Here is a 72,089-nt window from a genome sequence, read left to right on the forward strand (position 1 = left end):
TGAGCACCTTTATCCCCAGTGCTGTCAATGTAGTCAAAGACCTCATCCACATACATACCGAAAAGAGTGGGAGAGAGCGGGCAGCCCTGCTTCACCCCAATAGTGGAATGAACCGGTGTAGAAAGTCCCTATGGGGTGCATACATGCCCTACTACTGATCTGTACAATGCCATGATCCCCCAAATGAGTTCTGTGGGTACTCCCATTTCCTGTAGTCTACGCATCAGTCTAGCTCTGGGTGCCGTGTCGAAAGCTTTGCGGAAGTCTACAAAGCTACAATAGATCCGTCTCCCATGAGATCTGCCTTCTTCGATGATGGCCCTGAGTGTTAGGATATGGTCAAGAGTAGAGAAGCCTCTCCTAAATCCTGCCTGCCCAGTTGCACGTATCCCTTCCCTCTCTGCCCATCTACTCAGATGTTGCTCCAGAATGGATGCATACAACCGTGCCAGTGTGTGCCCAATCATAATAGTGCGATAATTTTCAGGCTCCATGGGGTCTCTTGATTTGAAGATAGGTACGATCGTAGATAGGCTCCAAGAGTCTGGTAGGCCCTCACACATGGCCCAATTAAACATAACTGCTAGAAGCTCTGCTAGTAGGTCTTTGGCATGCATGAAATGCTCAATGACTAGGCCATCATGATCATATGCTCTCCCAGTCTTCATCCTGTCAATAGCTTTCTTCACCATCTCATCGGTGAAAAAGACACATGCGTGTGGGCATGGATCGGGGGGGTTGGGAAGGGCCGACTGTCCAGGTACTGTGTACAAAGATGATGTGTATTGCCCCAAGGTCTCTGTGGAGGAAATAGCAGGTGGGGGGGACTGCTCATGAAAGAGCCGCCACGCCTCACGCGAGTCCTGACTCAAGAATAGCTGATATAGATCCTGCTCGAGTCGAGCCAAAAAAGCCCTCTTCTTCCACCGCACCAGGCGTCGGAAGTCAATCTGTGACTGTCTGTGAGTGACGTCCCCCAACAACACCTCCCTCTGAAGTCTGGCTCTAGTCTAGCGGCACTCCTCATCGTACCAGCTATTTTGAGGCATGCTCCTTGATCGGCGGCTATGCTCAGGCTAAATGTGTGGGTATGCTTCTGCTGTTGCCTCATGTAATGTCTGTGTCAGTATAGTAGTTAGCTCTTCTAGAGGTCGCCCCGGGTCCTCAGTGCATAGGCGTCTGTAGATTCCGTCCATGTATACAGAATCCGTCTCCCGTGTGAATGTGTAGCGAGTAGGGGCTGCTACTCGTGGCCTATGTGCTACACTGAATTGGAAGGAGATGGCCATCGACACCAGAGCATGATCCACTGCCACCCCGATCGGTCTGGGCTCAACTGTGAGATCCTGGATACTAGAGATGAGATTCGGTTGTGCCATGACATAGTCTATTGTGCTGGCTCCATGTATGTGTGGGAAGCTTGTAAAACCTCCCGAAGCAGGAAATCTCTGTAGGCCGTTCAAGATCAGGTGTCGCCCATACTCAGTACATTCCACATCGTGTGATAGTCTGGAAAGGCCCGTCTCTACAACATCTAGCTCTCTTAGCATCTCCTCTGAAGTATCATAAAACACTGCCTGGTGATGGGCAGTCCTGGGATGATAATGTCACCGTCCCTAGAGAACTCCCATATGTCATCATCCAAAAGAGAGAAAGGGGACTGTCCTCTGGGTGATGCATAAACTGATGTACTCGGGGGAAAGTAGCAAATAGCTAGATAGAGGTATCTGCCTGTCTCTGCTTTCAGTCTCACCCACATGTACCTAGCCTGCTCGTCCCTGCGGGCTATATGTATCAGTGGCTGCAGATACTCTCTAAATAACATTGCCACTCCCCCCGAGCCCCGCCCTCTGTGCTGTGAGCGTGTCTCCTGTCTATAGGTTGTCTCCCACTTGTATCCACTGATGTGAGGCATGGATTGCCCCGGGGCCTGGTGTGTCTCAGAGTAAAAGATGATGTCTCTTCCAGTAAAGCTATCCTCAAAGGCACCCACATCAAGACGCATAGATCCATTGCAGTTCCAGGCAGCTACTTTGAGTGTGGTCCCATAAGTCTCGCACCGTCATGTGGAGCGTCGTTCTAGTATTACCACTTTTTCGTCTCGGTAAAAAGCGATCTTGCTTTTTTCCCTTTCCGCTCTAATCTCCGGCATTACTTTCTGCATATGAGCGATCTGCGAGAGGGTGAGATCATCCCCGAGAAAGATGCCAGTCTCTTTAAGAGTTGGTCTTTTCTTCAAGAATGACTTCTTTGCTTCCATGGAGGGAAAACGGAGGATGAGTGCTCTTTCTTTTGAGGTTTCTCCACTGCTTCCATTTTTCTTTATGTTGCCCACTCTCCATGCCCTTGTGTGCGTCGGCTCATGAATCCCCATCAAGGCTGTGAGTTCTTTTACTTCTTCGTCCACATTGCCTTTGTCTTTAAGACCGCAAATTCTCACATGTAAAGCGCACACCCTTCTCCTCTGCTCCTCCTCTAGTGTCTAAATAATGATGTTGTTGGGTGTGGGCGTGGGCGTTATCTCCTTGCCTTTTCCTTTCTTGGCCACCTTGATCCATTTCTCGGCTTCGTCCGCCTTCTGTTGAGTTTTGGTAAGAACATCCACCCAAGAGGTCGTCATTTCTTTATGTTGCTCTTCTCCTTCTTTGATGGCCCGTACTTGCTCCTTGATCGTGTTGATTTCTTCGATTACTGAGGGTTGCAGTTCTCCCTCTTCCAGCGTGTTTCTTGCTCGTGCTTCGGCGAGCTCTTTCTTGAGTGACGCGATCTCTTCCTCTTGGGTCATCACTCGGTCTTCCAGCGTGCTGATCTTGCTCTCTTGGATCAGCACGCGTCCATCGAACATGTTTATTGTGCCCCAGAGGTTGCGGTTCATCTTGGTCATGATCTCCGTCATCTCCTCTTTGCATTTTTGAATGGCATCCTCTAGGGGGTCGGCTTTATCGTTCATCTTCCTCATGCTTGATTGCCGTCCGTAAGGGAGTTAGGTGTACGTGCGCACCCACCATAGCAGCGGGCGCAGCGGCTGGGAGTCACTAGATGTACGTGTGCACACACTGGCGGCGATCGCGACCAGTGGTGGAGCGCGAAGTGGTGTGGCCAGGTACCCTCAATATGCTCAGTTGTGTGTGCGTGCGTGTCTCGAAAACAAAAGTGAAGGGGGGGGGGGGGGGGTAAAGTATGGTAGAAATGAAATGAAATGTTATATTAAAGTCTTCAAAAGGCCATAATGACCTATGAGGCCCAAAAGTTACAAAGTGGTGGGGGCGGGGGCGAAAAAAATAAATACATAAAATTAAAGACTTCCTACGCGTAGAAGAAGAGAGGGGGACATCCTACGTGTAAAAAAGGGGGGGGGGGGGGGGGGGGGGGACGCTCTACTCGTAGAGGAAGGGGGGGAGGGGACGTTCTACGCGTAGAAGAAAAGGGGGGGGGGGGGGGGGGGGGGGGGGGGGGTAGGGGACGCCATACGTGGGGAGCGGGGGAGTGCGGGTGAGCAGAGGACGGGAGCAGGGGACAGCGCGGGTGAGCAGGGGGCAGTGCGGGTGAGCAAAGGACGGAAGCAGGGGGCGGGGGTGAGGGACAGCTAGCGAGCAGGGGGGGGGGGGGTGCGGGGGAGCAGAGGACGGTGATGCAGGGTCAGCGCGCGAGCGAGGGGTAGGTGCAGGGGTAGGGGCAGCGGCAGCGGGAGAGCAGGGGGCGGGGGTGCAGGCGGGGAGAGAGAGAGAGAGAGAGAGAGAGAGAGAGAGAGAGAGAGAGAGAGATCCAATAGCCATGATTTTCTTGGCCGCAGCAACGCGCGGGTCACATACTAGTAGAATGTTAAAGTGAAACTTCACCTTCCATAATTCTAGTAAATTCTACACACACAGATATTGATGAGTTCTTTCTATTTCACATTTCATATCAAAGTTTCACATGGCTTGACTTTTCTTGCATTCTATAAATTAATTCTAGTCATTTCGAGAAAGTCTTTTTTACTCGTCGATGACTGAGTTTCCTCTTCACAAAGAAGCGAGCTGAAAATACTAGCATAAATTATAAATTTGCAAGAGTTTTGAACTATTTTCTCCCATATTTCACCGTTATTCTTGCCGTTACCATGATTTGCATTTGGCTGGTCTCGATTTTCAACCGGCTCAAAGCTAAGCTGAGATAATTCTTTTTCAAACACTAATTCTAGTTAAACTCGACCTAATGATTTTATTACTTATTTAATTTTTTGGAAAGCCACCCTCACCCTTTCACTTGTTATAAGTACTTTGGTTGATGTCTAAAACTTCTCGAAATTCTTTTCAAATCATGGATCATTTTATTCAAAACCTCAAAAAGAGGCCACCTATCTTATGCTAGTATTTAACTAGTGTTAAAACCAAAGAAGTGACACACACGATAACTTCAAATTGTCCATTGCAATAAAATGTTTTGGGTCTTCAATGCTTAAAAGGGCGTGTGGCTCAAAACCTAGGCCCATATTCTAGTGACTATTTAAAGCTTTAAATTGTCTAAAACCCCATATGCTCATCAAAAGATAGTAAAATGACACTTCCTGCCTCCTTATATAAAGGCACCACCTTACACAAATCTTCGTTTTCCTCACTCTTTTTTTCTCTTCTTCTTCCTGTAATATTCACAAACCGTGAGTAAAAGATTATATTAAGCTCAAAAAAATTGCATGAATAGCCATGCTCAAATCGAGCCGTGGCATTCAAAGGTCCCAAATACGACCAATCAGATAACAAGGGTGATAAGGGAGCCACCCTTTTCCTCACTCTTTTTCTTCTTCTCACCTTTTGCTCTCACCATTGTTAACATAAACATAACTAGACTTTTCATAACCATAACTAGACTCTCTTTCGCTCCCACGCGTATACACTAATTCTTTTTCCTCTCTCATGTAAACCCTTCCCCGAGAAGGAGCCATGTATCTTGCCTTCCCCCCTCCCAACCATCAACCACACACACACACACACACACACACACACAATAAGATCAAATTCTTTACAAACCCCTAGGCTACAAATACGTAAAATATGCTACCAAACTAGGTACACTTTAGTGTCATCTTCCATAGGTGCTGAAAAAATTGCACTGTTTATCCAAATAAATTTATCGAAACATCCTCCTTGTATATATTATACATCAGTTGAATTATTTTTTAAACATTGCTCATTATAAGATGAAGAAAATCCTTAAAAAATCCTTTTGTGTACATGTAATACATTAATCAAAGTACTTTTTTAACATGGCTCATCATAAAGAAATGGATCCATCAAATACCTTCACAAAATTGCCCACCATGTTTCCAAAAAATAGATAGCATAAGCTTGGGAAAAAAAGAAATGCTAATTGCTTTCCCAACTAAGCCCTCTTGTAGCCGCAGGCTGGCCATTGGGATCTTGTTTTTTTTTGTTGCTATGAATTATACAAGCTACCATTTTCCATGTACTCATAGGTCGTGCCATGAAGCTACTTATACGAGCTCTAAAACAATAAAGATTACTTTTTCACATACGTGTGATATTTGTACAAGTTTTACTCAATAGATAATTGTTTTAAGAGTGAACTACAGGTTTATTACTCGACTAACTTTCATGCTCTCTCCAAACTACATAGAACATGCTTTAATGTAAATATACTCATCTCATTAACATCTACTTACATACATTTTTTGTACAAATATTTTTGCTTTTTATAAAGAGTATAGCAAACAGCTTCAAGTTGTAAAAATTTTTAATTATGAAATTTATGTATGGATGTAAGTTTTTTATTTCCGTGTGAGACATTGCTCCTTTCTACTTTAAGACTAGCATTGAGGAATAAAGGGGGTCACACACCCTCTCCTTCTCATCCTCTTTATTGTAGGCCATTGTGACTTTTCACCTTGTGTACAGGATTGTTGCAACTTACACTTCATCCTCTCTTTCTCATCCTCTTCGAACCAGTTCTCTTTTATACAATATACAAATGCTATTGGCTTGCTACTGAATTATTATAGTAACCTGCTAAAGAATTTTCAAGTATGCTTGCTTGCTTCCACTGCATCTTACAAGGGACGCATCTTTCAACTCACCTCTTTTCCTTATTGAGTAGTGTCTACGTAGAGAGTGCATTGCTCAATATACGATCAATCAATCATACCTATAAAAAAAAAAGCAATCACATATACATACACTTTCGAGGGGAAAAAAAAACTACTTCATGAAGGTCACATTTGTTGTCAATACAACACAATGCACGATTCTGATTAAAATCGTTAAAATTAAACTATTATTAAAAAGGAAAAAACTACAAGCTTTACACAGACAGCCACAAATTAACTGCAAATTAAACTCCACTTCAAGCCGTAAACTTCCATGGCATACTAAATTTGCTCTTCTTTCAAGGAAAACAATGGTCATAGATGAAAATGTGCAATAGGAGACACGGTCATTCAAATGGTACAAAAACTCCTAAATGCATACATACTATAAGACAGACAGAAATCATAAGTCAAAATTCTCCTCGGCCTCCTGTAGACTCGTATCATCCTTTAACAGACGTTGCCAAGATTTAACGAGCACAGGTCTTGAGAGGGACAACATTTCCTTTGCTTATGGTTGGAGCTTGATCTTTGATAAATCTTTATACACTTTCAAATCTGTGACTTGGCAACATGGACCTTCTAGAGCTCCGTTGCCTTCCAAAGAATCAAAAGATAGAAAGATGGTCCCTGCAATAATCAAACCTTTTGAAGGACCACACACCAGTTTGACTTGTCGAAAAAACTATCAAAAATGGCCACACCATCAACTTTTGATACAAGCCTGCAAATGACAGCGCCTTTAAAGTCTCTCTCTCTCTCTCTCTCTCTCTCTCTCTCTCTCTCTCTCTTTGTGCAATGCGTAATCTTATTGAAGATATGTACATAATCAAACGACCAATCAAACACTATGTACAGAGCGTAAAGTTCAACAATGGACATGAACATGAAAAGCCCATAACCAAGATGGCAAAGTTGTCAAGCTAGAGAATCAAGCAATGAATGTCCCCACCAAGCTGCCATCCTTCTAGACTGGTGTATTTGCAAAAGAAATGACCTCAGTAGTGGTAAACGAAGAAACATTGCAAAGCAAAATACCTCTCAACCCATTCCTCGACGTTCAATTGTTGCTAAGTGGACTGATTTCTTTTTTTTCTATTTATTGAAATTAGGATATTTAAATGTGTGCACTTGAATTGTAAAGGTTAGGAATTGTAGATCTACTAGAATCGATTAAGCCATTAGGAACGGACAACTCTAATGCGTGATGTGTCATATGGTGGGTGACATTAAGCATAACGAAGGGGTTGTACCGTTAGTTCGGTGGTGGCAGAGACCAAGAAGGGGATATTCCTCATGTGTCACAAACAGGAGTGCATAACAATATAAAATATACTCAGACAAATAGAATTTATCACTTAATATTTGAAGCCAAAGAATATATATATATATATATATATATATATATATATATATATATATATATATATATATATATATATATATATATATATATATATATATATAGAGAGAGAGAGAGAGAGAGAGAGAGAGAGAGAGAGAAGAAGAAGAAGACGATGAGAGTTTTAACATCGTAGGAAACTGTCCCGAGAGACCTTAAAGATCTAGCCGACGAGGAGTTGAACTCAAGACCTGTTATTCAAGAGGGAAATCGCATAACCAATCTACCACACTTGGGCGATAGAAAGGTTATACCATTTTCCTCTTTTTATTGGGTTGGTCCCCCCCCCCTCCCCCCCCCCCCAAAAAGTATCTTTATTATGGGGGAGAAGTCTATACAAGCACTTGAACCAAACATATTACCACCCTCCTTCTAAAATAAGACTCCATGGTTCCTGGAAGCCTCAACTTCCTATTCCTAGGGCAGAATCCTATTCCAAAGGAACTTCTTTTCCTTATTCTGAATCCTTGAGAACCAGGTTCTCACCTCTGGATCTGACCTTCCAAACTTAGGGCACAGTATCACTGCAACTCTTTTCCGACTTTGTTCCTAGAGTCCTCTTCCCGCACAACAACTCTGCTTTTCTACACGCGAAGTCCTTCCTTGGGAATCTCAACTTTCGGATACCAACTCAAGAGTCTACCACTCTCAGATCCATGGATTCTACTCCCAAACTCAGTGTGCGAAACCCTTGGGCGAACCCTTGGGCTGTGTCACGGAGACGGGCACCACGTGCCAATGGAAAAGAACAGACTGAATAACTTTAAGCACTTCAAATAATAATTGAATTGAAAGAGATGCACGACATGAGACAGGGAGTGGCGGAGTTCCACCTCGAGAGAGAGCACTGGCCCCAAACCTTGGGGCCCCTTTTGGTATTTCTTGATATTGCTTGAACTTAGTATAATGCCGATACTCCATCCTCTACACCTTCACATTGAAGCGTGCCAGAAAATGAGCCCATGGCACATATTTAAAGGCCCTGGGCCTATCCAAAAGCAGTACATGAAAAGCTATAAACTCAAAAGCATCTAGTTTAAAAGCTGGCGCTGAAACCAGCCAACACAAATTACGGAAATCCGTATAGGTGCCACGTTAGCGGCGGGCGCAGAAGCGAAATTCCGTACAACCTGCCACATCATCAACAATTTACGCAAGGGAAATTGGAGAGTGTACGCGTGTGTGTGGTCTTGCTTTATTTTAACATCTTGTGTCACTTGGGCCCCATCGTCGTCCACTTGGGCCCCATCGGACAGGGTCCCATAAGTTGGTGGGAACTCCTCTTTAAAAATAGGCCACTCAGCAAGACTTTGCAAGCTGGTAAAACTTCTTCTGTTGCTTCTGCTTCTTCGGGTTTAGATTTCTCGGCCAAGATTTGCAAGTTGGCTCCGTTCTTCAATGGCTTGACATGTCAATAGTTTGTGACGTGTGAATGGCTTCTTGAAAGAAAGTAATTGTCCGCGATTACAACATATCTGCAAAACAACTCAAGTTTGCTCAAAAATTTCCGAGGGTCATTTCAAGGGACATTCCTAAGAACAATCACTTTTCTCAATCAAGATTGCAACTCTTGATATCTTGGGTCGTTGGATTCCTAGAAAAATCTCATCCAATGAGAAGTATTGAATGGTTGGCACATCACAATGCAACACAAATGCTCACATATGCATGTTACAAGACACAACAAACAACCCCGAGAAAGACGGTCTGCGGTATGAAGCTACTCGACGACTATCTCGTCACTCCCCCCGCAAATAACCTAAAAAGGTCAAGGGCATGAGTTCAGAAGACTGATACAACCCCCAAACCACAGTCTGCATCGCTTGGAGGTTCAAGCATACAACTAAATACTCCCTAGACATCCTGTCTGCATCGTTCAGAGATTTTCCAGCATACAACGAAACGCGCTCCCCAGACATCCCGTCTGCCTTGTTCCGAGGTTTTTAAGCATACAACAAAACGCTCCCCAAATATCATGTTTGCGTCGTTCCGAGCTTTTCAAGCATACAACAAAACGCTCCCCAAGCATCCCGTCTACGTCGTTTTGAAACAGCATTTCTCACTACTACACCTGGGAGTAAATCACCAAGCATTGAAACCGGAATTAAAACCAAAGTCAAACAATTCAAATCGGCACTAAGACAAGTTTAAAGCAAATATCATCCATTTTAAACAAATTCCGAACAAGATCACCAAACAATTTCTCAAACAGATTCAGAAAACTGCTAAATCAAACTGAAAAAGCGTTCTCAACATCAGTTGAGCTCGAAAGTCGACAAGCCTTCTGTTTTAAAACCTGCACCAAAATTACGGTTATATATTCTTCCATACATTGTAGCTGACCACAGCATGGTCCATAAACTCTTAAATAGTTGAAACAGGCCTCGACACACAGTGTTCGTGTGGTGGTGATAGTGCCCTAAAGCTATAGCGATCACATTGGACCTCCAAGGTTGTTTGCTTGAGAAGAGACACTTGTAGAGAGATGTCCAAGAATTTGAAGTCCTAATCTCCTAGGGTTTCCGTGGCAAGCATTTCAGGATTCCCCACTCTACCAGAAGGTGCACTCCGAAGAAAAATGTCTGAAGGCATGTAACTTCGAGCAAATATTTCCTTGAAAGCTTGCCAAGTCCTTGGAGTGTGCCGCTTGGTAACTACCGACATCCACCGCTTCATGGCACAGCCTCTCAAAAAAACGACGACTAGAAAAAATCTTTGATCCTTCTCTTGTAAGTGATCTTTATGGCTTATGCCCCATAAGACAGCGGTGAAGACGGGAGCGCGCTCGATGCGTGATGGATTAAGGGTGGGAGTGGCTACTAAGTCCGGGGTCAGGACATGAAGATACTTTGAGTGGCTAATAAGTCTGGGGTCGGGACATTAAGATACTTCGAGTGGCTAATAAGTCTGGGGTTGGGACACAAAGATACTTTGACTGGCTAATAAGTCTGGGGTTGGGACACGAAGATACTTCAAATAACATTCCTTGAAAAACTAGGAAGTGCCATCTTGGTCTGTCTGGACAAGATACTTCAAATAACATACCCTAAAAAACATGGAAGCGCCATCTTGCTCTGTCTGGACAAGAAGATACTTCAAATAACATACCCTAAAAAACATGGAAGCGCCATCTTGCTTTGTCTGCTCTTTGGTAGGACTAGAATGCTTTCAGAAAAGCACATGCCTGAAGCTTAGATACCATTGTCATGGGGGACGGGCACCACATGCCAACGGAAAAGAACAGATTGAACAACTTTAAGCACTTCAAATAACAATTGAATTGAAAGAGATGCAAGACACGAGGCAGGGAGTGGCAGAGTTCCACCTCGAGAGAGAGCACTGGCCCCAAACCTTGGCGCCTGGTATTTCTCTATATTGCTTGAACTCAATACAATGCCAATACTCCATCCTATGCACCTTCACATTAAAGCGTGCCAGAGAATGAACCCATGGCACATATTTAAAGGCCCTGGGCCTATCCAAAAGCAGTACATGAAAAGCTATAAACTCAAAAGCATTTGGTCCAAAAGCTTGCCTTGAAACCAACCAACGCAATTTACGGAAATCCGTATAGATTCCACGTCAACAACCGACGCAGAACGCGGAATTTTTTACAACTTGCCACGTCATCAGCAATTTACGCAAGGGAAATTGGAGAGTGCGTGTGTGTGGTCCTGCTTTATTTTAAAGTCTTGTGGATCACTTGGGCCCCATCGCACTTCTATTGCTTCTGGTTCTTAGGGTTTAGATTTCTTGGCCGCGATTTGCAGGTTGGCTCCGTTCTTCAGTGGCTCGACATGTCAGTAGTTTGTGACAGGCTTATCTGGCTCTCCTTCCTCAGAGCACTTTTCTCATGTAGAGGCTTACGCCTTCCTCTGCTCCTACTCCCTCGCAAAAGGGAAGTACTCCTACAAACAAATAGTCAGAGATCAAAACATGGCAAACGTTACCTTTGCGGTCTCAACACTCAGAACGCAACACAGTTCTCGAAAAGCAACTCCGCGGAAGAGATCTTGTCACAAGACGGGCACCACGTGCCGATAGAAAGAATGGACTAAACAGGCTTTTAGCACTTCAATAACAACTGAATTGAGAGAGAGACGACACACGACACGGAGTGGCGGAATTCCACCCCAGAGAGTATTGGCCCCAAACCTTGGCGCCCCTTTCGGTATTTCTTTATATTGCATCAACACAGTACAAGCCGATACTCCAGACTCTGCACCTTCTCCAGGAAGCATGCCAGAGAATGAGCCCTAGCCTCATATTTAAAGGCCCTTAGCTTGAAAAGCAATTACAATAAAAAGCCTTTAAAAGTCAAAAGCTTCTGGTCCAAAAGCAAAGCCAAAAAACTGTCAACGTAAATCACGAAAATCTGTACAGCCTGCCACGTCATCAGCCAGCGCAAAACGCGGAAATCTGCCCTTAGGGTTAGGGTTAGGGTTATGGTTTCTACAGTTCTAGGGTTTCTGGCAGCAAAATTAGGGTTTGCAAGTTTTAGGGTTAGGGTTTTCAGAATTCGGGTTTCAACAGTTAGGGTTTATGGTAAAAATTAGGGTTAGGGTTTCTGCTCTCCGGCAACCACGTCATCACTTTGTGACACTTCTTCTGTTACTTGTTCTTCTTAGGGTTTAGGCCCCTCGGCCGGTAGCTCCGTTCTTCAGTAGGTCGACCCCGTCAGCAATTTGTTACATCTCCCCTTCTTGAAAGAGAGTAATCGTCCTCGATTACAGCATATCTGCAAAACAACTCAAGTTAGCTCAAAAATTTTCAAGGGACATTCCAAGGGACAATCAGTTTGCTCTTTTTATTAAGGAGTTAGCTTCTTCTTTCTACTCTTTTGATCAAGGAGTTAGCTTCTCCTTTCATCCAGAACGGAACTGTTGATATTCCGGCGTAGTAAAATTAGCCATCACACCCAGACCGTACTGATCTTCCACGGGTGTCTAGATGCACTAAAATTACATACCCAGGCAATCTCATCCAATTAGGAACATTCAGTGGTTGACACATCACAATGCAACACAAATGCTCACATATGCATGTTACAAGACATAAAAACATAAAGCCGCCGATGAACACTCCTCCCGCATAAGCTAACAAGGTTCGAGCCGGGAGATATTCAACGACTCCCTCATCACTCCTCCCGCATAACCTAAAAAGGTCCGGGCCGGGAGATATAAAGACCTTTAACCAAACGCCCCCCAGACCGCAGCCTGCGTCGTTTGGAGGTGCTAAGAGTAACCACTGCTCAGACTTCTTAATACTCCTCCCGCATAACCATCCAGGTCTAGGCCAGGAGTGTTTCTCACTCCTCCACCCGGAAGTAAAATCACCAATCATTGAAACCGGTATCAAACTAGAGTCAAACAATTCAAATCGGCACCAAAACAGGTTCAAAACAGATAGCATCCATTCCAAACAAATTCCAAACAGGATCACCAAACAAGTTCTCAAACAGATTTCAAACTTTAAAAAAAAACAAACAATCTCGACATCATTCGAGCTCGAAAAGTCGACTGCCTTTCCATCCTTAAACCTGCACCAAAATTAGGGTTAGGTTCATTCCATAAGGTCGTAGCCGAGCACAACATGGTCCATCAGCTCTTGGACAGACAGTGTTTCTTTGGCGGCGATGGTAGTCCCAAGAGATAGCAATCACACCGAACCTCCAAGGTTATCAACTCGAGAAGAGACATCTACTAAGAGATGTCGAGAAATTTCAAGATATAATCTGCTAGGGTTTCCATGGCAAGCATTTCAGGATACCCCACTCTGCCAGAAGTTGCACTCCCAAGGAAGATGTCAGAAACCATATAACTTCGGGCCAAAATTTTCTTAAAAGCTTGCCAAGTACTTGGAGTATGCTCCTTGGTAGCTGTAGACATCAACATCTACATGGCACTGCTTCTAAGAAAAAAACAGTGACTTGAAACAAACCTTGGATCCTTCTCTTGCAAGTGATCTTAATTGGCTTATGCCCTGGAAGACATGAGCGGTGAAGACGGGAGCACACCCGATGCGCGATGAAGTAAGGGTGGGAGTGGCTAATAAGTCCGGGTTGGAGGGCGAAGATACCTCAAATAAAGCTCTGTCTGCTCTTTTGTGGGACCGGTATGCTTTCAGAAAAGCACACGCCTAATGCTCTGATACCACTGTCACAATACGGGCACCACGTGCCAATAGAAAAGAACAGACTGAACAGACTTTTAGCACTTCAATAACAACAGAATTGAGAGAGAGACGACACACGACACGAAGTGGCGGAATTCCACCCCAGAGAGTATTGGCCCCAAACCTTGGCACCCCTTTCGGTATTTCTTTATATTGCATCAATACAGTACAAGCCGGTACTCCAGGAAGCATGCCATAGAATGAGCCCTAGCCTCATATTTAAAGGCCCTTGGCCTAAAAAGCAGTTACAATAAAAAGCCTTTAAAACTCAAAAGCTTCCGGTCCATAAGCAAAGCCAAAAAACTGCCAACGTAAATCACGGAAATCCATACAACCTGCCACGTCATCAACCAACGCAAAACGTGGAAATCTGCCCTTAGGGTTAGGGTTAGGGTTTCTGCAGTTTTAGGGTTTCTGGCAGCAGAATTAGGGTTTGCAGGTTTTAGGGTTAGGGTTTCCAAAATTAGGGTTTCAGCAGTTAGGGTTTATGGCAGAAATTAGGGTTGGGGTTTCTGCTCTCGGGCAACCACCTCATCACTTTGTGCCACTTCTTCTGTCACTTGTTCTTCTTAGGGTTTAGGCCCCTCGACCGGTAGCTCCGTTCTTCAGTAGGTCAACACGTCAACAGCTTGTTACAGATCTCTACAGAGAGGATTTGTCACGAGGACGGGCACCACGTGCCCACGAAAAAGAACAGACTGAACAACTTTAAGTACTTCAAATAACATTTGAACTGAAAGAGATGCACGACACATGAGACGAGGAGTGGTGCAATTCCACCCCAAGAGAGCATTGGCCCCATACGATGGCGCCCCTTTGTAACAAACTTGGACACCCCAAGTCAAGATTCTGTCGCGACACAACAAAGATTCACTTCAAAACACTTCGCAAATTTAAGAGTTTACACGGACCGGCGTAGTTCCGTGCCAAGAGATATTGGCCCCAAAGACTGGCGCCCCTTTCGGTATTTCTTTTATACTAATCTTTGAGCAAAGTACAACTGCCTGCGGGTGCTCGTTCTCAGACTCTGCGTCCAAATGCTTTGAGAAGCGAGCCTCCCTTGGGTCACTTATAAAGGTTACAACGGATGGTCAAAGCAGAGCCCCAAAAGCATGAAACTCAAAAGCAACTTCTCCCAAAAGCTTCCAGCCAAAAACAGTCAACGCTAATTGCGGAAATCCATACAACCAGGCCACGTCAGTAGCCAACGCCTTTTGCGGCAGTCCGTATTGTAGTCAGTGCAAATCGCGGCCGTCCGTAGAGCAGCCATGTCAGCATGCTCTTCCCTTGATTTTTATTGGCCTAGGTGTCCTTAGGCCCCTCGGCAAAGGTCCATAAGTTGGAACAACCTTATAAAGTCCTAGGACATGCCACGTCATCAGTTTGTGACACCCTTTCGGTATTTCTTTATATTGCTTGAACTCGGTACAATTCTGGTAATCCATTCCCTGCACCTCTATACAGGAGCGTCCCAGAGAATGAGCCCTTGGCTCATATTTAAAGGCCCTTGGCCTCTAAAAGCAGTTACAATGAAAAGCTTCAAGTTCTAAAAACATCTAGTCTAAAAGCTCGCACCCAAAAGCTGTCTGCGTGAATTACGGAAATCCGTATACCTGTCATGTTAGCAACGTAAAACACGGAAATCCGTATTGTCTACCACGTGGCATTGCCAACGCAAAACGCGGGGATCCATAGAGCTGCCACATCTGTAGGATGCAACGGAAGTGAATGTTGAACTTTGCTCATAATGAGTGCTCCGAACTGTGCTCAAGGGTTCCTTTTACTTACGGAAGGGAGAGCCTTCCATTCCTTTAGTGAGAGAGTGCCAATGATCACAAACAAAGTGGTAAACATTGTGAATGAAGGTGTTGAGATTGAGCAATAGAGAGAGAAGAATACGACACCAGAATGTCGTCAAACCCTCCTCCAAAGGCCCCACTCTCTATGGCAAGAGCGGTCTACTATTGATTGCACAAATCTCTACAATGCAATGGACTTGCCGACGATGTCAATCGACGATGAGGACGGCGACGAGATGGGCTGAAATCTGAAAACGCTAGGGGCTGAAATCTGCAAATCTTGTATCTGCTGAATTCTGACTCTATGTCGATGACGACGCGTTGAAAACGCAGATGCTGACATCTGCGAATAGCGGGCTGAATCTGCAAATGCTGGCTGATTTGACCGTGCGGCGAGGAACTACAGCGGGAAGGTTAGATCTGCGAGGTTTGGGGGCTGTTCTGCGTTGTCTATATGTTGAAAACTGAAAACGCTGAAGCTAGGGCTGAATCTGTCGCTGGGAATCTGCAAAACGCCAGGTTGGACTGCATGTTGCAAAAACGCTAGGCCTATTCAGTTGTCTGCAAATGCCAAAAACGCCAGGCTGATCTGGGAGTTCTGCAAACGCTAGTTGATCTCCTACAAAAACGCCAAAGCTTATCTACTGCAGAAAACGCTAGCTTGATCTTGATGGTTGAAAATGCTAAGGAGTCCTACCGGTCTTGCTGAGAAGGTGCACTGCAAGTATGGTTCTTCTGCCTCTTCTGTCAGAAATTGCTAGCGCTAGGTTTTCTTATATATTGGCTGAGTCAATTTTCCCTACCCAGTTTCCCAACAAAGTCACTTATCAATAATAAGTGAAAAATGGCTAAAATAGGGAAAATAGGTCTATGCATTGTAAAAATGCTCCTAATGGGTTCTGATGGTAATCTGATGATCATGTTGTGTGCAACCAGAGGATATGCATCTACTATAAGTGCCTGGACATGCACGGTCTGCGAACAGACTCACAAAAGTGGCAGAACACTTCCGAAGCTAACTGAACTGAACCCTTGTCATGAAGTAGCTTGTCCACGTACACATAGGGTTATATGTGCACGTGACAACATCATCATGCTCCACGCAAATCTTTGGGTTTGTGTGTATGGGTCCTGCTTTATGTAACCTCTTTGGGTCACTTGGGCCCCATCGGACTGGGTCCCATAAGTTGGTAAGCTTATGACTGGCAACTCTCTAATTGCTTGGCCCACTCGGCGAGGATCTGCAGGTTGGTGAGAACTCTACCTGCTTCTGCTTCTTCTTCTGCTTCTAGGGTTTAGGCTCCTCGGCCAGGATCTGCATGTTGGCTCCGTTCTTCAGTGGCTTGACACGTCAGCGGTTTGTGACATTCCCCCTTCTTAAAGAAAGTAATCGTCCGCGCATAACTGCAAAACAACTAAAGTTAGCTCAAAAATTTTCGAGGGACAATCAGTTTTCTCGTTCCAAATTGGAACTCTTGATATTCGGAGTCGTTGGCTTCCCTAAAAAATCTCATCCAGAAGGAGTCTCATTCCAGATCGAAGCTCTTGATATTCTTGTGTAGTAAAACTAGCCATCACACCCAGATCGCACTGATCTCCAACAGGCGTCTTGATGCACTAAAATTACATACCAAGGCAATCTCATCCAATAATGAATATTCAGTGGTTGGCACATCACAATACAACACAAATGCTCACATGTGCATGTTACAAGACATAGAAACATAAAGCCGCCGATGAACACACCCCTTGCAAATAACCACAAGGATCCGCGCCATGATCTCTTCAACTACTCTCTCATCACTCCTCCCGCAAATAACCTAAAAAGGTCCGGTCTATGAGACATAGAGGCATTTTACAACCAAACACCTCCCAAACCGTAGCCTGCATCGTTTGGACCGTACTATCTACCACGTCATCAGCTCTCCATACAAGAGATTGAGAGTGTGTGTGTGTGTGTGCGCGTGCGGGGTCTTGCTTTATTTTAATGCCGTTGGGTCCCCTAGGCCCCATCGAACGGGGTCCCATAAGTTGGTGGGCACTTGTCGTTAAAAATAGGCCACTGAACGAGACTTTGTAAGTTGGTAAAACTTCTTGTGACGCTTCTACTTTTTTTGCAGCTGCTTCTTAGGGTTTAGGCCCCTCGGCCGAGATCTGCAGGTTGGCTCCGTTCTTTAGTGGCTTGGCACGTTAGCAGTTTGTGACAGCATTGCTCCCAAGCGTATCTGCTTGAGATTGAGACCCTGGCACTTTATTTGTTGCTAAATTGGCTTTATCAGACAGAAAAATAATTCTAAATGAATTATTAGATTTATAAGTGAGAGGATTTTCTCGCTTGGAACACCAAGGAAAAATAATTCTAAATGAATTATTGGAATTTTAAGTGAGAGGGTTTTTCTCACTGGAGACATCCGAGCACAGAGTATTCCTAGTGCGTCATTGAAAGTAACGACGGGAGATCGGGAATATCTGTAAGGCCACTAGGAACGGGTACTTCTGATGCGTCACATCGGATGGGTGACAGGGAGCATCGGAAAGAAGTATCCGACCATCCGGGAACGGACATCTCTGATGCGTCATAGGATGGGTGACATGGAGCATCGTGAAGGGGGTTGTACCGTAAGTTCGGTAGGAAAGGACTAGGTGATGGGTATTCCTGATGCGTCACAAGGTGGGTGACGGGTGCATCAGAAAGGGGATATCCATAGTCGAGAGGAAATCCGAACTGGAAAAGAGGAATACGCGTAAAGAGTTGCATTTCTGGGCAGGTTCAGACCAATTTTAAAATATGTCAGCCCTCCGCTTAATAAGTGGGCAGCCACTTAGAAAATAAAGCAACAAAACCAGCCAGCGAATTCTCTCTCCGTATTTCAGGTAGAACAGGAAAAAAAAAACAAAAAAAAAAAAAAAACCGGCCACGATCTCTATGCGAGCAGCTATTCGTGCCGTGGTCAAGGAGCTATAAAAGCACCACATGCCCTCACTGAAAAGGAGATTACCAACGTCAGCAAGAGAAGACTCTGCCGCTAGATAATGCAAGAGATCGCGAGACTACAAAGCACGCATGTCGCTTTTTCCGCGCAAGAGCGACAGGAATCTATTGTGGATTCGACATACGAATTGTTGTCGCGTGTTTGCGTGTGTTTTTGCAGGTACTTTATCGCGAAGGAGAAGCGAGAAGGCTTCGGCCTACGCTTGGGAATTCCGGGAACAGAATTTGGAAATTGTCTGCAGAGTCTCGACTCCGAGTACAGACGGAAAAAGGATTGAGAGCTTGTCTCTCGGATTTCCCTTACGGGAAGGAACGACCATCGAGTCAGAGAATTAGAACGGAGGGGTTTTCTCCGGTTCTTGTGCTTGTAAAAAGATTCTCCCTAATAAAGAATTCTCTTTAAGGGGGGGACCAGCTCATCTTCTGGTCCCTAGTACTGTGTCAATCTTCTCACTCTCTCTCTCTATTTATTTCTCTCTATATCCTCTGGCTTCAATATTAAGTGATAAATTCTATTTATTCGAGTATATTTTATATTGTTATGCGCTCCCGTTTGTGACAATGGTATCAGAGCATGGTCTCCTCTCTTTTTCTATAAAGGAGGACGACTCTCGGAAGATACGGGAAGAAGCCATGACAAGCCCAGAGAGAAGTAAGCAGGCGGAACCCTAAGCCTTGCAAGAAAAAGCTCGCAAAGTTGGAAATTTTTTTCTCTGCAAGAAGTCGACACAAGACTTGGGATTCTTTGCGAAGGTGACAAGAGCATGATGCTCAAGAACCTAGAGAATCTAAGGAGCGGAATGCTCGAGATACTTCAGAACCCAAAAGATATCCATGAACGTCAATCCAGAACCATAGCCAAGAAATCCCATCATTTCGGGAAGGATAGGAAGGTGTCTAGACCTAGGAACACTCCAGTCAAGTTTGATACTTTTGACGGGAAGGGAAGATGTTCCGAAAGCTACGGCTTTCATTCGACAGTATGAAGTTGCCTTTACAATCGGCAATTTCTGAGAAGCGTCAAAGGTGAGGCATGTGACCAAACACCTCGCTGAATTTTCGGACAATTTTTTTCCTCTACGCTTTGAGGAAGGCATTCAAGAAGATTGGGATTGGTTTACCCAATAGGAACACGAGCGAGTCAAAGCAAGTAGTGGTTCACTCTTGCCAAGGTAGCTCCATTCTTGATCCTCTCTGAGGAAGGAAAGATGAACAAATTTAACGAAGGACTTTTGCCCCAATTTTGTAAACCCATCTGCAAGATACTTTGCAGCAGATGGTGGAGTCAACAATAAAAGCTGAAAGTGTACACCTTGATGTACATAGAATACAATCCCCGCAGTGGGATGAGAACCATTGAACACAGAAACAACGAATTTTTGTTACCTCTCCTCGAAGGATACGTTGCTATTCGGAGAAAGTTGGGAGTAAGGGAATTCAATCTAACTCCTGAGTTTTTGAATAGACGACCCTCAAACTTCAAGTGAGACGGCAGGTTCGATCAAAGTTAAATCTTTGAGGAATTCATAAACTGCATATTGCTTTTATGCACGAGATATGCATGTGTCTAACCAGAACAATCACTCTCGAGTGTTTATGAGAGTAGAATTGAGTTGAAACATTGCCTTATGCGATGGATTGGTTTGCTCAAATATCCAGAGGTCAACTATTGATCTCGTATTCGGTAATTCACCAGCAAATTACCTGCTGTTGCGGGTAGGACGGCAGAAAGGAAGGAACCATTCCGAGATTTCAACCAAGAAAAGCTTTCACTAAGCTCTTTTAGCAAAATGCCTATGATAAATGAATTGAGTTTTACTGTCACAAAGTGATGACGTGGCATGGCCTAAAGGACAAACTGCGGACAAAGAGGAATCAGAGCCCTACCGAAAGATGCAGAAGTGTTACAAACTTGCAGACTTTAGCCAAGAGGCTCAAAAATAAAGACCAAAGTGTCACAAAGTGATGATGTGGCGAACAACAGAAACCCTAAAATTCCTGCAAACCCTAATTTCTACCAAAAACCCTAATTTTCGGAAATCGCGGAGGCCGAATTTTTTATTTTTATTTTTCGAAAATGATGAGCGACGCGAATTTTGCTTTTTAAAAAAAAAAAAGAGAGAAAAAGACTCTCTAAGAGAGAGAGAGAACTGATGCTTTTTATTTTAAAAGCTTTTGGGGCTCTGCTTTTGTGCATCCCTTGTAACCTTTAAATTAGTGGTGAGGGCCTCACTTCTCAATGCATCTGGACGCAGAGTCTATGAGTGAAACCCTAACCGCTCTCTTGTACTTTGACGATTGATTAATACAAAAGGAAATACCGAAAGGGGCGCCAGTCTTTGGGGCCAATATCTCTAGGCACGGAACTCCGCCGGGCCAGTGCAAATCTATTGTGATCTGTGAATTGTTTTGAAGTGGTTATTTGGTGCTGTCGCGATTGATTCTTGACTGGGAGTGTCCAAGTCTGTTACAGTGGTATCAGAGCATGGCCGATTTCTCTTCTACGGGAAATCCGATCCCCGAATTTTTTTCCCGCGGCACCTATGGCTTCACGCAAGGATCAGTCGACTCCCTCTGCATCTGGAGATGCGGGCAGGGATCACAACGAAGAATCCGACAGAGAGTATGGCCCGCCTTGGCCTACTCAGGCGGATCGGCGAGAGATGGAGCGTCGCCAGTTGATCGGTGATGCAACAAAGATGATGCTCAATTTTGCCAAGGACCCGAAGATGGCAAAATATATGAACCAGACCTCTTTGGAAGAGGTACAGACGGAGTGGCAGAGAACCACAACACCACTCCCGAAACCCGCTCTCAAGAAACCTTCTGCCTCCAAGAAATATACGGAGAAGGAACTGGAGAACGTGGTTGATGCACGGATCGCTCAACTTTTCACAAAAGAAAGCCAAAAGGCACGGCAAAAAGCAGAAGAAAAGCACTGACTTTCCAGGTTATTTTGGTCGTCAGTTGACATTCGACAAGGCAAAGAACCAGAAGAAGCGTGTCAAGTTTGAAGGCTTACCCGGTTCTTCTTCTTCTTCTTCTTCTTCTTCTGATAGTTCTTCTAGCTCCTCGGATTCGAGCGAAGAAGACAGAAAAGGTAAAAAGCGAAGCAAGAAACAAAGCTTCGGAAAGGGCAAGAAAAAGGCAAAGAAGGCTACATCTCGCTCACAGACTGACAGTTCTACTGAGGACTCGTCTACAGACAGCTCAGATTTCGATGACGGAAATTTTTATGCGAACAAGAAGAATTTTTACAAAGCCAACCAGTATGACTTTCTCGAAGATAAAAGCAAGAAAGTCCGAGAGTTTAAGGAAGGTGGTCACTCGATCAAGTTTGATACTTTTTCAGGATACTCAGATGCTTCGAAGGCTTTGTCTTTTATACAGCAGTTTGACATCGCTTTCGCAGGAGGACGCTATTCAGAGCACTCCAAGATTCGGAGAGCTACCTCTTACCTTAAGGGGAATGCTCGTACTTGGTGGTCCACGCTTCTTTTAACAAGAGTGCGCCATTTAAATGGCTGAAATTTAAGAAGCTTTTTATTTCTTCTTGGTTGACACAAGAATATGAACGAGATGTACGAGCTGCTTGGAACCATCTTTGGATGACCAAGAAAGATACAATCAATGCTTGTTGTGAAAGATTCTGGAGCTCTTTTCTACCCGCCTCTTCATTCAAGAAGATCTCATTCAGAGAACAGATTGAGCGGTTTACCTTGGGTCTACCTACAGAGATCCGAGATCACTGCTTGGAACAGAAGTCAGCTTCTATTCAGGAGTTGATGAGTCATGCGAAGCGGGGCTTTGCCATTCACTCTGGCAGTTTGACCTACCCCACAGATAAGGCCCGAGCCGAATAGACTTCTGGGAATGAAAGTAGAAAGAAAAAGAGCAACCCAGAGAAAAAGGATGCACGACCCAAGCTTACTACTGAGGAGAGAGCTCGCTTCATCAGAGAGGGGAAGTGCTTTGGATGCGGGGAACATGGACATATCTCCGCGAAGTGCCCTAAAAAGGCACAGAAAGAACAGAATGATAAAGACGACGACAGGCCTAAGAGTTCGAGAGCAGCTGAGGAACGTGGCAAAAAAGGCAGATAGAAAAGCAGAACTGGTACCACATGGCGTGGGACTTGCATCAAATCTAATGAATGAAAGTACAAACTTTGCCGCTTTTGGGGCAAAGTGAAGGATCAAGAAGCTCTTTTGAAGGAGCCAAGGCCAACTTCTTTTCACTTGGAATTGGCGGCTCGATTTGGAATTATGCCCGACAGACTCACGCCACAGGCCGAGGTAGTTCGACTGGCACCCGGATGGGATGTTGCCATTACACCGAGCATTGGCAAACTTTGTTTGCAATGACAGGGGTGTTCAGGGCATGCGAGTGACGTTCTACTGAGGATCCCTTGGTACCACAAGAACTACGCCGTGGTTGACTACCGGGCCGAGAAAGCGACTTTGATAAATGAAGGGCTTAGAGATTGTACTTGATGAACTTCAGTTTCTTACTCAATTCTTTTGGAAGAGAACTGAACGATGGATAAAGGTTGAATATGTTTTGACCTGATCAAAAGAACGTCAAGATTCTTCTCCACACTCATGCCGATTGCTTTTCAGAGGGCCTGAAGATCAAACCATTGATCTGATACCTAGAAGCACGCCACCGAATCGGCCACCTTACCGTGTGAGCCGAGTACAGAATGAAAAGATTATGAACCCAGTGAAAAACCTCTGGAAAAAGGGTCTTGTCCAGCCTAGTACTTCATCGTATTGCTCTCCAGTGTTGTTGGTTTTAAAGAAAGACGGATCTTGGAGAATGTGCATCGATTATAGCACTCTCAACGAAATCACCATCAAGAACAGATTTCCGATTCCTAGGATCGATGATATACTCGACAGGTTACAGTGATCCTCATGCTTTAGCAGGATTGACTTGAAGAGTGGATATCATCAGATCAGGATAGCGCCAGGAGATGTCTACAAGACAACTATTCGGACGACTTTTGGGTTATTTGAGTTTTTGGTGATGCCTTTTGGCTTAACCAATGCTCCTGCGACATTTAACCGGATGATGGACAGGATTTTTCGAGAGTACAGGCTATTTGTTGGCACTTTCTTTGACGACATCATTGTTTTCTCCAAGAATGAGGCAGAACATAGAGATCATCTGCTTCAAGTCTTTCAGGCATTACGAGATCACACGTTAGTGATTAATGCAAAGAAAAGTGAATTTTTCCTACCAGAGATACACTTTTTGGGACACATTGTGTCAGCAGCACAGCAGGAGTGCAAATGGACCCGGCCAAGATAGAGACTATCCGTGATTGGCCCGATTGGAGGAATGTCCATGAAGTTAGAAGCTTCTTGGGACTGTGTTTTTACTACAGGCGGTTCATACGAAAGTTTGCAGAGGTTGCTTCCCCTTTGCATACCTTGACTCAGAAAGGAGTACCTTTCTCGTGGGGACCCACAAAGGTGACTGCCTTTCGGACATTGAAAGAGAAATTGACTACGGGACCTATCTTGACTTTGCCGGACTTGCAGAAGTCATTTGAAGTATATTGTGATGCTTGTGGTCGTAGTCTGGGTGCGGTCTTGATGCAAGAAGGCCATGTCATAGCTTACGAGAGGCGTTTGTTCTCTAGGCCGGAGATGACAGCACAGATCTATGAGAAAGAGCTTTTGGCGGTTATCCACGCTCTTACTTAGTGGCGGCATTACCTACTCGGAGCGGATTTTACTGTCTTTACAGACCATCAGAGTTTGCATTACTTCTTGTCACAGAAGCAGCTTTTGGAAAAGCAGGTGCGGTGGGCGAACATCTTGTCACAGTTCCACTTCCAGATTGTCCATGTGAGGGACAGAAGAATGTGGTGGCAGATGCTTTGTCTCGGAAACCGTTGGTTCTGGCTATTTCCGCGATACATCATAGGAGCTTCGAGGATATGGTCGATCAGTATGCCACAGATACAGATTTTGCAAATATTTTCACACAGATAAGGGATGGGGAGACAATAGCCCGATACTCCCTTCGGGAAGGCTACTTGATGAAAAAGACTATGTTGTGCGTTACACAGCCGTTGAGGGAAAAGGTTATGACTGAATGCCACTGTCCACCTTTTACGGGTCACCGCGGCATTGCTACCACCATGAAGGGGGTAGAGAAATACTTCTCTTGGCCGAGACTCAAAAAGGATGTGGAAGAGTTTGTGCGCAATTGCTTGGTATGCCAGAAGGTCAAGTTTGACAGGCATAAGGCACAGGGATTGTTACAGCCTTTACCCGTACCCACCCACCCCTGGGAAAGTATTGCAATGAATTTCATTTTTGATCTCCCAAGAACACAGAATGATCACGATGATTTTCCGATTACATGGCACGTCTGAGACGATTGTCTCCGACAGAGACCCCAGATTCATGAGTTTGTTTTGGAAGGCAATTTGGGCGAACATTGGCACGCGGTTGCAGTTCTCGTAATCGTTCTACTTGTAGACTGACGGCAATCTGAGATTGCCAATTCAGTGATTCTAGATTTATTGAAGTCTTGTATCTTGGATCAGAAGACTCAATGGGAAAAGAACTTACCTTTGGTGGAATTTGCCTACAATAACACGATACACTCTTTGACGGGGAAGACGCCATGTGCGATTGTTGAAAGTGTTGCGAAGGTTTCATCCTTCCTGAGCACGAACATTAGATATTTGAAGCAGATGAATATTCGCGAGATTTGGATACGGCTTTTGCCAAGGTTCGCGAGACTTTGCAGGAGTCTCAAGAACGACAGAAAAAGGCAGCGGATCGCCATCGTTGCGACTTGAAATTGGAGGATGATTGGGTGCTCTTACGTTTTGAGAAGGCACGCCTACGAAAGAAAAAGGGAAAGGAGAGGCTTTTTCCAAAGCTTAGTATGCAATACTACGGACCTTTCCAGATCACTGACAAGATAAATGATGTCTCCTTCCCATTGAAACTGCCAGATACTTGGAGGATTCACAATGCTGTCTCTTAAAACCTGTTAAGGGTGATGTGCCTGATGATGAGGAGCCTGATGAGCAACCCGAAGTGGAAGAAAACGAGGAGATCCTTGTTCCCGAACAGATTTTGGCACATAATGATACGAAGAAAGGTAAAGTCCGAAGGCGGTTCTTGGTTTAGTTCAAGAACTTTCCTGCATTTGATGCGAAGTGGATGGAGGAGGAGGACCTAGCAGATACTCCTCGGATTGTGAAACTTTACCTCGATGTTTTGGTTTAGCATAGTCTACTCCAAACGGAACCCAGAAACTCAGCTTGGCCGAAGATCTGGTGCAGTGGGATGCACAAGAGGGGAGTTACTCCGCTCCTTTGTCAACAGATGCCTCGATTTTGATACTAAAGTCACTGATGTCTCTTTGAGCTTCAGGGATATTGAGAGCTGACAGTATTCTGCTAGATGACTTTATGAAATGGAATTCCTGATTATGATACTGATTTGTTCTTGACTTCTTGTGAGTGCAGGAATTGATAGACGAAATGACTGCAGCAGTTTGGAAAATGATGAGCGATGCGAATTTTGCTTTTTTTTATAAAAAAAAGAGAAAAAGACTCTCTAAGAGAGAGAGAGAACTGATGCTTTTTATTTTAAAAGCTTTTGGGGCTCTGCTTTTGGGCATCCCTTGTGACCTTTAAATTAGTGGTGAGGGCCTCACTTCTCAGAGCATCTGGACGCAGAGTCTGAGAGTGAAACCCTAACCGCTCTCTTGTACTTCGATGATTGATTAATAGAAAAAGAAATACCGAAAGGGGCGCCAGTCTTTGGGGCCAATATCTCTAGGCACGGAACTCCGCCGGGCCAGTGCAAATCTATTGTGATCTATGAATTGTTTGGAAGTGGTTATTTAGTGCTGTCGCGGTTGATTCTTGACTTGGAGTGTCCAAGTCTGTTACAAAAGACTTTATAAGTTGTTCCAACTTATGGGACCTTGTCCGACAGGGCCTAAGGGGACACAAGACATTAAAATTAAATCTAGGACTCCAAATCATGGGGAGATACTTGCTTGGCACTGCTGTACGGATGTTCTGCGATTTGTTGTGACTATTGATGTGGCCCTTGCATGGATTTCCGCGATTTGCATTGGCTGCCCTAGTGTCAGCTTTTGGGACCAGATGTTACCATATACATGTGGTAGTGATGTGTGTGAACACACTAGGACCGCCGGGGCATTTTTTCCCTCTTTAGGAGGTTTTTTCCCCCGTGCATTGTATATACTCCCATCACTCTAGGGCTACCTATCTTTCCATTGCACACTAACACACTCTCTATTGTGTGCCTTGAGCTTCCTTCTTCTTCTCCAAGCTGTGTGTGTTTCTCTGCAACCCTAATTCCAACAATTGGTATCAGAGCAGGTCACGTCCTCCCGGGCTTAGCCGCCAGCTGCTCCAGCACACGCCTCCTCACTTTCTCCGATTTCAGTGAGCTTTGGCGAGCGTTCGCAGGTCGACAAAAATTTTGGGAAAGCTCAAAGAGCCCGGTCTGCTCAGAATTTTGATTTGGGCTCATTTCGGCCTCCGTTTCCACTACAGACAGTACTGCACAGGCTATTTCATCGTTTTGTGCAGAATTTCTGTCAGTGCCGTTTTCTGCATAACAGGTGCCTTATAGTCTTCTATGGTTTGTGCTATATAGCACAGGTTGTTCCCGCTCCGTTTCTCCTATTTTCGGGCAGTTTTCACATCAGGTGCAGCATTTACCATGGCTGACAACAACAACACAGATGTGTTCAAGATGTTTGCTGCTGAGGACAAGTTGGATGGGGACAACTACCCTATGTGGGCTTATATGATGCAACATGTTCTTGTGTCAAAGGGTGTCTGGAACATTGTGCAAGGCATTGATGTACGTCCTGGTTCTGAGGATGTAGGCAATGTTGAGGATGTTGCAGGTCTTGCTGCAAGGATTGCAGCTGTTAGAGTTGTTTTGCCTACGGTAGAACAAGCTCATTGGGATGTTAAGGATGCGCAGGCTCATGCATTGATTGCGTTGTCTGTGAAGCGCACCATTGTTCCTCACATCCGTTCAGCAAAATCTGCAAAACAGGCTTGGGATATTTTAGCAGGTCTTTATGCAAGCCGCAATGAGGCTAAAATTGCTTTGCTGCGTAAAGAGCTGGAGTCGAAGATTATGCATGAGGAAGATGATATGGACACTTTCCTTGCTAGTGTCAAGGATATCAATGAGCAGCTTATTTCTGCAGGTGAAGTCATTTCAGACAGTTCCCTTGTGCAGACTGCTCTTGATGCCTTACCAGATTCCTACCAGACTTTTGCTAGTACTTGGAGACTTATGACCCAAGGAAATCCTGAAGTTGTCAAGTTTGATGCATTATGCACATTGCTGTTGCAAGAGTCACTTTCTAGAAAAAACAGGATTGGGCAGCGTGCAGTTGAACAGGCTTTTATTGCTTCTCAAAGAAAGGGTGGTAACAGTAATGCAACCACTTCTTATGGTTCTGCTGCGAGTGGCAAAAATTATGTTCCTAATGCTTCTGCTGGCAGCACTTCGTCTGGCAATTCTGGTGATAAGGGCAAAAAGAAGATGCGTTGCCATTATTGTAAAGCCAATGATCACTTGATCAAGTCGTGTCCTAAGTTGAAGGCCAAAGAGGCTAAGAAGAAAGAGGGTGGTTCCACTGCAAATGCTGGTTCCACTACAAATGCAGCCATTGTTGAGTCTTCTGTGAAAGGAGACTGTAATGCTGATGTTGATGCAGAATGGGCTTTTAGTGCAGAGTGCACTTACAATCCTGCTGTCCATGATACATGCTTGTCAGTTGCTGCAGATTCACATGTGTGGTATTTTGATAGTGGTGCTACAAAGCACATTATCTCACATCGTGAATTGTTTACCACTCTCGAGTCTGTCCCTCATGGGAATTCAGTCACTTGTGGAAACAATGCCTCTTATCCAGTTCAGGGAGTTGGAAAGATTGTGCTCACTGCTGCTAATGGCAGTTCCTTTACACTTGATGCACTTTACGTACCTGGGATCAAGAAGAATCTCTTGTCTGTATCCGCACTTGCTAGACTTGGACTTGTAGTCAAATTTGTGGATGACAGATGTACAGTTCATGATCTCAGTTTTGGTGATGAAATTGTTGCATCTGGCCTTTTGTGCCGTGGGCTGTATAAGCTCACTTTGTATGACAAGCGTGGATAAAACTTTGCAAATGCTGTTGCAGATTCAAGGGCTATTTCAGATGCAAAACTTTGGCATGCACGTTTTGGTCATCTGAATTTTGCCAGTTTGCTGCGTTTGCAGAAATCTGATATGGTTGCTTCTTTGCCGCCTCTTGAAGCACTTGTCAAACATGTTTGTGAAGGCTGTATTTTGGGTAAGATGCAGCGTTCTAAGTTTCCAAAGGATGGTTTAGTTCGGGCCACATGCAGGTTGCAACTTGTGCATAGTGATGTTTGTGGGCCCATGCAAACTCCATCCTTGAGCAATTACCTGTACTTCGTGACTTTCATTGATGATTACTCCAGGCATGCATGGGTATTTCCGCTTAAAGCGAAGTCCGAAGTTTTTATGTGCTTCAAACAATTTCTGGCTATGGCTGAAAATGTCTCGAAATGTACTATGGGCACCCTCCGTTCCGATCGAGGGGGGGAGTATATGTCTCATGAATTTAATGCATTTCTGGCTAGTCGTGGGATAAAACACCAATGTACAGTGCCTTATACACCTCAACAAAATGGTGTTGCTGAGAGGAAAAACAGGTCACTGACGGAAATGGCACGATGTATGGTCAAAAGTCAAGCTTTGCCGCATTCTTTTTGGCTTGAGGCCATTATGTGTGCCACTTATGTACTTAACAGGTGTCCTACGAAAGCTTTGCAGTCTATTACTCCATATGAAGCATGGCAGGATAGAAAACCTTCTATTGAGCACATGCGTGTTTTTGGCTATTTGGCATATGCTTTGGTGCCACAAGTGCAGCGCAGAAAATTGGTTGATAAGGCTTGGTTATAGTGCTGAAAGCAAAGGTTACAGGTTGTATCATCCGCAAACAAAACATATTCTGGTTTCTCGGGATGTAGTGTTTGTGGAAGATTCTGTTCAGCCCTTGCTGTCATGTACGAGAGACAGTAATGTAAGCTCACAGGACATTTATGACACTTTGTTGCCTCTTTTCAGTGGTGGAAATACGAATGTAAGTTCCAATGAGGCAAATGTATAGCCTATGGGGGTTTGTGAAAATGTTCTAGATCAGCCTATTACTAATGTAGATGTACATGATGTACTTGATGAGGAAAGGGCTGAAAATGAGCAGGCTAGAGGTATGCCAAAATGGCTGGTGCATACTTTGCGTGACAGTAAATTGGATGCATCTTTGTCTAGTCGTACTCGTTCAAGCTCTCGCCATGCAGCTTATGCATCAGATTGTTATGCTTTGGCTGTGTCTAGCTTACATGATGTTGAGGAGCCTCTGACTTTTGATGAAGCACAAAATTCAGCAAATTGGATGGTTGCCATGCAATCAGAATATGATGCACTTATAGAAAATGACACATGGACTTTATGTGATTTGCCTCCTGGCAAAAAGGCCATTGGTACGAAGTGGGTTTACAAGTTGAAACGCAAGCCAGATGGTGAGATCAATCGCCATAAGGCTCGACTTGTTGCAAAGGGTTATGCACAGCAAAAAGGCATAGATTATGAAGAGACTTTTGCTCCCACTTGTCGTATGACTACTGTGCGTTTTCTATGTGCATTGGCAGCTCATTTTGGTTGGGATGTACATCAATCAGACATTGTTACTGCTTTCTTGAATCGTGACATATTTGTGGAAGTTTATGTAACGCTGCCTCGCGGTTTTGTCATAAAAGGACAAGAGGACAAAGTGTGCAAATGTAACAAGGCTTTGTATGGGTTGAAGCAATCTCCTCGTGCTTTGTATGAGAAAGCTGACACTCCTTTGGTCAAACAAGGCTTTCGTAATAGTCCAACAGAAAGCACATTGTATGTAAAGCGTGAGGGTGATGTACTTCTCATTGTGGTTCTTTATGTTGATGATTTACTGATCACTGGACCAAATGAGAGACATATTGCTGAATTTAAGGCTGATTTAAATGCTGCTTTCAAGATGAAAGATTTGGGGTTGTTGCATCATTATTTAGGTATACAGTTTAAGCAGGTGTGATGGTGGTATTGCCTTGTGTCAAAAAAGTTACATAGAGACATTGCTATGTAAGTTTGGACTTGAGGATTGCAAACCTATTGCCACTCCCATGGAAACAGGTTTGAAGTTGAGTCTACATGATGCTGGTGATCCTGCTGATGTCACTCTTTACCAAACTGCTGTTGGCTGCCTCATTTATGTATGCAACACGAGGCCGGATATTTAGTTTGCAGTCTCACAGGTCAGCAGATTTATGCATAGCCCAGGGTCTAAGCATTGGCAGGCTGTCAAGAGGATTTTCCGCTACCTTAGTGCCACTTTACATCTTGGCTTGTTTTATCCCAAGGGTGGATCATTGCCGCCAGACTTACATGCTTTTTCGGACTCAGATTGGGCTGGTTGTTTTGACACGCGAGTGTCCACAAGTGGTTTTTGTTTCATGCTTGGCAGTTCATGTATATCATGGTTGAGCAAGAAGCAACCTACTGTGGCCACTTCGAGTTGTGAGGCTGAGTACAAGGCAGTCTTCACAGCTACAGTTGAGTGTGTATGGCTCAGACGCCTTATGGCTGATTTGGGTGTTGGACAGGACACTGCCAACACTATCTACACTGACAGTCAAAGCACATTGGCAGTTGCGAGGAACCCAGTTTTTCATGCTCGCACAAAGCACATTGAGGTGCATTACCACTATGTCAGGGAGAGGCTCTCAGCAGGAGAGATCATCTTGGCTTATGTGCCAACACAGGACAACCTTGCAGATCTTTTCACAAAGGCATTGTCTCGTGAGAAGCTTGAAGCTTTCCGCAAAGCTTTGGGCTTACTCCCCTTTGTGGACTGATCCTGTCCTCAGGGCATGGCACTTCCCTTTACTCATGTGCCAGCTCTCGTTCACCGCATCACTCCAAGGGGGATTTGTTACCATATACATGTGGTAGTGATGTGTGTGAACACACTAGGACCGCCGGGGCATTTTTTCCCTCTTTAGGAGGTTTTTTCCCCCGTGCATTGTATATACGCCCATCACTCTAGGGCTACCTATCTTTCCATTGCACACTAAGTAACACACTCTCTATTGTGTGCCTTGAGCTTCCTTCGTCTTCTCCAAGCTGTGTGTGTTTCTCTGCAACCCTAATTCCAACACCAGATGCCTTTAGACTTGAAGCTTTTCATGTACACTGCTTTTGGAAGGGCTAGAGTGTATAAATAATGTCACAAACGGGAGCGCATAACAATATAAAATATACGTGGATAAATAGAATTTATCACTTAATACTGAAGCCAGAGGATATAGAGAGAAATAAATAGAGAGAGTAAGAAGATCGACACAGTACTGGGGACCAGAAGATGGGCTGGTCCCCCGCTTAAAGAGAATTCTTTATTAGGGAGAATCTTTTTACAAGCACAAGAACCGGAGAAAACCCCTCCGTTCTAATTCTCTAACTCGATGGTCGTTCCTTCCCGTAAGGGAAATCCGAGAGACAAGCTCTCAATCCTTTTTCCGTTTGTACTTGGAGTCGAGACTCCGCAGACAATTTCCGAATTCCGTTCCCGGAATTCCCAAGCATAGGCCGAAGCCTTCTCGCTTCTCGTTCGCGATAAAGTACCTGCAAAAATACACGCAAACACGCGACAACAATTCGTATGTCGAATCCACAATAGATACATGTCGCTCTTGTGTGGGAAAAGCGACTTCCGTGCTTTGTAGTCTCGCGATCTCTTGCATTATCTGGCGGCAGAGTCTTCTCTTGAGTTGAGCTGGTTCTTTCTCAAAAGAGAACTTTAAAATTAAATTAAACAGAAATTCAATAATTCAATACTTACCTTACCGGTTCATGTCGTTCCTCTAGTAAACATTCAAGTCGGGAGATAAAGATGTGAAATTCGACACCTACAATGGACGGCGTGATAATGACAAAGCTTTGGCTTTCATCCGCCAATTTGAAGTTGCATTTGCTGAAGGGAATTTTAAAGAAAGATCCAAGCTTCGCCATGTTAGTTTGTACCTGAAAGGCACTGCCAGCAATTGGTGGTTAACCCTTATCCTGGAAGATCGCAAACCCCAAGATTGGACCGCTTTCAAGAAGGAGTTCTACGCACAGTTCCTTCCTCCAGACTATGAGGAAGAGGTAAAGAAAGAATGGGATCGACTTTCACAGTCAGAGAACGAAACCGTTCCACGCTATGTGGATAGGTTTTGGGACGTTCTCTTGAAAGTCACTCCATTCAAGAAGATTGACGATTCGGAGAAGATGCGCAAGTTTGAAGCAGGTTTGCATGAAGCCTTGCAAAAGGCTATGAAGCTTTACCCTCGAGGTAACTTGCAGATACTTATGGAATCAGCCCGCATAGCTGATGGAATACATGACAAGGGTACTCCCAGGAAGATGGAGCAAAGCACTTACCATGCTAAGCAGAAGGCTCTCCATGAGCAGCCTACCTCTTCTACTCCTTCTCAAAAGAAGAAAAGAACCGCCTCCGAAGCAGAAGCAAAGCCAAATCAGCCCAAGAAAGGGAGATATCTCTCTCCTGCTGAGTTGCGAACATACATTAGTGAAGGAAGATGCTTCAAGTGCGGACAAGTTGGTCATATGAAGGGTGACTGTCCTACCAAACCTCCACAACCACCCTCTTCCAATGCAGTCCCAGATGTACAGGGAAATACAACCAAGGATGGAAAAGAAAGAGCTCTTCTCAAAGCATGGGGTAGTATCAACAACCAGCGGGCTCTTATTTTGTTTGACCCTGGTAGCACAGACAACTTCATCTCTACCAAGCTAGCTGACGACCTGAACTTGCAGCCCAATCGTTTGGGAGTCTCTATTCAAGCGCAATCTGCTTTCAAAGGGCAGAACTCAAACTCTACTCCAATCATAGGGAAGTTGAATCTAAAGGTCGACGGCTACAAGGATCAAGAGTCTTTCTTACTAGCTTCACTTGAAGGATGCGATGTTATCTTGGGAATGCCTTGGCACTACAAGATGCATCCCATTCCTGACTATGTTCAAAAAACCTTATCTTTTGCTCATAAAGGAAAGGAGTATCTTGTACTTGCAGATGCAGGTGATTGGCTTATTCCTATCGCCAACCACATTGCCATCAAGAAAGAAATGAAAAAGTGTGTTTCAGCGTACTTGATTTTTGCAAGAGAGAGAGATGTGTCTGTTTCACAACTTTCTTCCTCTTTAGAGCAAAAAAGACTTAAGTTAATAGAAAGATATAAAGATTGTTTTGCAGATGAACTTCCAAATGAACTCCCACCTTCGCGACCTGAGGATCATACCATTGATTTGATCCCAGGAAGTTCTCCTCCAAATCAGCCCCCTTATCGAGTTAGTCTAATGCAGCAAGAGGAAATTCTCAAGCAGGTTAACGAACTTTTGGAGAAGGGCTTAATAAGGCCTAGTACTTCTCCATATTGTTCACCTGTCTTGCTAGTACAGAAAAAGGATGGCACATTCCGCATGTGCATAGACTATAGATCTCTAAACAAGATCACAATCAAGAATCGATTTCCAATCCCTCGGATTGACGACATTCTTGATAAGTTACAAGGAGCCAGTGTCTTTAGTCGTATAGACTTGAAGAGCGGTTATCATCAAATCCGCATAGCTCCTCAGGATGTGCATAAGACTTCATTTAGAACAACCTTCGGGTTGTATGAATTCTTAGTGATGCCTTTTGGACTCACTAATGCACCAGCTACATTCAACAGAATGATGGATAGAATCTTCCACTCATATAGAAGCTTTACAGGCGTTTTCTTTGATGACGTCTTAATCTTCTCAGAGACGGAAGACGAACACTATAAGCATCTCGCCTTAGTGTTTGAAGAATTACGCAAACACAAATTATTTGTGAATGCTAAGAAGAGTGAGTTCTTTCTAAAAGAAATCCACTATTTGGGCCATATAGTATCTCACAACCAGGTGAGAATGGCCCCTGATAAGATTCAAGCAGTTGTAGAATGGCCTACGCCAACTACAGTACATGATGTACGAAGTTTCCTTGGCCTCTGTTCTTATTATCGGCGTTTCATTCGAGCTTTTGCCGCGATAGCAGGTCCCCTACATGACCTGACAAAGAAGCGGATTCCATTCCATTGGGGGTTTGGACAAAAACAAGCTTTCGAAAAGCTTAAGTATCTACTCAGTCACGGACCTGTTCTCACCGTCCCTGATCTTCGCAAACCTTTCGAGGTATACTGCGATGCATCTGGAGATTGTGTAGGAGCAGTTCTGAACCAAGAGGGTCACGCGATAGCCTATGAAAGTCGGCGCCTTAAAGATGCAGAGTTGCATGCCTCCATATACGAAAAAGAGCTACTGGCAGTAATTCATGCTCTTTCCATTTGGAAACACTATCTATTAGGAGCTGATTTTATTATCAAGACAGATCATCAAAGTCTTCGCTACTTTCTCACACAGAGAAAGTTATCAGAAAAGCAGATGAGATGGGCCAACTTTCTTTCAATGTTTCATTTTCAGATTTTACACACTTCTGGAACAAAGAATGCAGCTGCAGATGCTCTCTCCAGGCGTCCAAAGATCAATGCACTAACAACAATTTATCATGAGGAACTAGAATCTCTCAGCGAGATGTATCCTCAAGATCCAGATTTCGCCACAATTTGGGCAGATCTTCAAGCTGGTCATTCAAAGCCACCTTATTCTATCAGGGATAATACACTCTATCGTCAACAAGCAATATGCATAGCTCAGCCCTTACGACAAAAGGTGATGGATGAAGCATATAATTCTCCTTATGTCGGGCATCGGGGAATTGCTTCCACCACTAGTGCCCTCGAAAGGTATTTCTTTTGGCCAACACTCCGTGCGGACATTGAAAAACATGTACGTGAGTGTTTAGTATGCCAAAAAGTGAAATATGACAGACATAAAGTTTATGGCAAGCTTCAGCCGCTCCCTGTGCCTAACATGCCATGGGAAAGTATTGCCATGGATTTTATTACGGATCTTCCTCGATCCAAGAATGGAAATGATGCAATCTGGACTATCGTAGACAGATTCAGTAAGCAAGCCCATTTTCTTCCAGTAAAGAAGACGATCAAAGCTGATCACATGGCTAGAATATTTCTAGCTCAGATTTTTAAACACCATGGATTGCCAAAGACTATTGTCAGCGATAGAGATTCCCGCATGACTAGTCTATTTTGGCAGGCATTGTTTGAAAACTTGGGAACTAAGCTTGATTTTTCATCAGCTTATCATCCTCAAACAGATGGTCAAAGCGAAATCGCTAATGCCACTGTTTTAGATCTCCTCAAGTGCTATGTTTCGGAACGACAATCCGAATGGGAACAGTACTTACCAATAGTTGAGTTTGCGTATAATAATACCATACATTCCTCAACTGGTAAAGCCCCTTTCGAAATTATTTATGGGAAGCCACTCTTACTTCCTATTATGGTGACCAAAGAAAACATCTTCGCCGCAGATGAATTTGTGCGCAATATTGATATTGCCCATCAACAAGTAAAGCAAGCGATTCTTCGAACTCAAGAGCAACAGAAGAGAAAAGCAAACAAGCACAGAAGGAATCTCAATCTTGAAAAAGGACAATATGTCCTGCTTCGGTTTGAAAAAGCTAGATTGAAAAAGCGGGTCGGCAAAGGGAAAGTTGTCAAACTTTCCCATAGATTTTACGGCCCTTTCAAAATTACAGATAAAGTCAATGATGTGACTTTCAGATTGGATTTACCTTATAATTGGCGAATCCATAATGCTTTTCATGTCAGTCTCCTCCAACCATATGTTGGACCTCCTCCAGTGGCGCCCGTACAAGAAGATCCTCCAGAAGTCGAAGAGACTGAGGAAATCCTTCAACCTGAACAGATAATACACCACTCGGAGAGACAACTCAAGTCGGGGAGTCTACATCGAAAGTATTTAGTCAAGTTCAAGAATTACACTCCTTTAGATGCAAAGTGGATGACTGAGTCCGATCTCAAGGACTACCCTGACATCTTGCACAGTTATGTTGACGCTCTACAGTTGAGGTCAACTGTTTAGAACCAAGAGGGATGTAACTAAGTCAGACTTTGTAAATAATTAATTTATTTACGAGAAAAGAATTATCTAATTAGTTGTGTGCACACCAGAATAGACCTAGCAGTTCTAAGGCCTCAGGTGAGCCTAAATGCGGGCTGGAACACCTCACAGGGACCTTAGCAGAAATTACCCTGAAGCCCTAGTGATTGGGAAATCGGGTCTTCAGAAAGGGGTAAGCAGTAGCCTCAGATTTTAGGCTCAGAAAAATACGCGCGTCAGTACAAGCACATGAATGAGATGGGGTCCTTAGAACAGTGACCCTAAGGCTAATAAAGCCTTAGGGAAAGTTTCGTGAAATTAAATTTAACGGTCCGTGCCCGGGCGGGCGGCCGGACAAGTGTGAACAGGTAAAGGGGTGCAGTGCCCGTGCGGCATTGCGCCGGCAGACCTTTGGTGTTCTCATAAAAGAATCATTGGTAGCAGTTGTTAGTTAGTTGCACATTTTTTTTAATTAATGAGCTAGAAGTTTTTAAAGTCAAAAGTTGAATGGTTTTTAAGTTTTTAAAGTGTGCCAAGTGGCACACTTACCAATGCAAACTAACTCTCTCACTCTCACTCTCACCCTCTCTCTCTTCCTAGCGCCCCCTCTCCCTAATGGTTATTTAGGAGCCCCCTTCCCCCATTTTCAGGGCTGGCAGTGCATCTACCCCCCCTAATGTGAGCGTGCTCTACGCGGTGGAGCCCTCCATTGAAGCTTGAGAGCAGCCCCTTGCGACATATGTGGTAGCCTTGTGCTCCCATTGTCAAGAACAAGGGATCTCACAGTCATAGACACCTTCTGGTGAAGTTTCATCGCGAGAAGCTGCCGTAGACGCTCTCTTAGCAGAGTGCGGCTGCTGTAATTCTCTGTTTTCAGCCCCTAATCACCTAGATTAGGGCTGTTTTCAGCAGATCAGCCATAGAAATTCTCTTCTCTCTCCTTATCCTAAGTCTACATCAAGTTTGGCGCGATTCCATCGCGAAGAAGACCTCTGTTTCGGCGTAGGGGTGTGCACAGGTAAGAATTTCAGGTTATGTGCAGAAAATTACAGCAAGCTTGTGCGTGTGCATTTTGCTTGTTTCTCTTTTGTGTTCGATGCATGAAGGAATGAGCATGAAGGCAACACATAACGGAAGATGGACTCTCCTCTGTGAGAGCTTCCGATGAGCTGTTTCGGAAGATAGACTCTCTTTTCGAGAGCTTCCAACCAGTCTCGCAGAAGAGGGGAAATCCCCTAAGCAGTAAGAAAGTGGAAACACTTTCTCAGTCAGTAGTCGGAACAGAACAGAAGAAAGAATAGAGGACGGGCGTATGCCCCGTTCCTGTGCTTGTAAAGATTCTCCCTTAGTAATAAAGATATTCTCTTTGTGGGGGGGGACCAGCCCATCTTCTGGTCCCCAATGAAGTGTCAAGTTTTCTCGCTCCCTCTAATTCTCTTGAGTATTTGAAGTGCAATTAAACGTCAGTTTACGCTTCCGTATTTTTGTGACAGAACTGATGCAGCCAAGCATCCAGACAACATTGTTGGCGTGAGACCACAGGAGGCAAGAGAAGAAGAACGTGCCGAGGTGCACAAAGGATCTTCGGATCAGAATGAACGGCCTATTTCACGAAAAGGCCAGGAAAAAGCGCTCTCGCAGCTAGACGAGAGCAAGGACATCTCTATCTCATCTCCATCCTACTCTGCTGATTATACTTTTACTTCTCGATCATCTCGTCAGAAGAAGGAAGCCGCTACTACTGCCACTACCCTACATCAACCTAAAGATAAGCCTCGATTCAAGAAGCATGGTCGCAAGTCTCAACATCGCATGAGAGTCTTCAAATCGGGCGACAAGGACATCAAGTTCGAAACCTACAACGGACGGAGAGACATCTCCAAAGCACTGTCCTTCATCAGGCAGTTTGAAGTCGCCTTTACCAATGGGCACTTCACAGAAAGATCCAAATTACGCCATGTGGGGATGCACCTCAAGGAAACGGCAAGTAATTGGTGGTTAGCCAAGATTCTGGAAGGTTCTCAGGCCAGAACTTGGGAGAGCTTCAAATCTGAATTTTATGAACAATTTCTTCCACCCGACTTCGAGCAGGACATACGGAAGGAATGGGACTTGCTTGCCCAGAAGGAACATGAAAGAGTAACGACTTATGTGGACAAGTATTGGTCGGTTCTTCTGAAGGTCACTCCCTTCATGAAGATTGCCGACGAGGAAAAGAAACGAAAGTTCGAAGCGGGTCTCCAATGGCAGCTTCGAAAGAGTATGAAGGTGTATCCGCATGATACTCTTCAGAGGATGATGGAGTCAGCAATCATTGCTGAGGATTTGCACTCAACTGGGACGCCCAGAAAGATGGAGCATAGCACTTACCGAGCAAGACAAAGAGGGGTCTACGATGACCAAGGGAGCCAAGGAAGAAAACGTCCTCCATCTAGGGACGATGATCATTCTAAGAAGCCAGAGGGCACTGGCAAGCGAACTAAGTATCTTTCTCCTACTCAACTTCAAACTTTCAGAGAGAAAGGAAGATGCTTCTACTGTGGCGAGAAAGGACATATGAAACCGGATTGCCCGCTAAAGCAGCAACGGCAAGAACAAGCCTCTACAAGGCAAGAGAAAGCAAGGAAGGAACCCGAACCGCCAAGCTCGAACTCAATTCCAGATGTTCAAGGAAACACAGAAATGGAGAAAGGGAAGCGTCAACTTCTGAAGGGTTGGGGGTCTTTGAACAACCAGCGAGTACTGATTCTTTATGATCCAGGATCCACGGATAACTTCATCTCCCTGGATACTGCGGAACGTTTGTGCCTCACACCGGCTCAGCTTGGCACACCGGTTACATCCGGATCGGCATTCGAGGGGTTGACAACCAATGCAACTCCCGTGCAAGGACAGCTCAATCTTCGGATTGGCGAGTACAAGGACCGCGAATCATTTTTGATGGCACCCATCGAGGGATGTGATATTATCTTGGGCATGCCATGGCATTTCCACATGACACCTATTCCCGATTATGTGGAAAAGACCCTCACTTTTGATCATGGGGGTAAGAAAATAAAGATTCATGCTGATGCAGGAGATTGGCAGTTCCCAATTGTAAGCCATATCTCCATTAAGAAAGAAATGAAGAAGTGTGTTTCTGCTTACTTGATTTTTGCACGTGAGAAGGATAAAACTAGTAGAGACTCTCTCTCTAGTCTGGAAATTAAGCGTCTTCAATTTATTGAAAAGTACAAAGATTGTTTCACGGAAACACTTCATGATGAACTCCCTCCGGTACGCCCGGAAGATCACCACATAGATCTCATACCGGGTAGCTCGCCTCCCAATCAACCCCCTTATCGGGTGAGTCTTGCTCAACAAGAGGAAATTTTGAAGCAAGTCAATGAGCTTCTAGAGAAAGGGTTAGTTCGGCCAAGTGCTTCACCCTACTGCTCTCCAGTTCTACTGGTGCAGAAGAAAGATGGCACGTTTCGAATGTGCATAGACTATAGGTCTTTAAACAAGATCACGGTCAAGAATCGCTTTCCGATCCCTCGGATTGATGATATACTTGATAAGTTACAAGGTGCAAGTGTCTTTAGTCGCATAGACTTAAAGAGTGGGTATCACCAGATACGGATCGCCCTGAGGATGTCCATAAGACTGCTTTCCGCACAACCTTTGGACTATATGAATTTTTGGTAATGCCTTTCGGCTTGACCAATGCTCCTGCGACGTTCAATCGCATGATGGACCACATTTTCAGCCCGTATCGAGCTTTTACGGGAGAATTCTTTGACGACATACTCATCTTCTCTAAGTCAGAAGAGGAACATCGGAAGCACTTGGACTTAGTGTTTCAAGAATTGCGAAAGCATGAGTTGCATGTGAATGCAAAGAAGAGCGAGTTCTTTCTCTCAGAGATACACTATCTCGGCCATATAGTATCTCACAATCAAGTGAGTATGGATCCTGCCAAGATCCGAGTGGTGGAAGATTGGCCTATTCCCACTACGGTACATGATGTACGTAGCTTTCTGGGATTATGTTCATATTATCGAAGGTTTGTCCGAGGATTTGCTCATGTAGCAGGACCACTTCATGATTTGACAAAGAAGAAGATTCCTTTCAGATGGGGATCGAGACAACAAGGAGCTTTTGATCGGCCCAAGTACTTGCTAAGCCATGGACCTATTTTGATAGTGCCCGACTTAAGGAAACAATTTGAGGTTCACTGCGATGCTTCACGCGATTGCATCGAAGCAGTGTTAAACCAAGAAGGCCATGCAGTGGCTTATGAAAGCAGACGGCTTAGGGATGCAGAGTTGCATGCATCAATCTACGAAAAGGAACTCACGGCTGTGATTCACGCCTTATCCAACTGGAAGCACTATCTACTAGGAGCGGATTTTGTGATCAAGACTGATCACCAGAGTTTGCAGTATTTTCTTACGCAAAGGAAACTATCTGAGAAGCAGATGAGATGGGCAAACTTTTTGTCTATGTTTCACTTCCAGATCCTTCACACGGCTGGGAGTAAGAATGTGGTCGCGGACGCATTGTCTAGGCGGCCAAGGGTGAACGCTATCACTTCGGTGTATCACCAAGAATTAGAAGCACTACCGGATTTGTATCCGAATGATCCAGACTTATCCACCATTTGGGGAAAGCTACATCGTGGAGAGAATGAGTTTCCCTATTCCATTCGGGACGGTTATCTCTACCACCATCAGGCCATATGTGTGGCGGAAACATTAAGAAAAAAGATCATGGATAAAGCACACGCTTCGCCTTATGCGGGTCATCGGGGTATTCTCCCTACGACCTTAGCAATGGAAAGATATTTCTTTTGGCCTAGCCTTAAAGCAGACATTGATAAGTATGTCAGGGAATGCTTGGTTTGCCAAAAAGTGAAGTATGATCGGCATAAGATGCCTGGGTTGCTACAACCTTTGCCTGTGCCTAATGAACCTTGGGAAAGTATTGCCATGGACTTCATCATGGACCTCCCTAGAACTCAGATTGGAAATGACGCAATCTAGACCATTGTGGACAGGTTTAGCAAGCAAGCACACTTTATACCAGTCAAGAAAACGATCAAAGCATATCATATGGCTAAGGTCTTCATAGCACAGATCTTTAAGCATCATGGAATGCCTAAGTCTATTGTAAGTGATCGAGATCCTCGCATGGCAAGAAATTTTTTGGCGTGCCTTGATGGATAATCTTGGTACGAAGCTGAATTTTTCATCTGCCTACCATCCTCAAACGGGCGGGCAAAGTGAGATAACCAATTCCACAGTATTGGATATGTTAAAAGCTTATGTGTCAGACCGGCAATCTGATTGGGAGAAATATTTGTCTCTTGTCGAGTATGCGTATAACAATACCATACACTCATCGACAGGGAAAGCACCTTTTGAGATTCTCTATGGTAAGCCTTTGCTTCCACCGATCCTTTTAACTAAGGATAAGATCTTTGCAACAAATGAATTTGTCCAGGATTTGGACACAGCCTACGGGCATGTTAGGAGAGCTATTCTACGCTCTCAGGAAAAGCATAAGAAAGCTGCAGACAAGCACAGAAGGAATCTAGACTTAACAATCGAACAGTTAGTCTTACTCAAGTTTGAGAAGGCAAGACTTAAGAAACAAGCGTCTCATAAGGGGAAAGTGGTAAAACTTTCTACCCGTTATTATGGGCCGTTTAAGATCACTGAGCGAGTGAATGATGTCACTTTCCGATTAGAGCTACCGCCTAATTGGAAGATCCATAATGCTTTCCATGTCAGTTTACTCCGGCCGTATGTGGGACCGCCTCCAAGCCAGCCTAGTGCTGAGAAACCTCCTGAGGTTGAGGAAACAAAAGAAATACTCCAACCGGAGCAGATAGTAAGTCATCAGGAGCGGTCTCTCAAATCCGGAAAGATAACATGGAAGTATTTGGTTAAGTTTAAGAACTATTCGAATCTAGATGCTCAGTGGATGACGCAGGAGGAATTAGCAGCTTATCCCGAGATACTGGAGGTATATGTCCAAGCACTACAGTTGAGGTTAACTGTTTAGAAGCCAGAGGGATGTTGCTAATTGGACTATTTTCTTATTTTTAATGATAAATCTCTTTTTTAGGATATTTTATTATGTGCACTAAGAACTGTTAAAAGATTGTAGCTACAGGAACTGCCATCAAGAACGGACAAACTTTGATGTGTCATTTGATGGGTGACGGTAAACATCCCGAAGGAGTTTCCGTAAGTTCGGTGGAAAGGGCCGGGTTACGAGTGCCCTTGATGCGTCACATGATGGGTGACGGGTGCATCAGTATAAGGGGGCATCCCGTAGGCTAAGGAGGAAATCCGAACTGAGTAAGAAAATACGCGTAAGAACGCAAGCACAAGAATAAAGATGGGTTCAATGAAGCTTTTTACGAAAAGCAGGAACAGTCGCGAGAGGGCAGATGCTTTCCCGCGAGGAGTCTGTGTCTGCATTGCATCTGTGTCGTATCCTGCACCCGAGGTGTCACAAAGTGATGACGTGGCGGACAACAGAAACCCTAATTTCTGCCAGAAACCCTAAAATTCCTGCAAACCCTAATTTTTGCCAAAAACCCTAAATTCCGGAAATCGCGGAGGCGGATTATTATTAAAAAAAAAAAAAAAAAAAAATGGAAAATGATGAGCGACGCGAATTTTGCTTTTGCTTTTTTTTTTATAAAAAAAAAGAGAAAAGACTCTCTAAGAGAGAGAGAGAACTGATGCTTTTGATTTTAAAAGCTTTTGGGGCTCTGCTTTTGGGCATCCCTTGTAACCTTTAAATTAGTGGTGAGGGCCTCACTTCTCAGAGCATCTGGACGCAGAGTCTGAGAGTGAAACCCTAACCGCTCTCTTGTACTTTGATGATTGATTAATACAAAAAGAAATACCGAAAGGGGCGCCAGTCTTTGGGGCCAATATCTCTAGGCACGGAACTCCGCCGGGCCAGTGCAAATCTATTGTGATCTGTGAATTGTTTTGAAGTGGTTATTTGGTGCTGTCGCGGTTGATTCTTGACTTGGAGTGTCCAAGTTTGTTACAGTGGTATCAGAGCACGGCCGATTTCTCTTCTACGGGAAATCCGATCCCCGAATTTTATTTTTTTTTCCGCGGCACCTATGGCTTCAGGCAATGATCAGTCGACTCCCTCTGCATCTGGAGATGCGGGCTGGGATCACAACGAAGATTCAGACAGAGAGTATGGCCCGCCTTGGCCTACTTAGGCGGAGCGGCGAGAGATAGAGCGTCGCCAGTTGATCAGCGATGCAACAATGATGATGCTCAATTTTGCCAAGGACCCGAAGATGGCAAAATATATGAACCAGACTTCTTTGAAAGAGCTACAGATGGAGTGGCAGAGAACCACAACACCACTCCCGAAACCCGCTCTCAAGAAACCTTCTGCCTCCAAGAAATATACGGAGAAGGAACTGGAGAACGTGGTTGATGCACGGATTGCTCAGCTTTTCGACGTGCAAAAGAAAGGCAAAAAGCACGGCAAAAAGCAGAACAAAGATACTGACTTCCCGGGATATTTGGGTCGTCAGTCGACATTCGACAAAGCAAAGAAACGGAAGAAGCGTGTTCGATTTGAAGGAGTACCCAGTTCTTCTTCTTCTTCTTCTGACAGTTCTTCTAGCTCCTCGGATTAGAGCGAAGAAGACAGAAAAAAAGCAAAAAGCGAAGCAAGACACAAAGCTTCGGAACGGGCAAGAAAAAGGCAAAGAAGGCTACATCTCGCCCAGAGACTGACAGTTCTACTGAGGACTCGTCTACAGACAGCTCAGATTCCGATGACGGAAAGTTTTATGCGAACAAGAAGAATTTTTACAAAGCCAACCAGTATGACTTTCTCGAAGATAACAGCAAGAAAGTCCGAGAGTTTAAGGAAGGTGGCCACTCGATCAAGTTTGATACTTTTCAGGAGACTCAGATGCTTCGAAGGCTGTGTCTTTGACATCGCTTTCGCCAGAGGACGCTATTCAGAGCACTCCAAGATTCGGAGAGCTGCCTCTTACTTTAAGGGGAATGCTCGTACTTGGTAGTCCACGCTTCTATTAAGCAAGACTGTGCCAGTTACATGGCTGAAATTCAAGAGGCTTTTTATTTCTTCTTGGTTTACTCAAGAGTTTGAGCGAGATATACGAGCTGCTTGGAACCATCTCCGGATGACCAAGAGCGATACAGTGAATTCTTATTGTGAAAGATTCTGGAGCTCTTTTCTACCCGCCTCTTCATTCAAGAAGATCTCATTCAGAGAACAGATTGAGCAGTTTACCTTGGGTCTACCTACAGAGATCCGAAATCACTGCTTGGAACAGAAGTCAGCTTCTATTCAAGAGTTGATGAGTCATGCGAAGCGGGGCTTTGCCATTCACTCTGGCAGTCTGACCTACCCCACAGATGAGGCCATGACACAACGAGCCGAACAGACTTCTGGGAATGAAAGTAGAATGAAAAAGAGCAACCCAGAGAAAAAAAAGGATGCACGACCCAAGCTTACTCCTGAGGAGAGAGCTCGCTTCATCAGAGAGGGGAAGTGCTTTGGATGCGGGAAACATGGACATATTTCCGCAAAGTGCCCTGATAAGGCACAGAAAGAACAGAATGATAAAGACGACGACAGGTCTGAGAGTTCGAGAGCAGCTGAGGAATGTGGCAGAAAAGGCAGATAGAAAAGCAGAACTGGTACCACATGGCGTGGGACTTGCACCGAATCAAATGAATGAAAGTACAAACTTTGCCGTTTTTTTTTTGGGGCAAAGTGAAGGATCAAGAAGCTCTTTTGAAGGAGCCAAGGCCAACTTCTTTTCACTTGGAATTGGCGGCTCGATTTGGAACTGCGCCCGACAGACTGACGCCACTGGCGGAGGTAGTTCGACTGGCACCCGGATGGGATGTTGCCATTACACCGAGCATTGGCAAACTTCGTTTGCAATGACAGGGGTGTTCAGGGCACGTGAGTGACGTTCTACTCGGGATCCCTTGGTACCACAAGAACTACGCCGTGGTTGACTACCGGGCCGAGAAAGCGACTTTGATAAATGAAGGGCTTAGAGATTGTACTTGATGAACTTCAGTTTTCTTACTCATTCTTTTGGGAGAACTGAACGATGGATAAAGGTTGAATATGTTTTGACCTGAAGAAAAGAACGCCAAGATTTTTTTCTCCACGCTCATGCCGATTGCTTTTGAGAGGGCCTGAAGATCATACCATTGATCTGATATCTGGAAGCACACCACCGAATCGGCCACCTTATCGTGTGAGCCGAGTACAGAATGAAAAGATTATGAACTCAGTGAAAGACCTCTTGGAAAAGGGTCTTGTCCAGCTTAGTACTTCACCGTATTGCTCTCCAGTGTTGTTGGTTTTGAAGAAAGACAGATCTTGGAGAATGTGCATCGATTATAGCACTCTCAACGAAATCACCATCAAGAACAGATTTCCGATTCCTAGGATCGATGATATACTCGACAGGTTACAGGGATCCTCGTGCTTTAGCAGGATTGACTTGAAGAGTGGATATCATCAGATCAGGATAGCGCCAGGAGATGTCTACAAGACAGCTTTTCGGACGACTTTTGGGTTATTTGAGTTTTTGGAGATGCCTTTTGGCTTAACCAATGCTCCTGCGACATTTAACCGGATGATGGACAGGATTTTTCGAGAGTACAGGCTATTTGTTGGCACTTTCTTTGACGACATCATTGTTTTCTCGAAGAATGAGGCAGAACACAGAGATCATCTGCTTCAAGTCTTTTAGGCATTACGAGATCACACGCTAGTGATTAATGCAAAGAAAAGTGAATTTTTTCCTACCATGGATACTGATTTGTTCTTGACTTCTTGTGAGTGCAGGAACTGATAGCCGAAATGACTGCAGCATTTTGGTCTGATTGATCTCGAATAGACATGGTTGCAATAGGGGTTAGTCAATCGGACATCGATGAGGTCCCGATTGGACCTAGATGTGATTGCTAGCTACATTGCCGATAAATCATGGTCTAAGATCCGAATGAATGTTGAATGTCATGTGATGTCCTGTGATGTCTGGTGATGTCCTGTGATGTCGTGTGATGTGACTGTCGATTTTGTACATGTGCTAGATGTGTGTTCCTAGTACGTAGGTACTAACAGTCAGTGTCTGCTAAGACGGTTTATGGCTTTTGTCGGTTTTGCAGGCGTAATCGCGGTCGATTACAATGCTTTCAAGAGGGGGGTATTTCACAAAGTGATGACGTGGCGGACAACAGAAACCCTAATTTCTGCCAGAAACCCTAAAATTCCTGCAAACCCTAATTTTTGCCAAAAACCCTAAATTCCGGAAATCGCGGAGGCGGATTATTTATTATAAAAAAAAAAAAAAAAATTGGAAAATGATGAGCGACGCGAATTTTGCTTTTGCTTTTTTTTTTATAAAAAAAAAGAGAAAAGACTCTCTAAGAGAGAGAGAGAACTGATGCTTTTGATTTTAAAAGCTTTTGGGGCTCTGCTTTTGGGCATCCCTTGTAACCTTTAAATTAGTGGTGAGGGCCTCACTTCTCAGAGCATCTGGACGCAGAGTCTGAGAGTGAAACCCTAACCGCTTTCTTGTACTTTGATGATTGATTAATACAAAAAGAAATACCGAAAGGGGCGCCAGTCTTTGGGGCCAATATCTCTAGGCACGGAACTCCGCCGGGCCAGTGCAAATCTATTGTGATCTGTGAATTGTTTTGAAGTGGTTATTTGGTGCTGTCGCGGTTGATTCTTGACTTGGAGTGTCCAAGTTTGTTACACGAGGACGCCTGGAATGTGTTTGTGTAGCATTGTTTTCACTAACTGAGTGAGTTTTTAAAGTTTGAACAGGTTCACACTTTATTTTATAAAGTGGCCAGTCACTTTTAAGTGACCAGCCCTTTTATTAATAAAATAAAGCAAGCAAGGCTCTCAAAAAAAAGCCAGCGCTAAAAGCTAACGCAGGGGGCTGAAATTGCGATCTCTCTCTCTCCTCTCTCTAGGAGCGCCAAGCTCTGCTTTTTGGGCCTCTATTCCCGCCGGGTGCCAGACCCTATAAAAGGGTAAGCCATCGTTCCAGTTTTGAACATGCCGGAAGCAGCAAGAAGTGCTAGCGCTGGGATTCTAGAGTAGAGGCTGGTGACGGAAATTGCAAGTGCTCGCGTGACGACTGAGTACGGGGGTCGATTCTCCGAGCAAGGAGCGACAGGTATAAGGTGTTGATACGCATTGAGAATTGTTGCTTAGTGTGGTTTGTTTTGCAGGAATCTCCCGTCTTACGGGAAGGCCCTTAACGGGAAGTACGGCTTCACGCCTAAGTCCCTTAAGGGAAAGTACGGCTTCGCGCCTAAGTCCCTTACGGGAAGGAACGGACTTGTGCCCAAGCCCTTTATGGGAAAGCACGACCTTCGGGTCTAAGATTACAGAACGGAGGGGTTTCCTCGGGTTCTCGTGCTTGTATAAGAACTCTCCCTGAATAAAAAAATACTCTTAACGGGGGGGGGGGGGGGACCAGCCCATCTTCTGGTCCCCAATACTGTGTCGATCTTCTCCCTTCTCTCATGTTTGCAAAGTATTATCATTTTCAGATTTTCTAAGTGCTCGTGTATGCTCCCGTTTTGTGACAGACGTGGCAGCTCTACGGACGTCCACAATTTGTGTTGACTTGCTGACGTGGCAGATGTACGGATTTCCACAAAACGCGCTAGCAACTTTTGGCGCTAGTGCTTTTGAGGCAAGTTGCTTTTGAGTTTGACAGCTTTTCATGTAACTGCTTTTCAAGGCCAAGGGCCTTTAAATATGTGCAGAGGGCTCATTCTCTGGCACGCTTCAATTCGAAGGTGCAGAGGGTGGAGTACCGGCATTAAACTGAGTTCAAGCAATATAAAGAAATACCAAAAGGGGCGCCAAGGCTTGGGGCAGTTCATTCTGTTCTTTTCTGTTGGCACGTGGTGACCGTCTCGTGACACCTGTCCGTGATCATCTTGAACTCTAAGATAACCCATAACATGAAGCTTCAATTTGCAAGTGCCAAATGTTGTCTTATGCTTCTTCTCCCATCTTATCAGTGCTAGAAATATGGCCATCCTTCTTGAATCCAAATGGACATGACAAGCTTACTCGAACACAAGTTTTTTGGACTTTGACAAAAGACACAAGTAACATATACAAAAGACCACATTAGAGGTGTCACACTCACACGTTGTACACTATGCATAAGCTTCAAGTAGAGGCTTTCGGAGAGGGGAGAGTGCTTATGAGTTGCATGCAACATAGTATCCATCAACGAATGCACAATATGCAGAGAATGTGGACAATTGAAGGTCTACGTTAGGTTATGTCTTCCATGGCTTAGGGGAGGGGTGCACTAGCTTTCCTCTAGACATGGCCCAAGCTATGGATGCCATGATGGGGGATATTGGATCGCAGAGAGTGCTGACGAGGAGGAATTCTGGGTTGATTGGGGCTGAACAGCAAGTCTTGGAGTCAGATTCCTCCTCGATGCTGGAGACGAACTTTGTCTTCAATTCAAAGGGCAGAAAACGAGCTTGTGATAGCAGCTCTAATACTAGCGGGCATGGGAAAATTTTGAAGCCCTCTTCTTTCGAAATGCGCACTATGACCAGGGAGATGCTCCATGGGACAGTTGTGCTCAGTATGAACAAGGACCAGGATGGCTTTGTTACGAAGGTTGACTTCAATCCGAGGTTGGCCTTACAAGGCTTGGAGCCTTGCTGTGCCAAATCTACAGTTTTGTATTTCATGGGCCGTCGGATGACAACTCAAGGCTTATGGGAGTGGGCGACCACGGCTCTTAACAATCGAAATGAGATCAGTCAATTTACCATTGTGGGTAAAGGTATTTATGTGGCCATGTGCACCTTTGAGCAATCAGTTCAGGATCTAGTTATGAGAGGAAGGGTCTAGGGGGCGTCCTATTTCGCTTACGCCATGCCATGGACACCAGAGTTATGCCCGAATGAGGAGATGATTGCTTTTTGCCCTGTGTGGGTCATGCTCAAGAGCTTTCCTATTTGGTTGCATGATCATGTTCCTATCATTGCTTCCACGATGGGTCGAGTGTTGTTTATCCCTAAGTTACATAGGATTATTGGATGTCAAGGTGTGTATATTGTGGAACATGAGCAAACCTATTCCCAAATATGTGGACCTCAATATGGGAGATTTTGGCGCATTTTCGTAAGAGCTGGCGTTTGCCTCCTTCCCCAATGCCTGTTACAAATGCCACAGAATTGGTCACTTTGCAAGGGAACTGCCCCGAGGTAGCGGTGATCAGTAGACCGGCGGTCAAGTCCACCTGGAGGCAAGTCTTCAAAGAAGCTTAGGCACCTGTGTTAACAGATGAAGGCATACTGGAGGAGAAGATGTCACAAAGTGATGACGTGGCATGTGGTCAAACAAACGCCAGAGAAACTGAATGGATGAAGCACCGTCCATGGGGCCCGAAACCCTAAAAGACAGAAGCTTAAACCCTGAAGGAGATTTCCGTAAAATGCGCTGACTTGCTGATGTGGCGTGACGTCATAGGACTATACGGATTTTCCAAATTTTGCGCTGCCGTGCTATCCAAAACCTAAGGCAGCTTGTATTTTGTCGTGCTCTATAAGAACACATCGTCAAGGCAAAGTGTTCAGCTTCCTTATTTCTCAACAAAGTTATCCAAAACAGGGTCTCACAGGATGATAAAAGTTACATCTACAAGAATGTAGCATGGAGACTTCTAAGCATCCGAACAGACTGATTTTCCAAACATACAAGGTAGGGCTTAGCAACAAGCCAAACAAGAAGATTAACCTCATCGATTGTATCATCCACTGGCACATAAGAATTTAAAAAAAAAAGGATTTCTTACCTTTCAAGCTCACCCTCAGCAAAAACGTGGTAGTATCTGTCGTAGACGATTGCAGCTTTCTTATCATCCTTCCTTGCAAGCCCACTGGCTACGGCCCCTGCAGAAGCTCCTGCTATTTCAGCCCGATGAAAGGGCAAATGCCATGGGACAAAATAATCCTGTTGTTCTACAGAGTTACACGCTGTTAGCTGCACACTCACTTGTTTTGAATCATGTTCAAAGCTGACTCTCCTAATCATTTTCACCATGTCGTCACTATCTGAGGCAACATTCAGAGTTTTTTGTTCCTCTATAGATTGCAAGGGGGCTGCTAGCTGCTTGCTGCTCTTGGATTTTATCCCCGCACCAACCCATTCCTCTGAATACTTTGACATGAGAGGGGTCCATTTAGACAGCAGGGTCTTATCTTCTTGCTCGACTGCCCAAACAGTGATAAGTATTTTGCCTCCTCTTACTATGACTCTGGCAAGTTCTTCAATAGCTTTCTTGCGCCGTTCTTCAGTACTAAGGTGATGCAGCACCGCAATAGATATGGCCGCATCAAAAGATTCATTCCTATATGGCAAGCATAAAGTATCTGCCACAAGGACCTCATTGCCCCTCTCAGAGCATATTGAAACAAGAGGAGAGCTTAAATCACAGCCCAAAAAAAAGCACCGTGGATTAAGTCCCAAATATTTACCATTCCCACAACCAGCATCAATGATTAGAGAGCCTGGTAGTAAGGACTCCAGAAAGCTGGCAACTTTAGGCCACTTGGCAAACCGTGTGGAACTAAAATGAGGTGCAATTGCGTCGTAAACCCCATGCACAAATTTCTTTTCGATGTCCGGGGTAATACGAGAATCAGCTTCATGCATCATTCTGATACAAATATGGCTGCGCTTATTCAGAGATGCAAGTAAGATCCTACACTTGACATCAATCAAGTATCATTTTGACAAAAATATGGCTGCACTTTTCCTCTGCAGATGCAAGTTGGATCCAACAATTGACATCAATCAAGTATCATTCTGACATAACGATGGCTGTGCTTTTTGCAAGCATGATCCAACAGTTTATCATCAATCAAGTACCACTACGTGAGCCCCTGTTAATCTGATAAGCTTTCAATTTCAAGCCAGCATCCAAAGAGGAAGTAACTAAACAAGCACCTTGTTGTGACTACTTCTCTGAAGCTGCTCTGCCATTTCGCTGAGGGGTAGGGTAGTTCATCATCTCCCTTGGATCTGTACTTCTACTGTGCCTCGGTCTTGAACGTGAAATGTAAAAGACTGAAGCCTTTTGAGCCCCTGTTGTAGTACCTACTGGTGTTGGCCTTAGTACCCCAAGGGTCAAGGGTGTTGGCCTTAGTGCCCAAGGTGAAGGTCGTCCAATTTTCATTGTGAGACGAGTGTCCTTAAGGGACCTTAAAAGTCTTTGTGAATAACTCTTTTAAAAGCTATTCTGTACCGCTGTTTGCATTCGCTTTTTTTTTGGGATGTTTAAAAAAAGAGTTTTAGAGAACAAAGAATTAAACATTTATTCATAGGAGTTTGATCCCTTGATGATAATGATCTTTTCATTTAAAGCTTTTAAAATTTTTCATTACATATAAGCTTCCCACAAAATGTGAGAATTATTAAAAAAAATTACTCTTATTATATCTTATGTTTATTAGACTTACATTTTGCTATGAAAATATTCATATTTTTTTTGGTTTTAATTTGGCAATGGATTCTTTTATTTATTTTACATCCTTTTCATTTTATTTTGTTTTAAGTTGACTACAGACTAGAGGCAGCGCTCGCTATTGTTAGACTCATAGTCAATAACTCTTTTGCACGTGGATTGGGCGCTATTGCTCGTTACACACAGCCGTTGTGGAGACGATGTCATATCCTAGTTGTATGCCAACACAGTCCAAATCTGCTAGGGATTTGGAAGACACCCAAGAGCTACCCAATATATGGTGGGCAAATATTCCACCAATCAGAGCACCTGCTTTCGACCTACTCCATATGTCCATCATTGTGGCTAAACCAATACCCACAACGCCCACGTCGACACTATGTGTTGGGCAAGGTGGGTATTTTTGATATAGCGATGTGTAACCTCGACCCTTAGAATGCCAATGTGAGCCTTTCAACTTGTTGTTTAAGTGGACCTTTCGAAGCCATTTGTGATTATGTGTGTATAATGGAAATTAAAATTTCATATTAAAATACAAAAAAATATTGTATGATTGTAAGCACTCACTCATACCCATTCCCCATACCTTTAATCCCCCTTGATGATGGGTCTTATCTTTAGTAGGCCTTCGTGACTCTTCACTTTGTTACACACAAAAAAGTGTCTGTCCAAATTGATACAACGACATTTGCCTGTTCAACAATCACCATGCTTTCTTTGGTCCAAACTAGAGTGTTTGGTTAGCTGCATTGTAGTGTATAGTAGATAGAAAGATGACAGTACTAGGTAGATTAATACTTCTTGCTATGTCTCATATATTTTATTGCTTAGGGGAGAGTGAAGGGAGAGAACAGAATTGGGCAAGAGAGAGAGAGAGAGCGTGCTTACGCTTATCGTCAGTATGCTATCCCTAGTTGGAATAAAAAAAGTTTCGTATACAACACAACGACCTCGCAGACAACTATAATGTGGGTCAACATTTTTGTAGTTTAATGTTTTTAATCATTTTTATTAATTTTTTTTTAATGTATTGGTCCGTTTTTATGTTGAAAAAAAAAACATGCAAGTTTCCTTGCATGGGGGAGTTTGCACAGTCCTCCCCAATTTTATATAATACGAGGGAATGTGCCATTCCCATGGCTGCATGCAAATTTTGATGTATGCATTCACTGTATTCTAGTGTTCAAGAGAAAAATGTGGTAGAGCTTACTCATTGCCTGTTTTGATGTCCCTTGTTGACCCACGCAACTTGCATTTGACCTCTCGTGTTGTCTCTACTCCTCTAAGAGGATAACATCACTGTAAGTTAAGTTCCAAGCATAGATAATTGCATCTAGAGAGAATGTGTATGATGTTTTTTTATCAAGATCTTCTGTTAAGAATCTCATCTTGGTTTTGTTTGCCACGTTAGCTTCGCTCATAATGCTATAGGAAAGCATAGCTAAATGTATATAGAAGAAAGCTCTCACTCCGTGTTTGCACTATCCCTGTTGGCACAACCCTCAATAACAATCTCATCCTAAATTTGTTTGACCACATGAATAGTGATGCCACATGCCTAGAAGCCCTACTCTGCATTCACTAAAGACAATCTCAACACTTCCTTGCCTTGCAATTAAAAAAGCAAGGCTTGTTAAAAAAATGATGGAGCTATTAGAAAATCCTTGATACGTGGATGAGTGTCCTGCTAGATTTATGGACGTGCCTCTATGCTAACGAAGTAACAAGGGACAAAATCACGAGGCCACTCAACACCCACATTTGGAGTGACCCTACAGTTCTCAAGGAGCTCAAACGATTGCAAGATGGGAGCACTTAAATGAGCCACTCAATGCACTAGAGGATAGCCATTACATGATTCAATAGCAATGTTTTATTGCTCTTGATATTTTGAGTTGCATGTAATTTGTTTCTTCAAAACTCTCACGCTCATAAGGGCTGATACTTGTGGGTTTTCTGTACTAAAAGATTGAGTGTTGTAACTATTGTGATCTCATTTTTGCTCACTCTAAATCCGTAATAAGTGAATTAGTCAGAACTCAATGACTTTATGGGCCCTTTCCCACCTAGCATACAGTGCATGAAGTCTAATACCATTACCCTCCTCCTCACACTCCTTTAATATGACTGGTGGCACACCCTCAAATCATGCACTCTGCTTCTTGTTAAAAGTATGGCTCTTGCATTTGAGTGATTGGAGAAGGAGTCCCACTATTAGAATTTGAAGGGCTCCCTAAAAAGATTAGATTTTTGGAGGCCCCTACTTTGCCTCATGTTGCTTGCAAGCTGGCCCACAGAGGAGGAAGGTTTGGAGGTGGGGTTGCGACGATAAGATGGAAGGGGATCATGGGCGTTGGAGATGCGTGGCAAGAGGGTGGCACAGTTTGAGGCAGGATCCACCTATCATGGTGGCATCGAAGGGCATCATTTGATGTGGGCTCCCTTCAAATTCTATTGTGTTGTGCTACTGTTGGGTGGTCTTAGGAAGGCCCGAATGTGGCTCGAGTGGATCTTTAGGTTCCTAGGTGTATGATTACACAAGTAATACTTCATCTCATAGTATTATTTTATGGCTTGACTGGTTTGGGCACTTTTGTCGACTTCCCTGTAAAAAGCTTAACTTTATGGGCTTCTATGAGAATGGTTGTAGAGACCTTGGCTCAGTATGAGCAAGGCAATGCATGTAATTATTTTTTGTATTTAATATCATCACTCACTGTCTGAGTATTGCTATGAAAAAAAAGGATTTGAAAGGCTCCCTAATCTTTCAAAAGACAGGCACTCAAAAGTTCTACCCTTCTCTATGTAAGGGCATATTTTCATTTTTCCCTTCTAATGATGAGATATCACAAAGATTACAAGTCAATTTTGTAACTTAGCGACATGTTTGGTGAAGAATGTTAGAAGAAACATGTTTAATGAATAATATATACTTAAAATGATTACTTACAACCCTTAGTGTAGGCCAAAACATTCTCCATGAGCACTTTGGAAATACAAAAATGCTAGAAGAGACTCTTATTTTCATGAAGAGAACGCAGGCTCCATAGTCCACTTAGAGAATAGTGATCAACGTGGAGAAGTGGAGGCCGTGGTTCGACTATTTGGAAGATTCAAAAAGAGAATCATAAGCCAATAGCTTGTATGCATTTCAATTCCATTGGCAAAGTAGAGTCATATGCCTACATGTGGGGTGGCCTTAATAGCATTGGAGGCTTTGAGAAGACTATCGGAGTCAATGTATTCACATTGGAGGCTTCAAAAAGACCTTTGTGAGCTATTAAATTGAAGCAACCCGAGTATTTTTAAAGATTACCAATGTATCCTTACATGCGGGGTGCCTTGAGAGCACTAGAGGCTTTAGAAAGAGCAATAAATCTAGTATTGGCTTGGGAAACGAAGAGCATTTTGAGTAAGAAAAGTGTATGTATCCCAAGTCTTTCTGGAAGAGTAGCAATGTATGCTTACACATGGGGTAGCCTTGAGAGCATTGGAGGCTTTGAGAAGAGAAATTAGCCAGTATTGAATCATTGCAAGCTTTGAAAAGATAATCATAAGAAAATTGTATGCAATCCAAGTATTTCTAGCAAAGAAACATTGTGGGCCTAGTCACATATAGGCTAGCCTTGAGATCATATATGTCTAGGAAAGCTCTTAAAATCCTTGTGTATGCTTGGCAACACCTAATGCTAATTGATGTTAGGCAAAGTGCACCAGTGTGGAGTGTTATGGAATTGATATTTTATTATTTATTGCAGCTGACAGGTGGAAAAGACTGGACCAAGCTAGGCCTATGCGAATGGAAATATATATATTGTACATTTTATTATTCAAGTGCTCTTTTATGAGCTTTGGCCATTTAAGAGCTCCAAGGGATAGAGCTAAGTTCCTTTTTCTTTTGTGTCTTAGTTTTGCTCCTACATGGTGAAAATGTTTTCTTATATGTGTACTTAAGAATAAAATTACTACGCGTACTTTAGTAAAAATTATTGGTGTGTTTATTTTCTTCTCTCCGATTAAAAAAAAAGATCATACACCTACATAATTGGTGTACCAACATGCGCAATATAGAAGTTGCATGCTAATTTAGGTCTATAGTCGATCTCAAATGGCTGATGTAATAGCATAATTCAACATTTAAAAAAATTGATAAAAAGAAACTCAATAGGAGAGAGTGGCCTCGAGATGATGATGAAGGAGTAGAAGATGCTCTTTTGAAGTAGTTCAAAGATAAGAGAAGAAGAAATAGAGAAGTTTTTTTTATTTTTTCGGAACAAGGATATCAAGAAAGACTTCCAAGATTTATTTGGTCAGTTTTGAACTCATGACCTGCTAGTCGAGAAGATCGAGACAATTGAGGTAATGAGGGGAAGAAGAAGCTCTGGGTGGCTCTAAGAGAGCTCAAAGACCTGCACAATAATTCTTGAACTGGAGCCCCACCGAAAAACCCATTTACCACACTTGGTGATTGGGCATCATGGACAACCATAGAGACTTTCCACATAGTATCAAACGGGAGTTTTTTAATAAATCAAAATTAGCGATAGTAAATGGTGACATGGATCAGCACCGAGCAGCTAGGCGTGCATCATGTCACTATCTGCAAGAGCAGGATGCCGACATTGGTGATGGTGTTGGCTATGAGCAACAGTAGCAGCAAGCTCAACACTCGATAATGCAAGAAACCATTTGTCTCTCTCTCACTCTCTCTCTCTCTCTCTCTCTCTCTCTCTCTCTCTCTCTCTCTCTCTCTCTCTCTCTCTCTCTCTCTCTCTCTCTCTCTCTCTCACACACACACACACACACACACACACACAGAGCTGTTCGGTCGCTTTCTAACAACCCACTCTCTCAACAACCAGTGGCTCCCAACCCGTATTTCTGAGGTGGCATACTGTGCATGCCATCTCCCACCATTGGATGTCTACTAGTCTCTCTCTCAGCCAGTTGCATGATATTCTGCAAGCTCCTCTTGACAACTAGTTACAATGACATTGAACGGCAGCTGGTGGCGACCACCAACCAAAAGCAAAACCGTGGCCTCTAATTTTTCTCAAACTCAGCATACCTACCCACTCACCATGCAGCCAGTAGATCTTTCTCACCTAAGTGTATCCCCGCCAGCACCTATAATCACGACAATCACCGCCACCCACATGCACTCTTCTCATTGCCAACCATTCACCTTCTCTCTCTCAGTCTGACGTCGTACTTCTTAGCCGCCAAACAGAGTCCAGCTCTCTCTCTCTCTCTCTCTCTCTCTCTCTCTCTCTCTCTCTCTCTTCTCTCTCTCTCTCTCTCTCTCTCTCTCTCTCCTCCCTCTCCTCTCCCCCCCCCCCCCCCCCCCCCCCCCCCCCCCCCCCCCTCCCCCTCCCCTTCTCCTTGGCTAGTTGCCATGCAACATGCGGCCGTGGTCAGTTAACGAGAGCAGCAAACCGTCCCTCTTACACACAGTACAGGCGCAGTCCAATTCTCTCTCACTCTCGCCTTAGACCAACTTAGGTAGTTGATGCATGCCTGCCTTTGGTTATGTCCGTTGACTGCATGCACTCCACGACCATCAACTCGACATCAACACTCTTGTCGGTATGCTGCAGTAGGTCACGACTCATTCAGCAGCCCATGCTGCAGGCAGGCTGCTACAAACTTGCACTACCAACCTATTCCAATCAATGTGCAACTGGCCGCCTTCTGTGAGGTGCTATTGGCAACTTGTGAGGCAAGCAAAGATTGCTGCGAAGAAGCACAAACTCTGCGGGCAAGGAGGACGGGATAGCCTCAAGAATATTAGGGAGCCAATTCTAATCTTTGCCATGATGCAGACAGCATGGGAAAGGGCCTGCATGGCCTAGGCTAAAGGGTGTAAAAGAGCAGAAGAGGAAACGTGGCCCAAGACACAGGTCGAGATAATCTACCATCTGTGTGAAGAAATGCGATGCCGGGGAGACGAAAAAGCCCATGCTCGGGGACATGAATAGCGTGGGACTCAGCTGGGGTGTTGTTTTGCATTGCCACAGTAACATCTCTCTCTCCCTCTCGACTCTCTGTGAGGCCAACTGGCTGACAAGACCAAGCTCAAATAGTCTCTCTCTCGTGCTGAGACACACCCTCTCGTCTGGTGTATCTGCCACCCTCACAATGGTGGCCTCCCCTCCCCTCCTTTGACTACTTACCGAGGCGGAGATTGACTCTTCAGTGGACCTGTGCGGCTCGCTCTCCGACAACGGCCGCAACATACCATGTAGGGGAATTGACAATGACGATGATTTTAGTCTGACATTGTTAGACTTTTCGTTTTAAAATTTTCACCTTCGTTCATTTTCTTTTAACTACCTACTCATTGATTAAATCATTAAGGATTGTATCAGTTTGGTCTCGTAGGCTTTTTGACTACGAGTGATAGCATTTCTTTTCATTTCACTCTCCCTCTTTCCCCTCCCAGTACGCCTACTTACAGAGGCGGGTATTGACGATGCTGCTAATGATGGGTTTCTACTTTACTTCATTTTAAATTGTACCCAAGCAAGGCATTGGATTAGATTCACACGGAGTGTATCAGTTCGGCCTCATATTATGGCCCTTTGAGAATGTTTAATATAACATTTCATTTCACTTAATCTCTTTCCCCCCCTTTTAACCCCCTCTGAGTAAGGCTAATTATAGAGGCAGACAGTGATGAAGCTCTTCAACGACTGCTGCAATATTTCCTCCGGTCAACAATCAGACATTGATGATACTGATGCGTTTTTAGGCTTTCAATTTAATCTTTCACTTTACTTCATTTTATTTTTGGTACCCATACATTGTATTAGATCCATAAGTATTGTATTAGTTTGCTCTTATAGGTAATTTGTCTAAGCTGCAGACTCTCATGCTACATACTAGTACAAGTTTCAAAGAGAAGCTTAAGTTTTTGGTCTTGCCATGCTTTTTCTTGATGCATATTCTTTTACATATTTTGACATCTAATTGGCCATGTTTGAAAGAGCCGCTAAGGTCAAATCAATTTTGCATTGTTTTCCTTATTTGTTGGACCAATCTACTCTTTCTAGTATGGCCTTTACATAATGTATGCTTGTGATATCATGACTAGAAACTAGTATGCTCGTGATATCATAACTAAACACTAGTCAATGCCCTTTAAGCAATTATAAATAATAATTCTTACAATATTAAGCACTTTAGAGACAACAGTTCGCGATATCAAGGGGAATACTCCATTTATTCCAAAAAAAACAAAAAACAAACAAACAAACAACAATTTATTACTTTCGTCTAACTTTCTAATTGATTCAAGGCTAATCATAATAAATGATTGTAAGTCATCAGTGTAATTTTGTCTCTTAAATTGCGTTATACAATCAAATCGAAAATGGTTCTTATATTTTATGTTTGTTTGTGACTCTAGTGGATCTAAGCTATTAACATTAAAACCGCAGAGTTTTTCTTCCTACTTAGTTGTCATCCTCTCCCTATCCAGTCTATAAACTATTAAGGCGGAATATGTTTTTATTTTATGGCCAATTATTCACACCAAATTAACAAATTTTAAATTTGTTAACTATACTTTGGTGTCAGCTTTCTAGTTACAGTTGTCTCCTACTTGTACCTCTCTCCCCACGCACAAACTGGTACATATTTTCAGATGTTGTACATCATCTAGAGTCCAATGATTTACGAAAAGCAGACAGGTGAGTTCTCTCCGCATTTTCAATTTTTGGTTTTGAAAAATCTTCTCGTAAACACAAGAAAATATACACTAATAGGAATCTCTCAAAATTCTATGATTTTCAAAGTCCTACACATATACCATTCCACAGAGAACAACACCATTACATAAATTCACCACATATGGCTTACTTATCAGCTTGATTACCATTTATTTTTTGAAAGAAGGCATGGCTCTTTTAATTACCTGCATTCTCTAACATTGTGCCAATACTTGTATTAAATGAAATTGCTATTGCAATCATTTCACATTGAGATATGAAGCTACTCACATGTGTCGAGGTGCTTTCCGATAAATACCAATTTGTTAGTACTTTGTTACTCAACCTTACTCCAATGTGGTGTGAAAGAGGTAGTACATTTTTATGTTTTTATGCCCTGTCTAGTCCATTGGTCACAAGCACACAGATTCGCCGGTTTAGGCAGTGTGTAAATGTTCATCCTAGAGCAGATTCGCCGATTTAGGCAGCACATTGATAAATTACAGATTCCTGATTTTTAAACTTATACAAAATGCAGATTCGCCGATTTAGGCAGCATTAGTGCAGATTCACTGATTTAGGCAGCCCGTCTTATTGGTGTAGATTCGCCGATTTAGGCAACACCAATCACAAAATCATGCTGCAGTGTGGCTAGCCACCACTGTTAACTGGTATGATTTTGTTACCCGGGTATACAAAATGAAGGATATTTGTATTTGGATTTGGATTGGGAATTGGTATATGTCGATGCTTTTCTGTCATGACAGTATTTATGGAATTGGACTTGAGATTGATGAGAATTGATTATTGAACGATGAGTGTGGCCAATGATATCCTGATTCATCAGGATATGACATATACTGCTTATTCTAGTGGTATAGGACACTAGAATAGGTAGTATGTGGATGACGGCAGACATAAGCAATGTTGTCTAATTTTATGAAATTTTCTTTTACTATTTGCTACAGATTTCTAATCATTGTTTTTTACAAGTACTGTTTGCACATTTTATCTTCGCAACTGAGGACAGTTGCTTTCCAACGGAGAGGTATGTTATGGAATTGATATTTTATTATTTATTGCAGCTGACAGGTGGAAAAGATTGGACCAAGCTAGGCCTATGCGAATGGAAATATATATGTTGTACATTTTATTATTCAAGTGCTCTTTTATGAGCTTTGGCCATTTATGACCGGTCGGCCAGTTTATACTCACAATTGACCATTTAAGAAATCTATAAAACAAATATGTGCAAGAGGGAAATGGTCACTCTTGCACGGGGGGAGATTGCACCCAGTGTCTGCGTTGCTCTTCTCATCTCTCCTCTCTTCTCTGTCTCGCCGAGCCGGCGTAGCACTCCGCTCTAGGAGGTGCGCCTGCACGTGCTCTCTCGCTCTATCTCTCTCTCTTTTCCTCTCTATTCATGTACGATTGATTATATGCTCACAGGATTCGTCAGGTATGCATATTTGTGGTGTTTTATTGTCTCTATCATGCTATTCGAGGTATTTTTCCATTTGTTGCATGGAGCGAGGAAGCTGATTCAACTCATTGTATATGCACACTGAGTGAGGTGACTACATTGGGTATCAATGTCTGACATTGCAAATCCAAAGCGAAGGCCTTTCTCCAAATGAACGTATGACCTATGCATGCACCTTGAAAGCATGTGGAGTTGTGTAAGATGCCGACATAGGTGAGAGAAGTTATGATGAGATTGCTAGTTAGGGATTTTTGTTGGAACCATGCCTTGCTTGGTAGTTGTATAGCAAATGCGACATCCTCACAAAAGCACAAAAATATCTTAATGGGCCTCCATTCCACTCTCTCTATACACTTTCAGCCAAAAGTTAGCAGGAGCTGGGATTGCCTTACAATACTCACATTTGAGACTTTCAAGAATATTCCAGTGTTTGAGATGATACATAGACAACACATATGTCTAAATCACCCACCTATTTTGTATTCCATATCTCCATTGTGTGTCGAAGCTTTTGTAAATGGCTCTCAAAACCATTCTTATATCATCTTAAGGTCTTACGATATTGGCTGTATATCGAGTTAGGTCTTCGAGCGAGCTCACAGAGCGAGCTTTTTTTTTTTTGGGAGGACCTCCCTCCCTACCTCCCCTTCCTCCTCTTGCCGCCCATGTGCTTCCTCCTCTTCCCTTGCTCCTCCTCCTCAGCTTCCTCCTCCACCTCATCTCTCCATCTACTCCTCTAGCCGCCCTCCCTCCTCCAACAACAATCGCCCTTCTTTGTCAAGATTCTCCTCTTCTTTCTTTCTCTTTCCCTATCACTGTATAACCTCTCTCTCTCTCTCTCTCTCTCTCTCTCTCTCTCTCTCTCTCTCTCTCTCTCTCTCTCTCTCCCCCATTTTCCTCTCTCGGTCCCCCTATCTCTCTCTAACCCGTTCCCCCCCTCTCCCCCTCTCCGCCTGCGCCTCTCTCCGGCCCCTTCTTCCCCCTTCTCTTTCTCTCCCCATCCTCTCTCTCTCTCTCTCTCTCTCTCTCTATCAATCTCACTCCCTCCTCTCCCTCCCCTCTCTCTTCTCTCTCTCTCTCTCTCTCTCTCTCTCCAACTCTCCTCATTGGATAGAGGTCTCTTGGGATAGTTTCCTACGATGTTAAAATTCTCTTCTTCTTTTCTTCTCTCTTGCTCGCTCTCTCTCTCTCTCTCTCTTATTGTACGACAAAAGGGAAGAAAATGGAGAGAGAGAGAGAGAGAGAGAGAGAGAGAGAGGAGGCGATCGGGAGGGAGAGAGAGAGAGAGAGAGAGAGAGAAGAGGATTTGTGGGAGGGGGGAGAGAAGAGGAGATGGGGCGAGAGAGAGAGAGAGAGAGAGGGAGAGAGAGGGAGAGGTAGGGGGTGGGTAGAGAGAGATAGGGGGCTTAGAGAGAGAAGCAATGGAAAAAGAGAGAGATAGATAGATAGATAGAGAGAGAGAGAGAGAGAGAGAGAGAGAGAGAGAGAGAGAGAGAGAGAGAGAGATAGGGATAGCGCTAGACAAATACATTTTCCCTAACTGAAGAAAATAAGAGCAAACTTGAAATTCTATGGATTTTTAGGTCAAAAATTGAAGGTTTTGCCGGTATATACACTTAAACTTGTGAATTTCTCAGTTTTTTTCAAGGACCTCTCAACATATAATTGAGATTTCACAACTTTAGCCGGTTGAAAACATTATATCCTTCTTTTTAAAAAACTCTGATAGGGGGGTTGGAGAGGGCGAGCGGGGAGAGAAGGGGGGAGGGATTGTGAGGTGAGAGGGGGGGGGGGGGGGGGGCATTGGCTTTTATATATATATATATATAATATATATTATATATATATATAAAGAGAAAAATAATAATGAAAAGGACTAAGTAAAAAAAAAAAAGCCTCTCCCAAGCAAAGCAATAGTGACATCGCTATTGCTTTGCTTGGAAGAGGTTTTTTTTTAATAAAAAAAACTTACTCCTTTTCATTCCTTCTTTTCTCTTTATATGAAAAAAAAAAAAGCCAATGCTCCCCCCCCCCCCTCCCTCTCACAATCACTCCCCCTCTCTCCTCTCACAATCCCTCCCCCCTTCTCCCTCTTTTCTTTCCACTGGCCCTTCCCTTCCCTCCCTCTCTCTCTCTCCCTCGTTAACCTAGCAACCACCCTCCTCTCCATCGTTGGCCTCCCTCAAGCGTGAAGAGAGGCATGATTTGACTCAATCATCAGACTCGTCATCGATGAGAGAGAGAGAGAGAGAGAGATTTTATTATCGTCATCGAAGGTCAATATGACCTATGGGACCAATGTTACATGTGATGTAGTATGTGTGTGGCTGATGAGTGATACTCAATGCTCTAAAATTTTGGTGATGAGAGTCATAATGGAGAGCCCATACTGTGGATGGGAGAGGAAAGTTTATAGGTCTAACTCATGGCTAAAAATGTTGAGGGAAGCAAGTTTGGACGTGACCAAAAGCTGAGCACTCTAGTAGTGTGTGGTACTCAGACTCTCAAACTTGCAGTGAGCATAAAAAGTGCACAATTAAATTGATTCTTCTCCATTGTCTGAACGTCCTGTCTCACATCGATGGGAGTAGGAGCTGAGCCGAATGGCTACAATAGTGTGTATCTCTGACAAGGGGATAGGCTCAAGCATGTGTGTGTGTGTGTGTGTGTGTGTGTGTGAGAGAGAGAGAGAGAGAGAGAGAGAGAGAGAGAGAGAGAGAGAGAGAGAGAGAGAGAGAGAGAGAGAGAGAGAGATTGAGAGGGGGGGGGGGGGGAGAAAGGGAAGGGAAAGGGCTGGAGAGAGGTGTGAGCACAGAGAGAGAGGTGGGGGATGTGTGTGTGTGTGTGAGAGAGAGAGAGAGAGGGGGGGGGGGGGGGGGGGGGGGGGGGAGAGGTAGAGAGTTGTTTGCAACTAAAACATTGGTGCCCTATAACAATGATGTCGGTGGCCTACAAAATTATTGCTAAAGTTGTAGCCCTCAGACTATCCCCCTTACTAACCAAGATCATCTCTCCCCATCAACATGGGTTCATCAAAGGAACGTCCATTTACGATAACATCTTGGCAGCAATGGTGGGCATCGAATACGCAACTTTCACAAAGCAAGAGTGCATTCTGTTGTAGTTGGACCTTGATAAGGCTTATGACAAAATAACATGGACATATATAGAAGCTGTCATGGAAGCGCTGGGCTTTGGGCCTCGCCTATGTCGTCTGGTACGTGTACTAGGGGCTAGAAGCCAGTCAGAGCTCCTATTTAACGATAGAATTGTGGGCTCTTTTGAGGTTAAAAGGTCTATTAAGCAGGGATGCCCTCTGGCCCCCCTGCTTTTCGCCATAGGATCACATCCTTTAATAACGATGCCCGAAGCTAGTGCCGAACGAGGGGAGTTGCAAGGCCTGGCTTTACCTGGAAATAGCCAACTGCTAGCAAAACTATTTGCAGACGATTCTCTCCCCTTCTTGAAGGCACCCCCCCAGGTCATCACGTAAGCTCTAGAGATTGTACAAATATTCTCAATAGCTTCGGGGTCCTAGTGTAATATAGAGAAGTCAGAAAAATGACTGTTTTGACCCTTCTGACTGGTTGCGGGAGATTGTCACAGAAGGGAATATCTCCAGACATCTGGGAGCCCCCTTGGTGGACGTAACTCACAAGCAAAGATTTGAGTGGGTGCTTGAAAAAATCAAAACAAAAATGAGTAGGTGGGAGTATGCTCTTCTCCCATTCCCAAGTTGGATAAAAGTGATTAATGCCTTTATGCTCCCTTAAATTGCCTTCACTAGCCCGCTTCTCAAGATGGTTGTCTCACAGGAAAGAGTTCTTAAAACCAATAAAAAGGTTTTTATGGAAAAAAAACATGAAATCCTCCAGGCCATGGCAATATGCTTGTTGGGAATCAGTTGCTCGGCTGGTGAATCAAGGAGGCCTCGGAATTCTCAACCTTGTGGCCCATGCCGAAGCTTGCTGCGCCAAATTTGTTGTTTCCTTGGCTAAACAGGATCAAGTTTGGGCTATCATGATCAGAGATATGATAGAAGCAGCTAAACTTGTCTCGAAAGGTGGAAAGTGGAGAGGGGTAGAGGTTCATGACAAACTATTAGCCATGACATGGTCTACCCTAAGACTTGGGGGCAACTCAGGAGAACTGGTAAGAAAATGCAATAGAGCAGCAGGAGTCTTAAAGTCGGGGGAAGAAACCAGATACTTCAAGAACTCCATTTTGCATTGGCCCCCCTGGCTTTCCAAAGTTGTAGATCCGGCACAAAATCCCTATTGGATAGAAAGAGCCAGGAAGCTGAATAATAAGGGTCTGAATCTACTTGGGTACTTTTGGGACAGTGACAGTAAGAGCTAGAAAACAATTGACCTTCTGGTTACCCAATACCAACTTAATAGCTTGGAGGTCTTGCTTTTCAACAAAGTGATGAAAGAGCTTGACAGTATAGTGATGCCAAATTGTGACTCGGAGTTTGACTGGAATGCATGGAAATGGCCCGTTAGCAGTCTCTTATGGAAACCCCACCCTAAAGACATTTATCATACAATGATGCATAAGAAGAATTGGTCTAGCCCCCTTAACAAGATATGGAAAAGGAGGGAGCAAGTAATGGAGAACATCTGGAAGCCAAAGGTTCCGCAACACATGAAGGTTATTTGGGGTGCTCTACCGATGGGGGTGAAGATTTAGGAGAGAGGGATTGGGTCATATCGATGCTTGGGGTGTAGGTTGGCTAGTGAAGATCTGGCCCATCTATTCATGGAATGCCCAACTATCAAAGGCCTCGCAGGGAAAATATGGAAGTGGGTCCAAAGATCCTGGAAAATTGGTTTTTTCAAGTCTGATCTATTCCTTGGAGTTAAGAATTCAGGTAGTCCTGCCCTCCTCATCAGCACTCAAATCGTCAGGTACTTCTTCTTGCATAATGTATGGCAGACAAGGAACCGCCGTGTGTTTGAAGGAGGTTCTGAGGTGGCAAGCTTCACAGAAATTATACAAGAAAGCAAAGTGCTAATATGGACGCTCTGGTGCAAGCAAAACTTGGAGGATTGGTCTAGGACTACTTGTGCCTTGTTGTCAGCAGATGGAATGCCTAGGAAAAGGGAAAATCTTTACCATTGGTAAATAGAAGATCTCAGAAGAACATGATAATTGACCTTGTGTATCAAGGATAAGGGGGCGGATCGTTAGGGGTGGCTGCCTAGATAGTCGATGTAATTATGGTCCTTGGATGATGTCATGGCTCAACATGAGCATGACAAGACTGTTACCATATACACGTGGTAGTGATGTGTGTGAACACACTACGACCGCCGGGGCATTTTTTCCCTCTTTAGGAGGTTTTTTCCCCCGTGCATTTTATATACGCCCATCACTCTAGGGCTATCTATCTTCCCATTGCACACTAAGTAAACAGTCTCTATTGTGTGCCTTGAGCTTCCTTTGTCTCCTCTAAGCTGTGTGTGTTTTCCTGCAACCCTAATTCCAACAATTGGTATCAGAGCAGGTTGCATCCTCTCGGGCTTAGTCGCCAACTGCTCCAGCACACACTTGCTCACTTTCTTTGATTTCAGTGATGTTTAGCAAGCGTTTGCAGGTCGACAAAAAAATTGAGGGAGCTCGTAGAGCTTAGTCTGCTCAGATTTCTGATTCGGGATCATTCCGGCCTCTGTTTCCACTACAGGTAGGTCTGCAAAGGCAATTTTGGCATTTTGTGTAGAATTTTTGTCATTGCCGTTTTTTGCATAACAGCTGCCTTACAGTGTTCTACGGTTTGTGCTGTATAGCATGTGTTGTTCCCACTTCGTTTCTCCTCTTTTCGAGCAGTTTTCACATCAGGTGCAGTATTTACCATGGCTGAAAACAACACAGATGTGCTCAAGATGTTTGTTGTGCTGAGGACATGTTGGATGGGGACAATTATCCTATGTGGGATTACATGATGCAACATGTTCTTGTGCAAAGGGTGTCTGGAATATTGTGCAGGGCATTGATGTACGTCCTGGTTCTGAGGATGCAAGCGATGTTGAGGATGTTGCAGGTCTTGCTGCAAGAATTGCTACTATTAGAGTTGTTTTGCCTACCGTAGAACAATCTTGTTGGGATATAAAGGATGCGCAGGCTCATGCATTGATTGCGTTGTCTGTGAAGTGTACCATTGTTCCTCACATTCATTCAACAAAATCTGCAAAACAGGCTTGGGATATTTTGGCTGGTCTTTATGCAAGTCGCAATGAGGCTAAAATTGCTTTGCTGCGTAAAGAGCTGGAGTCGAAGATTATGCATGAGGAAGATGATATGGACACTTTTCTTGTTGGTGTCAAGGATATTAATGAGCAACTTATTTCTGTAGCTGAAGTCATTTTAGACAGTTCCCTTGTGCAGACTGTTCTTGATGCCTTACTAGATTCTTACCAGACTTTTGCTAGTACTTGGAGACTTATGACCCAAGGAAATCCTGAAGTTGTCAAGTTTGATGCATTATGCACATTTCTGTTGCAAGAGTCACTTTCCAAAAAAAATAGGACTAGACAACGTGCAGTTGAGCAGGCTTTTATTGCTTCTCAAAGAAAGGGTGGTAATAGCAATGCAACCACTTCTTATGGTTCTGCTGCAAGTGGCAAAACTTTTGTTCCAAATGCTTCTGTTGGCAGCACTTCGTCTGGCAATTCTGGTGATAAGGGCAAAAAGAAGATGTGTTGCCATTATTGTAAAGCCAATGATCACTTGATCAAGCAGGTGTCCTAAGTTGAAGGCCAAAGAGGCTAAGAAGAAAGAGGGTGGTTCCAATACAAATGCTGGATCCACTACAAATGCAACCATTGTTGAGTCTTCTATCAAAGGAGACTGTGATGCTGATGTTGATGCAGAATGGGCTTTTAGTGCAGAGTGGACTTACAATCCTGCTGTCCATGATGCATGTATGTCAGTTGCTGTCGATTCACATGTGTGGTATTTTGACAGTGGTGCTACAAAGCACAATACCTCACATCATGAATTGTTCACCTCTCTCAAGTTTGTCCCTTATGGGAATTCAGTCACTTGTGCCAACAACGCCTCTTATCTGATTCAAGGAGTTAGAAAGAGTGTGCTTACTGCTGCAAATGACAATTTCTTCACACTTGTTGATGCACTTTATGTACCTGGGATCAAGAAGGATCTTTTGTCTGTATCCGCACTTGCTAGACTTGGACTTGTAGTCAAATTTGTGGATGACAGATGTACAGTTTATGATCTCAGTTTTGGTGATGAAATTGTTGCATTTGGGCTTTTGTGCCGTGGGCTGTATAAGCTCACTTTGTATGACAAGTGTGGACAAAATTTTGCAAATGCAGTTGCAAATTCAAGGGCTATTTTAGATGCAAAACTTTGGCATGCACGTTTTGGTCATCTGGATTTTTCCAGTTTGCTGCGTTTGTAGAAATCTGATATGGTTGCTTCTTCGCCGCCTCTTGAAGCACTTGTCAAACATGTTTGTGAAGGCTGTATTCTGGGTAAAATGCAGCGTTCTGAGTTGCCAAAGGATGGTTCAGTTAGGGCCACATGCAGGTTGCAGCTTGTGCATAATGATGTTTGTGGGCCCATGCAAACTCCATCCTTGGGCAATTACCTATACTTCATGACTTTCATTGATGATTACTCCAGGCATGCATGGGTATTTCCGCTTAAAGCAAAGTCCGAAGTTTAAATGTGCTTCAAACAATTTCTGGCTATGGTTGAAAATGTCTTGAAATGTACTATGGGCACCCTCCATTCTGATCGAGGGGGGGAGTATATGTCTCATGAATTTTTCTGGCTAGTCGTGGGATAAAACACCAATGTACAGTGCCTTATACACCTCAACAAAATGGTGTTGCTGAGAGGAAAAACATGTCACTTACGAAAATGGCACGATGTATGGTCAAAAGTCAAGCTTTGCTGCATTCCTTTTGGCTTGAGGCCATCATGTGTGCCACTTATGTACTAAACAGGTGTCCTACGTAAGCTTTGCAGTCTATTACTCCATATGAAGCATGGCATGATAGAAAGCCTTCTATTGAGCACATGCGTGTTTTTGGTTGTTTGGAATATGCTTTGATGTCACAAACACAGTGCAGAAAATTGGATGATAAGGCTGTCAAATGTATTTTTGTTGGTTATAGTGCTGAAAGCAAAGGTTACAGGTTGTATCATCCGTAAAGAAAGCATATTCTGGTTTCACGAGATATAGTGTTTGTGGAAGATTCTGTTCAGCCCTTGCTGTCATGTACTAGAGACAGTAATGTAAGCTCACAGGACATTTATGACACTTTGTTGCCTCTTTTCAGTGGTGGAAGTTCGAATGTAAATTTCAATGAGGCAAATGTACAGCCTATAAGGGTTTTCGAAAATGTTACATATAAGCCTATTACTTATGCAGATGTACATGATGTACTTTGTTAACCCTCATGGCTCACGGACACCCTATCACCTACGACGGACGTTGTAACCTACGGCGGACATTGTATTATTTATTTGGTAGAGTCAGGTACCGGGCTTGTCGGTCCAATAGGAAAAGGGTAAGAGTGATCGCCGATGAGAGGCACACTCTAACTAGAACATTCAAGGGATTAGTTGGCTAAGCATGGGCGCCCAAGTGTGAATGGGACGAGCTCATATAAAAGTCAACTAAACCTAAAATTCACTCATTCTCTCATTTGTGCAATAGAAGAGTGCTCTTGCTCCATCTCCATCTTCTTCTTCTTCATCTCCTTGTGTGTGTGTATGCGTGAGAGAGAGAGAGAGAGAGAGAGAGAGAGAGAGAGAGAGAGAGAGCAATCGAGCATTGCGACGACGGCACGGCGGCGGCGAAGCGGTTGAGCGCGGCGAAGTGGCGGCTCCTTCTTCTTCGCGGCGAGGAATCCTCCACGAAGCAAGCGTAGAGCGGTGAGTGACACACCATCGCCTTCTTTGAGCTTACTAGTTTAGGCTTGTTGTGTGCTTGGAGCCATTTGTGGCTCGCACATGGTGTATCGGCAAGTTCCTTGCATTGACACGTGCGACATACGCGCACATTTTTGGCGCCGCTACCGGGGAATGCCGTGCATTAAGTTCGAGTAGCACTCTGTGCTTCTCCGTGGTGCAATTTCAATTATAGGAAAGGTAGGGAAGGAGTGTGTGTGTGTTGAGAAGAGGGATTTGGTGTTATACTGTGTTTTTTTTTGTTAATGGAGTTTTTAAAGGTACTGTGTTTATTCTCTGTGTATTAAGGTTGTTAGTTTTCTTTGTTAATGGAGATTTCAAAGGTACTGTGTTTATTCTCTGTGTATTAAGGTAGTTAGTTTTCTGTGTACAGTAAGTAGGAAGTAGATTAGTGAGAGTTAATAGAGTGTGTTAGTGTGTAACAGTAGGTGTATTAGTTAGAAGTAGGTAGATAGAGTGTGTGTGTGTTCTCGCGCAGGCCGCAGCGACCTTATCCTTTAAAAAAAAAAGAAAAACAAAAGAAAAAAAATTTAGAGGTAGGACCGTGATCGGGAATATCTCCCAGACCCAAGCCCAAGCTCACGCTCTGGCCTAGGCCTCAGTCGCCTTTTAAAAAAATGAATTTTAGCTTCACACGTAGCTAAAAATTGATTTTTTGAGGACCAACGAAACTTGAGATGCCCGAAAATTGTGCTGTAAAGCACATAGTGACCCTCTAAGTGATACGCTCATTTCGAGCTATCACACACTTTAATAAAAAAAATCAAACATTAAAAAACGTAAAAAACACGAGTGAAAACGGATACTTAAAAAAGGTAAGCGGTTAACCTTCGAGGTTATTCGCCGACGTTTGTAGGGTGCCAAAGGCACATGCATCTGCACTTTGGTCGTGTGCTAGAGACAGAGCAACTAGAGAGAATTTCGACTTACGCGAGTTCTCAATATCCACCTACTTTAGGTTCTGGACCCTCGGTGGGGACCCAAGGTAGTACAAACCAAGACCCGAACATAGCGACTAGTGACTCTTCCTCTGACTACGACGTCATGGAGGGTTTCCCAATGCCTAATCCCGATAGCTTGAGCCAAGACATGCATGCCATGGGTCCTCGGTCCGGGCCGAGTGTGCTTAGCCGCCTGAAGGAAACCTTTAGTAGAGACATTCGCTCCGAACATGGAGCTAATGATGTAAATGAGGGGGGTGGGGCAGTAAATTCTCCATCCGTGACAAACGTAGACCCTATACCGTTAGAGAATGTGCACGTGAATACTTCATTCACTGCACCTCCTGACTCTTCAGAGTTATTTCCCTTCGAGATCATATTACCCGATGGTAGAAGCCTTGTCGAAGTGCAAGAGGTTGAGCGATATATCCTTGCAGTGGGGGAAAAGGAAGTCGAGAGCTTACGCAAGGCGGAGCAACGAAGAGAGTTAAAAGCGAAAGCTCCTATGCCAATATCCTTGCTAAGAGAGCAATCAAGTGCTCCTGATTTAGCAACGCTAAGGGCCAATCCCTAGAAATCAACATTGCATCTAGCTCAAAGGACACCCCTAGCACCTCAATCCTAGATGGAGTGTTCTTAAATGAGAACTGGGAGTACAAATTACAAACAGAGACTCTGATCGACCTATACACAGGTCACACCTATCATGTGGGTTGGTTAGATGTCCTACAATCCACAATGGGTGCTACTAGTGTAGAGGATCAACAACAAAGAGTTTGTGAGGTCATCCATAGGGTCA

At 44.0% G+C, this 72,089-nt stretch overlaps 1 protein-coding gene across 2 annotated transcripts; it reads right to left on the reverse strand.

Moving 5' to 3' along the window:
• Positions 1-6,342: 6,342 nt before the first annotated feature.
• Positions 6,343-51,922, reverse strand: LOC147454717 (S-adenosyl-L-methionine-dependent methyltransferases superfamily protein). 2 transcript variants are annotated; one of them, XM_086516577.1, is made up of 2 exons: positions 50,544-51,922; positions 6,343-6,712 (listed from the first exon to the last, which is right to left on the reverse strand). In XM_086516577.1, exons 1-2 carry the CDS (start codon positions 51,404-51,406, stop codon positions 6,691-6,693), a joined length of 885 nt encoding a protein of 294 aa, XP_086372703.1. In that variant the 5' UTR covers positions 51,407-51,922; the 3' UTR covers positions 6,343-6,690. The 2 variants fall into 2 exon arrangements, with proteins under 2 accessions (XP_086372703.1, XP_086372702.1); XM_086516576.1 differs by having other exon boundaries at positions 6,343-6,806; positions 50,544-51,919.
• Positions 51,923-72,089: the final 20,167 nt, after the last annotated feature.

This window comes from Adiantum capillus-veneris, chromosome 7, assembly GCF_014529385.1.
Source record: "Adiantum capillus-veneris isolate H3 chromosome 7, ASM1452938v2, whole genome shotgun sequence".
NCBI lineage: Eukaryota > Viridiplantae > Streptophyta > Polypodiopsida > Polypodiales > Pteridaceae > Adiantum > Adiantum capillus-veneris.

Coding starts and splice junctions, on each gene's coding strand:
- LOC147454717 (XM_086516576.1), bottom strand. CDS start 51,406: ATGATGCATGAAGCTGATTCTCGTATTACCCCGGACATCGAAAAGAAA. Junction 6,807..50,543: donor GCTGAGGGTGAGCTTGAAAG/GTAAGAAATCCT, acceptor TGTCATTTGCAG/GCTTGTATCAAAAGTTGATG.